The sequence below is a fragment of the Callorhinus ursinus genome, unplaced genomic scaffold (assembly GCF_003265705.2).
Source record: "Callorhinus ursinus isolate GAN/ISIS: 27379988/994484 unplaced genomic scaffold, GSC_fseal_2.0 scaffold18, whole genome shotgun sequence".
Lineage (NCBI taxonomy): Eukaryota > Metazoa > Chordata > Mammalia > Carnivora > Otariidae > Callorhinus > Callorhinus ursinus.
The window spans coordinates 22,745,234-22,807,864 of record NW_027397080.1 but is presented as its reverse complement, the minus strand read 5'-3'; the positions used below and the strand labels follow the sequence as shown (position 1 = coordinate 22,807,864).

Sequence of the window (62,631 nt, the reverse complement as noted above, 5' to 3'; positions counted from 1 at the left end):
GCTCAGGTCATGATCCCAGGGTCCTGGGATCGAGTCCCACATCAGGCTCCCTGCTCCTTGGGAGCCTGCTTCTCCCTCTGCTTCTCTCTCTTTCTCTCCTCCTCTGTCTCTCATGAATAAATAAATAAAATCTTTAAAAAAAATTTAAAAATAATAATAAAATAAAAATAAAAAATAAAAGTATTATTCTGAGAAAGGCTTCAGCTGCTTCCCTAGATGGCCAAAGGGGTCCATGGCACAAAAGAGTTAAGACCCTGATCTAAGTTAAAGACTCCTTGACAAGATGGGAGCAAAAATCAATAAGCCACTAACATTTCTTGAGCCTTGGTGGGAACCATGCCAGGAACTTTAAAGACATTACCTCATATAATTCTTCCAGTTGCAAGGTGGATATTCTTATTATTCCCCCTTTACAGTTGAGGAAATTGGGGCTCAGAGACATTAACATCACCCAGCCACTCAGTGAAACATTGGGCATTCAAACTCAGGGCTATTTCTAAAGCCTGTGTTTATGTTACTAAAACAAACTGGATCATATGTGGAGCCCTACATGGCCCTCTGAATCAGCACAGGGTCCCAGCCCAATGGCGGGGTGGGATTAGTTAAGAATTGAAGACTGGAGGGGTGCCTGGGGGGTGCAGTCAGTTGTGTCTGACTCTTGATTTTGGCTCAGGTCATGACCTTGGGGTCATGAGATGGAGCCCTTCATCGGGCTCCACGCTCAGCACAGAGCCTGCTTGAGATTCTCCCTTTTCCTCTTCTCTGTCTCTCTCTCTCAAATTAAAAAAAAAGAAAGAATTCGGGACACCTGGGTGCCTCAGTTGGTTAAGCGTCTGCCTTCGGCTCAGGTCATGATCCCAGGCTCCTGGGGTTGAGTCCTGCACTGGGCTCCCTGCTCAGCAGGGAGCCTGCTTCTACCTCTGCCTGCCACTCCCCCTGTTTGTGTACTCTCTCTCTCTCTTTTTCTCACTCTCTCTCTGGCAAATTAATAAATAAAATCTAAAAATTTTTTTTTGAATTCTGGGGCTAGTCTGCCTGGGCTCAAATCCAGCCTGTGCCAATTGCTTATCTGTGACTTTGGCTAAATTACTCAACCTCTCTGTGCTTTCATTCCCATGTCTATAACATAGGCATGAGGGTGATAAGAACACTACCAGCAGAAATGTGTTGTGTGGGAGTAAGTGGGTGACACCTAGAACAATGCCCAGCATGTAGAAGGTGCTTGCTTTATAAGGATTTATTTTTAAGAGCTTTGGTTCTAGAGAGGAACAGATTGGGTTTGAAAGTCAGCACAATTTCTTACTAGCTGTGTGACCTTGGGCAACTCACTTAACCTCTCTGAGCTTCGCTCTCATCTGTAAGTGGGGACCTTATGCCTTGTCTCTGAGGTTGCATTCATCTGCTCCAGCAAAGATCTCACATCTGGTACGGCAGGGCTGGGTTGGTGCTGCTAGTTAGTGGAGTTTACCCTAGTCCACTGTCATCTTCCAAGACCACAATGGCGAGTTCACCCTCCATTGGTGATAAGCACCTTTGGTCTTTTATCATCTTTCTCCAGGGCATGGGTAGCCTCCAGGAATACCATCTGATTCCAGTCTTTGAAACTGTCAAACACCTGATATACTGCACCCATCAGTTCATTCTCTTTCTCTCCTATCCCGTTCCAGTTCACCACCAGTGAGAATTTGAACAATGGTGCCATCATTGCATGCGGGAGGCTGCTGGAACTCCACAAACCACCGATGACAGCAACGGGCCAGTGATCCAGCTCTAAAATCCCAATTTAGTTTGCTTCCTAAAACCACTTTCTATAGCAACGGATATAGGTCGGGTTCTCCATGAAACAGATGCGGAGTCTGAAATCTGTAAGAAGTTTTAGCGGGGGTGGGATGGGAATGCTCTCAGGAACGATGCCAGTGGACGAGTGAGGGAAGCAGAATCAGGCAGAGGGAGAAGCTAAACAGCAATGACGTTGCTCCGAAGCCTCAGATAGAACCCTGAGGAGCTCTGGAGTTGAGATGGATTTTCAGAGTTGTCCTGCCTGCAGCAAGGGGGCTAGGCATTGACTCTCCCTCCTGGACCAGTCATTAGATACCAGGTGCCTTTAGGGAGGGGGCCTGATCTTGGGCAAGGCACCACTCTGTGGCTGAGCTGGGGGAGCGAGCGGCTTAGTTCTGAAATATGGGATCCGAGAGAACACCACAGCATCCTCTATGGTGACTCTGCCTTTTTCATATCTGAGTACAAGGATTCCATGCACATTTTAAATATTAGCTAGTCTGAATATCTTTTTTCAGTCTGTCGTCTGTCTGTTAAGTGCTAGCGTCATTTGTTGAGCAGAATTCCTTAATTATGATGTAACCAAATTAATAGATTTCTCTCCTTAATGATTTGTCCTCATTCCCGAGATCACAAAGAGATCCTCCTACATTATGTTTTTTTTTTTTCATTAAGTGTATTTTTACCTGGGTGACTGCCTTCAGCTCAGGTCATGATCCTGGAGTCCCGGGATCGAGTCCCGCATCGGGCTCCCTGCTCGGCAGGGAGTCTGCTTCTCCCTCTGACCCTCCCCCCTCTCATGCTCTCTCTCTCTATCTCATTCTCTCTCTCAAATAAATAAATAAAATCTTTTTTTAAAAAAGTATATTTTTACCTTTCAAACTTAGGTCTTCAGTCCTCATGGAGCCCACTTTGAATGTGGGTATTATGGGGGATATCCCTTCCTTTTTCCTCTGTGTCATGAACCAGCTTTCCCTATGTGTCTTTTTTTTTTAAGATTTTTTATTTATTTATTTGACAGAGAGAGAGAGAGAGAGAGAGAGAGAGAGAGACAGCGAGAGAGGGAACACAAGCAGGGGGAGTGGAAGAGGGAGAAGCAGGCTTCCCGCCGAGCAGGGAGCCCGATGCGGGGCTCGATCCCAGGACCCTGGGATCACGACCTGAGCCGAAGGCAGACGCTCAACGACTGAGCCACCCAGGCGCCCCCCCCCCCGTGTGTCTTTGTCCCTCTGCTCTCATCACTCTCTTAAGATGCCACGTCTGCAGAGAATCATGAACCTCTTAATACTCTTACTTCAGGGCTTTTAAAAAAAAATCTCCATTCATCTTGCCCTCTATAGAGCACTGGGTGCTTTGGACCATTTCCACTTCTTGCAGCTCTGCGTGCACGACCTTTCCAGACTTACTATTCTTGTTTGCCTTTTCCTCCTTCATCTTTTCCTCCTCTTTCACCCCTAGGGCTTTGTGGGTTGACTTTCTCTTGCAGCTCCTAACAATTCGTGTAATTTAAGGCTCAATGCTTGTCTTTATTTTTATCCTATGTAATTCTATCTTCTTTGAGAAATCCCTTCATTTTCAAGGTTTCAATACTTCCAGGTGTGTGACTTCCCAACGGGCAGGTCCAGCCCTGACCTCTCTCGTGAATGCCACATTTCAAACGGAAAACTGGGCATTTTTAGTATGTGTAGATTTAAATCAATCTTCACCACGCAAGTAGTGTTATATGATTCACCTATATTTTATACATTTCCAGATCCTCCAACAATCTGGCATGGTATCTTCTAAAAAGTAGGTGTTCAACATTTATTTATTCAAAGGATGAGAGGATCTCTTATGTTTAGCCATAATAAAAGTCAAGAGTCAAATATTTTTATTCATGGTTCAAAAGATCAGAGTCACATAAATTTCAGAGGGAAGTTCAGCCATGAGTCAGCTTAGCTTCTTCTTTTTTTTTTAAGATTTATTTATTTATTTCCCAGAGAGAGAGAGAGAGAGAGAGAGAGAGCGAGCATGAGCAGGGGGAGTGGCAGGCAGAGACAGAAAGAGAAGCAGGTTCCCCGCTGAGCAGGGAACCCGATGCGGGACTCGATCCCAGGACCCTGGGATCATGACCTGAGCTGAAGGCAGACGCTTAACCAACAGAACCACCCAGGCGCCCCAGCTTATTTTCCTCTTTTGGGAAGAGAGTGGTCCTCTCCTGGTTGGTCACCTCCTCCAGTCTTGCAGGGTCGCTCTCTCTGAGATAGAGTAGGGCGTGAGGAGAAGAGTTGGCGGTGGCCAGAGCCATAGTCACTGTGCGGTAGTGGAAAGATCATAGTTCTAGAGTCAGAGAGACCGGTTTTGAAATTCCACACCCTCCACTTACAAGGGCCTGCTTTCCTTATCTATCAAAGTGGGCAAGAAGGGTCAGGCCGGATGGCTATTACTGGCTAAAACAACACATGGAGAATGTTTTGCACCCAAAGGATGCTAAAGAGAATTCTGAGGTCCCTTCCCTTCTCTCTGCTTGCATCCCTCTCCTGCATTCAGCTTCCAGATGAAGACAGAAGTGTCTGAGCTCTCAGGATAAATGGTCTCTATGTGAGCCTCCTGCAGAGCCAAAGGGGAAAGTCAGACTGCAAGTCTCCGTAATCTACACAACCTTCCCCAGGGTAAAGCAGGTTGAGGGAACTTCAACTGTCCATTTACAGATTAAGAATTCGAAGGATCAGGTACCATCCCAAGAGCATCCAAGGAGCACTTTACAGTTTATGACAGCTCAGAACTCAGACTCTCAGGAAGTGAGCTCGCTCTTTACAATGGAGGAGATCATGTCAAAGCGTCCATCCACCCTGATCCTTTCCAGTGACGTGGGCAGCAGGTTCAAGCCGGTGCAGGGATGAGATGTAGAGTCACCACAAGGATCCCCAGTTTGTCTCTGGAATCCTTCCAGACCACCTCCTTGTTTTTCCACCCTGCAACTCCTCGTTCGTAAGTTTCTTAGTCCTCAACTCTCTTTGTTTTGGCTTCATACTATGAGGTTCCTATCCTCCACCCACGTCTGTGCTGGATGGTCCTCTGGGCTTGACTCACGCTCCTGGCTCTCGACAACCACACTGATCCAAGACATTGCTTGGTCTTTGTGCTTCGATCTCCCACACTGCTCCCAAGGGTACGAAGCAGCCCATCAGTCAGATCTGCTGGAGGCGCCCCACCCCTCAGCAGGACCACAGGGATCATCGTCAGTTTCAAGATGGCAGAATCAGGGCATTTCTGCCCCCATCATTAAAAAGCACCCCAAAACAAAGTGCAGGATATGAAAACAAAAGTACTGTTCATTAAACCAGGAGAAAACAGCAGACCCCCATCACACAGGGATCAGGAATGTGGAAAGACGAAGGGCCGAGCACCCCATGTAGACATCAGAGCCTCCTCAGAGAAACACCAGATTAGACTCTGTAAACAGAGGGTGTGTCTTGTGCATTTCTTTATCCTCAAGGCTTAGCATAGGACTAATCAAGCATTCAACTAATCCTCATTCAACACTTGTTGAACGAATTACATCATTTTATATATATATCTTATATAATAGTTATCTGCAGATGAAGGCATATTTTACTGCAAGGGCAACCGTTAAGAAATGTTTCCTATGCTGCTAAGTGAAGCTGCCATTATTTCTCTTAGAGAGAGGGCCCTTCCAAACCCATATGCTGAGGAAGAGAACTCTAAGCAATACCCTTGCCTTGATATTTAGCATTTCGTTGCTTCAAATATTTTTAAAAACTCACCAAATCAACTCTTTCATTAGCTCGGTCTTCGTCTTTCATTATTTCAACGTGAACTTGGTTCCTATGGCGGTCAGGAGTTGATAATTACACGCAGCCCTTTGCAATTATTAGTAAGGAACCAGGTAACGGCACTGACATTTAATATTTAATTGTTTTTGATCAGCATTAATTAGTCACAGATGCACACCAGATTCCCATTGAATTAAATTCTCTCGGGAACATATTGCGGGCCCAGGGATTCTAACCACATCAAAAAGTAAATGTTCAACTTTAAAAGTTGGGCCCTAGAGACCCAGGCATCCATGGAGAGGAAATTCCAGATGTCTCGCATTCTCCCTCTTTCGTCAGAAGTCAACCTCCTACTTGCAGCCCCATGGAATCTAAAACCTCAGGGTTCTGCAGGGGACCTTGCAGGCTGCAGTCTCTGCCTTACTCCACCAGTTTAACCCTCTTCCCGGAATCATTCCCATCTGCCTACACACACGAGTAATATCTCCAACCCTAAAAACCTGCTATGGACTCCACTGCTTCTCAAGCTACTGCCCCTTCTCTTTGTTCCTCTTTAGAGAAACACTCCTTGAATGCACCTTCTGGTCTTTCTCAGACCTGCTGTCTTCAGTCTTTGGCTCTAACCCCTCCAAGGAAAATGTCCTTGTCAATGTAACCGAAAGAACCACCTTGGTGAGAAATCCAACGTCTGGATCTTCAGCTCCCTTCGACCAAGTCGGTCATATTCGCTTTCTTGAAACAGTTTTTCATCATTTGGCTTCCAGGAAACCAGTTGTGTTGGGTTTCCTCCCACTCACGGTAATTCCTGCTGATTCTCGTGTGCTGATTCACCCCCCGCTCCCCAGCCGAGAGTGCAGCAGGCTCAGCATTTGCTCTTCCTTTTTCCTCTGTCCATACTCATTCCTTAGGTGACCTTGGAGAAGCACATCTATGCGTTGAACTCCCCATTTTTATCTCCAGCTCTGACCTCTCCTCTGCTTACTCTGCATGTCCACTTGAATGTTGACTTAGCCTGGGTGCCTTAGACATCAGAGCCTGAGGCCAAGCTCACACTTGGGCATGCTCTATTGGAGGGGTGCAATCCCGGGGGTGGGGCGGGGGGGGGACAAGGCAGGGAAGGAGGGAAAGCAAACACCAGGGGGTGCATTATCTAGTTAGCCCTATGCTAGTGGCTCAGTCACACGGGAACATCTCCAGAGAGAGGCTGTGTGTGTGTGTGTGTGTGTGTGTGTGTGTGTGTGTGTGTGTCAGGAGGGACCACAGCACCTCAGTGCTGCCTCTCAGGAAGGAGGTTTATTTCTGGCCTGCAGAAGGAAAGAGAATTCGTCTGTTGGCTCCTTCTTACCTCTTATCTCTCAATGATCAAAGTTGAGCCCTGCCCTTCAGGGTTGTGGTCCCTAGCCTTTTTGGACTCCTTAGGATGCCAGTGCTCCCAGCTCTGGTTTAGAACTTAATCTGGGCTCAGATGAGTTTGAGGAGCCAGAGCCACGGCGTCTGGACACGTGGATCTTGTGCAGGGAGCTGATGGGTGTCCTGGTGCAGTAGGCCGGACGGAGCTCCCACTGGGAGAGACTGAGGCAGCCAATCTTAGCAGGAGGCCATTCGCTGGGGTGGCGGGGCCCTTCTTGGAGTTCACGGTCAAGAGCGGGTGGGGAGGATGGGGGCTGGGGAAATGTGGGGCAGCATATTTCCCAGGCAGCCCCAAACGTAAGCTAGCCAGAACTGAATTCTTGCCTCTGTTCCCCCACACAAACTCCTTTCTCCTACTTTCTTCTTCTTCTTCTTTTTTTAATGATTTTATTTGTCGGGGAGAGAGAGAGAGAGTGCGAAAGTACGAGCAGAGAGGAGGGGTAGAGAGAGAGAGGGAGAAGCAGGCTCCCCGCTGAGCAAGGAGTCCGACGTGGCACTCGATCCCAGGACCCGGGGATCATGACCTGAGCAGAAGGCAGACGCTTAACTGAGTCTCCCAGGCGCCCCTCTCCTATTTTCTTCTGTCTCAGCTTCAACTCCTACCTTTCCGTTTGCTCACACCCCAAATCTTAGAACTGTCCTTAAGTTCTCTTTCTTTTTTCCTCAAACCCATATCCCATCCATCAGCAAATCCTATCAGCTCCAAAATATAGCCAGCAGCCAACCTCTCCTCACTGCCTCCTTTTCCCATAATTCTCAGATGATTGTAAGGGTCTTTCTGTCAGCTCTTGGCTTCTGCCCTTGCCCCCACATTCTGTTCTCAGCACAAGGGTCAGAGCGATGCTTTTCCAACACAAGTGAGATGGTCACGCCTCCCCTCCTTCCTGTCTCGCGCAGAGTAAAATCAGGCTTTGCTATAGCCTGCAAGGTTCTATACCATCTGTTTCTCCCACCCCTCTGATTTGATCTCCTGTTTGCACACTCTGTTCCAGCCACATGGTGCCTATGTAGGGTCAAGCAGACTCCTACCCCAGGGCCTTTGTACTTGCTCTTCTCTGTGCCTACAAGACTGTCTCCCCAATATCTGTGTGCTTTGCTTCCTTGTTCCTTCAGAGCCCTTAACCCTGTGTTCCACTGCTTCTCAGCTGGAGACGGCTCCATGGAGGATGGGGCTGAAGGATGGGAAAGACAGGAAAATAGGAGGGAAGAAATGATCCCTTCAGGAGCTTGTTGGAAAGCCCAAAGCAATTGCAGAGATAGTTTGGCCAACAAGGAGACCTTCTGTGTGGGAAAAGTCCCATGAAAAGAAAAAGTTGAAGGGGGAGTGGAACCTTTTCAAAAGGCTTTGAATGCTAAGTAAAGGAGAGAGTTGTTTATTCTATGGACAAAGGCCTCCAACTGGGAACCAAAGTCAGTTCACTTAAGTTTCCATTGAAAAATGTCTTCCAGGGGCGCCTGGGTGGCTCAGTTGGTTAAGCGACTGCTTTCGGCTCAGGTCATGATCCTGGAGTCCCGGGATCGAGTCCCGCATCGGGCTCCCTGCTGAGCAGAGAGTCCGCTTCTCCCTCTGACCCTCCCCCCTCTCATGCTCTCTCTCAAATAAATAAATAAATAAAATATTTAAAAAAAAAAAGAAAAAGAAAAATGTCTTCCAACCAGGAACTCTTGAGTCAGAGTTTGCTCTGGTGGTCTAAACATATCCATGAAGGAAGCAAGAGAAACCAACATTGAGAAGGGAGCAAGAAAGCTGAGAAAAATATATGTTCCTGGGAAGAATTTTCCAGGCCCTTTCAGGAAGTTGATAGGAGAAGGTAGTCTTCCCCAGGGCCACTGTTCGAGAGCTTACACATCCCATGATGTGGCAACTGGGGCTTGGAAGTGGGATTTCAAAACCAACCCAACAGGAAGAACAGGGAAAGCTTGGTGTCTCTTCTGGCCTACCTGGCTCCACCACTAGGATCTCTTGACCCCAGTGTTGTAAGGTCAAGGAGGTCAGCGACTGTGGGTACCACTGCCCTCTGCTGGAGGGACTGCAGTCCTCCCCAAGGCCTGTATTTGGATCCAGGTCAATGGTTAACCTTCTTTGGATCTTGGGTCCCTTTGAGAAGAATACGAAGCAAGCTATGGACTCAAAGAAAAAAGGTATGCACTCATACATAAAGATTCGCATAGAGTTTCAAAGATTTGTGGAAAGATCCTCTGAAACCCATCCATCAACCTTCCAGATGAAAGGTATAACTACTTTTCCTTATTTATGTATTTATTTATTTAGATTTCTTTTAAACTGAAGTATAGTCGAGTCCCACTGTTACATTAGTTTCAGGTGTACAACACAGTGATTTGACAAGTCCATACGTCATGCCATCGCCTATGCTCCCGGTAAGGGTAGCCACCCTCTGCCGCCACACAATGCTATTGCAACAAACACAGCAAACCGATGCTTGCTTTTTTTTTATCCCGGTGATTTACTCATTGCAGAACTGGAAGTCTACATCTCCTTACTCTCCTTTATCCATTTTGCCCATCCCTCCACCGGTTTGTTTTCTGCGTTTATGGGTCTGTTTCTGCTTTTTCGTTTGTTTGTTCATTCGTTTTGGTTTTTCTCAATTCCACCCATAAATGAAATCATATGGTATTTGTCTTTCTCTGACTTATTTCACTTAGTGTAACATCCTCTAGTTCCATCTACGTTGTTGCAAATGACGAGATCTCATTCTTTTTTATGGCTCAGGAATATTCCATTGTACACAGACACCACATCCTCTTTATCCATTCATCTATGGATGGACACTTGGGCTGCTTCCATGTCTTGGCTCTTGTAACTAATGCTGCAATAAACCTGGCGGTGTGTATATATTTTCCAATTAGTGTTTTCATTATCTTTGGGTAAATACCCAGTAGTGAAATTACTGGATCATATGGTAATTCTCTCTTTAATTTTTTGTTTTCCATACTGTTTTCCCTAGTGGCTACACTAACTTACTCCCATAAAGGTGTAACTTGCGAAGCAGACAGACCTAAGTGCCAGTTCAGGGCTGAGACACCCACCTATTTGGCTGTGAGACAGAAGAGAAATAAAAACAAGGTTACCCAACCTATTTTCTGCCAAGAATGCCTTTTCCCTTCTTTGGATCCCATGTTCAGAAATAGTTTCCCTACCAAACAAATTGCATTGACTAAGAAATCCCAAATTTTTTGTTAACCAAACAGAACCGGCAAGTGATAGCCGGTAACCTCATTATGGCTGAGTTCATACAACCCAGGCAAAAATCAAACATTAAGTTGGCCAAGGGAGCTGACCTGTGGACAGAGGCTTTGGTTGGCCTTTGAAATATCAACGCTCAAGCTATAATGATTGCATGTGCACCAACTCTTACTCTCAAGCTCATATATTTATATCTGAACTAATTCAGTGATGGTATTTGTCTGAAACTCACACTCTCTCACAAATCCGTTTCCATGCCCCTTCGATGTAGCTTCCAATGCAGGTAAATGCACCTTCCAGTGCATCTTTCCCAGCATTCCCTTAGACTCAAACTCTCTCTGAGGTCAATTCAAACACATACTGACCACCGAGCTACACTCAAGTCCATTCTGGTTGTTACTCCTGAGCTGTGTCCCACCCTGGCCTCCGGCCTCCAAGGCAGGGCCAGGTGAGAACATAGAGTATCAACTGAGCAGCAACTTAGTACCTGGCACTGCCAGTGCTAGAGATGTAAAAATGAAGAAAAAAACCCCCCATCATTCCTGCTCCTCATTCATTCTTTCAAGACATATTAGTTAAATGCCTTCAATATTCTCAGACACTGTGTGAAGCACTAGGGATATGATGACAGTGAGACACGTGAAGTCCCTGCTTTTGTGGAACTTGAGGTCTGGTGGGAGAAACAGGGCAGGGGAGGGGTGGGGAGGAGAGGAGGGGAGTAAATAAACTGAGAACGTGATTGCGATTTTTGATACGCACTAGGAAGGAAACAAAGAGAGTGGTGGGCCGTAGAGAACAGGGGCAGAGCGAGGATCTGTCGTGGGTTTAGCAGTCAGGGTCCTGGCGGGAAACATGGGGTACCCTCAAAGGGGGACATGGAGAGTTGAACACTTTGTACTTAGTAACAGTGGGAGCCAGTGCCAGCATCATGTGCACAGTAGAAGGGGAAGAAGCAAACAGGAGAATCTGAAGAGAGAGCTGATGGGGGGCCCAATTTGATGGGATCTGCTACATGCATGTACACAACCACCAATCCGTGGCAGTGTAAACTGAGATCCAGCTCACGATTTCCACTCTGGCGTGTTCCCTGTTAGTGGGCTTTCCCAGGGTTGCTGTAACAAAGTACTGCAGCCTGGGTGGCTTAAAGCAACAGAGCGTTATTCTCAGTGCTGGAGGCTGCTAGAAGTCCAAAATCAAGGCGTCTGCAGGGTTGGTTTCTTCTTGGAGGCTCAGAGGAAGAATGTGTACCATGCTTCTCTCCTAGTGATCGCCAGGAGTCCTTGCATCCCTTGGCTTGTCACCACGTATCTCTGGCCTCTGCCTTCATTATCCCCCGGCCACCTTCCCCTGCATCTGTCTGCCTCCGTATTTCTTCTCCTTTTATAAGGACACCAGTCATTTTGGATTTAGGGTTCCCCTTATTCCAGTATGATCTAATCTTGACTAATACCATCTGCCATGACCCTCTTTCCAAATAAGGTCACATGCTGAGTTTCCATTTGAATCCCCTTACTCCTGCTGTATAATGGATTCAGAACATATGATTGAGTAGTATAAACACTTGAAGAAGCAAGGATTATCTTAATGAGATGCCATGACACATCAATTAGATTGGCAACAATTTTAGAGTGTAATTAAAAATCAACTGCTGGTGGGGCGCCTGGGTGGCTCAGTCGTTCAGCGTCTGCCTTCAGCTCAGGTCATGATCCCAGGGTCCTGGGATCGAGCCCCGCATCCAGCTCCCTGCTCAGCGGGAAGCCAGCTTCTCCCTCTCCCACTCCCCCTGCTTGTGTTCCCTCTCTCGCTATCTCTCTCTCTGTCAAATAAATAAATACAATCTTTAAAAAAAATCAACTGCTGGGGAGGATGTGGAGTAACAGGAATGGTCATACACTGCTTGTGAGGATGTAAACTGGTACAATCACTTTGGGATAAAGTTGTCAGTATCTAGTAAAGCTGAAGATGAGCATGTCCTATTGCCCTCCTTGGTTACATATGCTATAAAAATGTATGCCACGTGCATTAGGATACGTGGACAAGAATGAGAAGCCTTGTTGGTAATAATCCCCAAATGGAAACAACTCAAATATCCATGGACAGTAGAATAAGTAAACACATTATGGGTAGAATATAATGGAGTACTGTATAACAATGAAACCCGGATGAATTATGCGTACAACACGGATGACTCTTAAAGCATAATAATGGACAAAAGAAGCCAAATACCGTAAATAGAAACAATTCCATTTATATAAAGTTCAAAAGTAGGCAAAATTAAACCATATTATTTAAGGATGTGTGATCAGGTAACAATGCTTAAAGAAAAGCAAGGAAGGGGGCTGAGGGGATGGGTTAGCCTGGTGATGGGTATTAAAGAGGGCACGTTCTGCGTGGAGCACTGGGTATTATGCACAAACAATGAATCATGGAACACTACATCACAAACTAATGATGTGATGTATGGTGATTAATATAACAATAAAAAAATTTTAAAGGGAAAAAAAAGCAAGGAAACGAATAACATGAAACTCAGGATAGTGGTTATACTTGCAGGAAGGGAAAGGATGTGATTGGGCAAAGGACTCACCCAGGCGTGGGCTTCTGAGATGCTAGTAATGCTCATTTCATAACAATTTATTTGTTATGCTGTATTTAGACTTTTAGCACTTTTCTGTAGCCTTGTTACATTTCACATATACACATGTAAAATATGGGGGGAGGAGCACCTGGGCTTTAGAACCAGACAAAGAAGCTACTTAGTAGCTACTAAGTAGTCAAACTACTAGTTTGACTCTGGACACAGTGCTAAAGGGGTGAAACCAGCTAAGACCCTGTAGGGCAAAGGAGATATGAAACAAAAAAAATGTGTATCTCCTTTTAAGAAAGGAATTCACTTTTAATTGAAGGGAAATTGAAAAAAAAAAAAACCCTCCTGGAATCTAAAAGACCTTTATTTATGCAGGTGCTGTGCTATAAAATATTCTAATCTGCGTTGTTAATGAAGCTGGATTTACAACCTAGTAAACTAAACAAAGAGCTTATGTTTAGCTGAGTAACCGGTTGAGGGTGACATCTAGACTACTTAAGTGACAGTTTTCACTCTTTCATTTTTCTTCTATTCAGTGTAAAAAGATGCTAGCTCTCTTGCTGTGAAATTGCTTTATTACAAGACTCTGTCTTTACCCATTTGAAGTGCAAACTTCATCTTTGTGAAACTTGTTCCATACAGTTGGAAGAAGTCCCAGCCGTAGTAACAGTGACTTACACAAAGAGTTCCAATTAGGAACCAAGCACTACTTTAGGCAGTTTGGAGTTACACATTTTGACATGACATTGTTAACCTTTGAAGGCTTCCTTACTTTGTGTTTGTGACACAAGAACACATTCGTCTTGTATTTTCACTGCTCCAGCCCTGGAGTCTCGGTCATGTTTCTAAGGAGTCCCGATATTTAGAAGCCAAGAGCCAGGCTTGCTTATTGCTACTGATGTGTAGTTGCTTGCTTTTATTTATGTATTTATTTACAGGTTCCATGCCCAGTGTGGAGCCCAACATGGGGCTTGAACTCAGAACCCTGAGATCAAGACCTGGACTGAGATCAAGAGTTGGACACTTAACCAACTGAGCCCCCCAGGTCCCTGGTGTCATTGTTTTAGACCCTCTCCTTAGATAGGATCAGGAAATACACACACATATATTTATATTTGTCTCTATTAAATACGATGAGTTCATACCAATACTTTCTAGCAGTGGGGATATAGCAGTGAACAAAACCTTGTGTTGGGAAAGGAACCATGGAAAGAGAGAAAAATAGATACAAGGCTAGGAAATGGCAAAGCTGGGATCTAAACCCAGACAGCCTGGCTCCAGAATTCATGCTATACCATCTGCCTCTGATTGCTTTTGTAAGTTGCTCTCTGCCTTCTGCAAAAGGTTACAATTCTCTTGAATCCAATAAAAATGCCTCTGTCAGTTTCTAAATCTACACAATGCAGAGCCTTGTGCATCTTCCATACAACTTCTCTGAGACTTGGTTTCCAAATTTGTGAAAGTGAAGATACTAATCTCAACCTGCTGTGAGGATAAATGGAATTATATGAGATGCCTGGTGCTATTTGTGACACATCATAGGTATTTAGTGAAGTTAGTCTTTTTTTTTTTTTTCCAACACAAATGCTCTACCTCTAGAATGGTGGTTTTAGTTTTTTTTTGGGTTGGCTCCACACCCAGCACGGGGCTTGAACTCATGACCCTGAGATCAAGAGTCCCAGGCTTTACTGATTGAGCCAGCCAGGTGCTCTGAATTTTTTTCTCTAATTCATTCAATCAATCATTCATTTATACATTCATTCATTCTTACATCCATTCAAAAAGCATTTATTGAGAATCCAATATATACCAGGCTCTCTGCTAGTCATTGGGGATACAAAAATGGTACAGTCCTCATTCTCAAAGAGCTCCCAGTCACATCCAAGAGATACACAAAGAATTACAATACAATCTGATATATAGCTCAAATGAGAGCTAGAAGAAGGGTGGTCATGGAAGGAAGCCTTCCTGAAGGAAGGGGCTCTGTCATGGCAAGGACCGGTATAGCAATTCCACTGTTAAAGTTGCCAGGAATAAATGAATAAATTAATGGGTGAATGAATTCAATTCAGTTCAACAAGCACTTCATAGAAGATCTTACCGTCCAAGCTATTGCACTCTGAACAGGGAGTGTGCAGATGAAGAAGGGGCAGCTCAGGCCCAAAATGAGCTTCTAGTTTTACTGGCAGATACAAACATCTATAAAGAGATGTTCTAATAGAATGTAGAGAATTCTATGGGGTACCCAAGCTACTTGGACAATAAGAAGATAGAGGGGGCTCTGCCCTCTATTAGTGGATGAAGGGGGGCTCTATTAGTGTAGGCTTCCTAGAATGAACTCCTTGAGTCTTGGATATATATTCCACAAGTGGATGGAAGTCATTGAAAGCTTCTAATCAGGATTAATATGGTCAAATTTGTATCTGTTGGTAGAATGGGGGATGCAAACGGGGAAGGAAGGCTAAAATCAACGCCACCAGCAAGGAGGCTGAATTATGAACAGGAGGCTTGAGGTAGACGTTTGCTCTGGAGATAGAATTTGAGAGTGGTTGCAATTACTCAGGGAGAGTATGTAGAGGGAAAAGGGGATTGGTGGACTCCTTGGAATCCACAATCTTTAAGTAGCTGGCAGAGAAAAAGCAACCCTGGAAGGACACCTAAAGATTAGAGTCGGGAGCAGAACTCGGAAAGGCTGTGCCCCGGGAGTCGGATGAATAAAGAGAAGGAGGAGACAAGGCGGACCCGGAAGGAGGGCGCAGTTGTGTCCAGCGCTGTGTAGAGGTTCCAAAGCATCCCTTTGATCTGGCCTAGGTGACCTTTGCCAGAGTAGTTTCCGTGGTAGTGGTGCAGGCGGGAGTGAATGAGGGAGTAGAAACAGTGAAGTGAGTACATGAATGAATAAATCAAGAGCTGTGCCCTCACTTGCCCTGGGAATTTCCAGGGCCAACGTCGGGAGCTGGTGCGGAGGCAAGGCCTTCCAGACAGAGCTCTGGATGCCGCCCGGGAAGCCTGTCAGCCTCGCAGCACTCAGGTAGGCGCGGCTCCAAGGTCAGGGTCACCTCGGGCCTCCAGGCAACCCGTCACCCTGACGACCAACTAGAAAAAAAAAAAAAAAAGGAAAAGGCGGAAGCATTCAGATCATCTCGCGATATCTGGCAGGCCGGGCCGGCCTTCCGGGACTGGAACCCGCGGCCGGCTCTCGCGATACTTGCCTGGAGTGGGAGCGGGGGCCCGACCTTAAGGAAAGCGGGAGCTGCGGGTGGGGAACATGTCGGATTCAGAGCTCGGCAGGAAGTGGGACCGGTGCATGGCGGATGCGGTCGTGAAGATAGGTAAGGGGCCTTTCGCCCCTGGCCGGCCCCGCCGGGACCCGAGCGGCCGGCTCCAGACCCCGCCGACCAGGCGGGCGCAAGGGAAGCTCCGGGGGAGGTCAGGCCGACCGCCCTGATCCAGCCCCTCGGGCCAGGGCAAGCTGCCCGAACCCGGCGGGAGGTCACTTGGGCGGCCGGGGGTGGGGACGGGGCCGGAGGAGCCTGGGCCCCCGCGCGAGGTGGGAGGGGAGGAGTCGCAGCTCCGGGGGCCGCGGGGGGTGCGGTTGGGTTGGCAGGTGGCAGGAGAGGTGCAGAGCTCCTCGAGTAGAATGCGGTCTGCAGGGCACAACCTCGTGCCAGGGGCTGGTCATTCTCCTCCCCGGTGCCACATTTCCCGCACGGGGCGTGGAGCCCGGCCAGGGGTCACAGTGCTCGCCAGCTGAAACGAATGCCTTCTAAAGAAGGTCATGGGGAGCGTTTTATAGACACTGCCAGGCCCTAACGAGCGTCGCTGTCATTCCCGAGTCGTAATCCGGTTTATTGGCATCAGAGTAGTCTGCGGCCGGAAATTGGAGACATAGTGATCTGGAATGAGAATTGCCCTGGGAAGTAAGAGACTGGAGACTTTTTGGTCTTGGTATAACTCCGCGGAGCCTTTTAACACGTGCTCAGTGACGACACAGATTATGAAGTCACTGCACGGAGGGGAGGGGAAAGATGGAAGCTCATTTATTGAGCGTATACTAAGTGCCAGACACTGTGCTAGGTGTGCAACTCAATGCATTATCTCATACAGGTCGTGAAATTGAGAGTCAGGTGAACGGATTTTGTCCAGGGCCGAATAAGTGACAGTTGCTCATAAATGGCAGAGTTGGAAATATAACTCAGGTTTTCTGGCTTTGAGTCCCATGCTTTTTCTTTGATACTAATTTTTACCAAATTTGATATTTTTGTATGGAAAACTTGAGTATTTAAGAGGATTTAGGATTGTGCCCATTGAATGATGGTGTTGGAAAAGAATGAAGATTCTAAGCACCATGAGAGCGGAGAGACGTTCTGGTGTCACTGCTGTATCCCCAGGCCCTTTCTCGATTTTCTTGTGTTTAATAAAAATTGTTGAGAAGGAGTTAATAAGAGGAGTACTTACTTGATCACAGCTGTCCCTTCACCCTTGAATTCATTTACCGCCTGTGTGATTTGGGGCAAGTTGTTGAACCCCTCCCTCTGTTTCCTCATTTGTAAATTGACAGTAGTAATTATTATCTGATAAAGTTGTTAGGATTATGAGTTTAAGTAAAGGCTTGGGTATGAATCACTTATTAAGAATGGGTTATTCTGTAAGTGAGCCAAGAAATAGTTTTTCTTATTGTAAGCAGCTCACATTTAGGAGAGAAGATTTAACATGTCGATATTAGTAAGTACTAAGGAACACGATGGCAGTAGTTAAGAGTGGGAGGCAGACGGCTGAGTTTGAAGTCATCACTCTTCACCCCCGTCCTCACTAGCTTTGTAGCTTTGGGTGGGCTCTCTTCTGTCACTGTAAAAAGGGGGTAAAGAGACAGATTTACCTAAAAGGGTTAGGAAGATTGAAGGATAGTAAAATACGGAGGAGACTGAGCACAGTGCTTGGCACTTACATAGTCAGCAAATGGTGGTCATAATAATTGTTGATATTAATATTGTGCCACCGAGGATCACCTGAGGGAGTGAGTAGCGGGGCTGTCATTTGTGAGTGGGAGAAGGTGGGGGAGGGGTATACACAGGGGAAATAATTAAATGAGGCACAACGATACATGATTACAGATAAAAGTTGAAATGAGTGATTCAGGCTCCTTCTATTGTAGAGCTGTTAAAAATCCAGTCAGTGTGGTGATGGGCTGAGGTCATCCAGTGAGAGTTTGCAAGGAAAATGGGCCTTCATCTGACCTTTGGAGAATGACTTGGACTTGGATAGTCAGGGAGGGTGGGAAAACTGGAACAGAGGCCCAGCTGAACTTTTGTAGGGCAGGAGATTGAAGCAGGGAGAGGTTAAGAAGCTAGAAATGGAAGAGCAGGGGTTAGAACCCAGGCATTCTAAATCCAGTGCCCTTACTCCCTGAAGAAGGCTGGTTTGGGTGGGTCAGAATTGTAAAATGTCTTAGAGAAATTCCACTTTATCTTAATGGCTCTTGAGTTGCTTTTGGCTTTTTCAAATTCATGGTGCGTATTCAACATGGCTGGTCTTTAGGATAGGTCCTAAAGACCTATTACTTTCTGCTTCCTGGGCTCATTAGGTCTAAGCTGGTGGGGAATCATGGGATGGTTTTAAGCAACAGATATTTATTGAATTGTGGGCCAGTCCGTGGGCAAATAGAGAAGCAGAAGGCATTTCACTTCCCTCAACAGGGAATTGATGTGATATAAATGGAATTTTGGTAGGATTGTTCTGGCAGTGTTTTATACAGAACAGGTCAGGAGTCGAGGAGGCCAGTGGTGCTGTGAATGTGAAGTGAGGAAAGCCTGCTCTGTTAGACCAGAGAGGAATGGGTGTATTTGAGAAACATCCAAATAAATAAAAAAAATCTTTAAAAAAAAAGGGGGGGGGCGCCTGGGTGGCTCAGTTGGTTAAGAGAAACATCCAACTTTGTTCCCCATTTATAAAATGGAGATAGTAATTCCCACCTCCTAGGCTAGAACAGTGCCAGGTTCATAGTAGGAACTCAGAAAATGCTATTTTCCCGTTTCTTACAAAGATGACTCCAATGTGGTTAAGGGGTGATTCACTGAAGGGAACTTGGACATAAAACTGGAGGGGGGTACGTGCACCTCATTTACACAAAGTGAGGAAAGACTAGAAACTGATCATGGGGGATGGCAGGAGGAAGACCAACGAGAACAGTGATCATGATTTTGGTTGCCTTTCTGCTTGCATGACTGAATTGTTTGAGAGTGCAAACGAAGTTGAGTAGGGAGTTTTAATTTTGTGGGACAAGCTGAGTTCAGATTTGGAGGGCGTTGTCCCTTTAGTAGTGGACTTAGAGAAGGGCATAAGAGTGTTGAAGCACGGAAGTGTTACTCGGGGAGCCTGTAGTCTTAGAGGTCTTTGAGACTGTGAAGATGAGCAGTGAGCGTGTTGGCAGTGAGGTCATGGGACTCTTCAGACCTCTTGGGCTGCTTGCTGCCTGGTTTTTGAGAATGGAGGTGGAGACTCAGAGGGGCCGCCCGCCAGAAGATAGAGGTTTTGTAGGAGATGTAGGCGGGGAAGAGGGGCCAACGCAGGCTTTCAGCTACATATTGGTAATTTCATGCTCTGGCTTGACAGAGACTGAAGGGAAGCCAAGGTGGATGGACAGCTCCCTTTGTGAGCGCTTCTCTGTGGTTGGCTGCCTTGAACCTGAAGGGTATTTGTTCTTTTCACAATGGTTTGCTGAAAACTGACTATTTTCATTGCTCATGTTTAACCTAGATGTAGTACAGCCGAGTTAAAGAGCATATAAGCTTGTACTCAGAGTTGTTCTTTAAAAAAACTGCTATTCACGGATCTCTTGCTTGCTTGCTCTGAAGCTTGAGCAATGTCTCAACAGAAAATTCTGTGATTTCATCCTGTAGAAAGAACTACATTTATTCATAAGTACCTTTTCCCTGCCCTTCGCTGTCATAAGAAAAGCATTTGTATTTCCCTCATTAATTTTGGTTTTAAAATATCTATTTTGTGTGTAATAGGAGCATGGTAGGATAGGTGGTTTCTAATAGGGTTTGACCTAATATATGGAGCCCATGAATCAAACAAAACAAAACAAAACAAAACACATGCCTCCCTGTAACAGACACAATAGGCCATTGTTCTTACACATCTGTTTCTCTCTTTCAGCTCCTGTGCCTTTCCTTTCCTCCCCCCTCCCACACTTTTACCCTTCTCTTTGGCCTGTGTTCTTATTCCTGCTACTCATATGCATTGCCTAGTTCCTCCATAAAGTTTGAGATTAATGTATCTTTTTTTAAAATAAACTTGTTAGCATTGAATAAGTTCTTAGGTGTTCTGTTTATTCTCCATCACATCACTAATTTTTCTTAATAGCATCCTCTGAAATTTGTGATTTCTTTTTTTTTTTTTAAGATTATTTATTCACGAGAGTCTGAGGGGGGGGGGCAGAGGCAGAGGGAGAAACAGGCTCCCTGCTGAGCAGGGAGCTGGATGTGGGACTCGATCCCAGGATCCCGGGATCATGGCCTTAGCCAAAGGCAGATATCTGAGCCACCCAGGCGCCCTGCAGTTTCTTTACTTGATTGTCCGTCCTGGCTAGAATGTGAACTCATGAGACCCAGAGACTTTTTTTATTCACTGTTGATCCCCTAACCCCTGGCATAGAGGAGGCATACCGTAATTACTGTTAAATGAATGACAGGTATTGCTGAGAATTTTGCAGACTACATTCTCTGCCGGTATTTTGCTCTTCAGTGTGTGTTTATTAACTGAATGAATTAGCATTTAAATTAAAAGTCAAGTCAGGTAGCTTTCATGTGAATTTCTGCCAGTTCACATGTTTGATCATGTGTCCCTGTAATCCTGGAGCTTTTACCAACTTTTTATTTCATCTGGGGATGTAAATTATTGTCAGTAGATCTTCATAATAAAGTATTAGAAATGTTTGGGAGTAGTCAGCTAAGAAACATGAACCAGAGAGCACTTTTGTATTTAAACAAGTAGAGGGTGATGTTGGTTTAAGTGGTAGTGCCAAAGCCTTATTGCAGGAAATTAAAAAGGAGTGAAGAATATTACATTTTATGAATGGCATGTTCCTTTAGTTTTTATGTGAATGCGTCATTAATGGTTTTTTGCTAATTTTATGGATTTATTTTTAAGTTTTATCAGATTTATTGAATGCTCTGGTTTTCTTTCTGCACTCAGTTCACAGACTGTGCCGTTCATTTTCCTTGTACATATGGAGTAATTTGTCTTGTGTGTACCCACGTGAATAAATTACACCTTTTTGTTAATGAGAATAGAAGGCAAGGTGTCTTGCCAAAATAGAGGGCTTAAAAGCTCTGGGACAGAGCTGTTGCCCTCAGCTTGTGCTTGTCACTCTGGACTGGATGGGCTGTTATATCTATTTTCTGTTTCCCTGGAAAATAAGATTCCAGGAGATGAGAAAAACCCACTATGAGACTTCGGGAGGTGCTTCCCTGTGATTTGAGAATTTCTAAGCTCTGCAAGTGCGGGTCATGGAAGCACTGCCATTGTCCTCAGAGCTTTGTTATAACTCCCTCTTGAACGCTGGATGTCTGTGCTGGCTGGCTGTGACCTCATGACCAAGTCGATGTCTGTATGACATTGGCCAGGGCCTCAGGTTGCACATTTGCCCGAGGAGGCTTGGAGGAAAATCTGATCCCAGTACTTCATGGATTCATACAGAGGTCCTGGGATCCCTAATGTGACTTGCAAAGTTGTACAATGGACTGTGTCCCTTTCCCCTGCATTTCGCTCCCACTGGGAGGCCAGAGTCCAGAATATCTGGTCTTACTAACTTGTGAATTGGCCAGGAGATCCAAAAGAGGGGAAGGAGATGTCGTGGTTGGGGCAGGATTTGCCCAAGGCTGTGGTGCTTTCCTGAAAAAGGCTGTCTCTGCAAGCCACCTATATTCAGCACAGCAGGATTTTTCATTTTCTTGGTAACAAGGAAAAGTGCAAGCTGTGAGCATTGGGAAGCAGCCCTACTGTGTGATGCATTCAGTGGACTCTGGGACATTCCCGGTCCTTTCCTTTCCTTTTCCCTGGCTCAGTTGGTAGAGTGTGCGACTCTTCATCTCGGGGTCCTGAGTTTGAGCCTCACATTGGGCATAGAGTTTACGTGAATGAATGAATGAGTGAATGAAAGAAAAAGGAAGAAAGAAAGAAGCGCCTCTCTGTGCCTCAGTTTCCTCATTTATAGTATATGGTAGTATATTCCTCAGGGGGTGTTACAAGTTAGGACAAAATGAGATATTCTCTATAGAGCAATTAGGATATTACCTGAACTTGATAAATATTAGCTGCAGGCATATGAATGAAAGATAGCAGTCCTGAGTTAAAATAATTACCACATTTGCTTTTATCTTGCTACTGTGGGTAGTATGGAAGCCTGATGATCAATATTCCAGTTTATATATGTAATAGTAATCGTTAATGTATACTCTCCCCCCCCCCCAAATTTAATGCCAGGCATTGTGGAAAGCCTGGGGGGTGCAGTGCACAGATAATTGGCACCAGCCTTACCCTGGAGGGGCTTACCTTCTGGAGGAATGTGCAAAGAAGGTGGTGACATTGGAGTTCCACCTTGGAGAATATGTAGGCATTTAGTAGGTGGACCCAGGTAGAGGACTGCATTCTAGGCCTTAGAAACTGTCCAGGCGGTGTCCCAGAGGACAGAGAGGCTTTGGCTTCTGCAGGGAATGCTGATAGTGGCTGCCATTTATCGAGCACTTAGTGTGTGCTATCAGATACTGGCATTTTCCATTTTATATACATTATCACATTTAAGCCTTATAACCTTATGGGGTATTTCCCCCTTTTTTCCCCAGATTTTTTTGTGATAAAATACACATAACAATTTACCATCTGAACCATTTAAAAATGTACAGGTAAATGATACTGAGTACATCTGTAATGTGCAGTTACTGCCACCATCCATCTCTGTAACTCTTCATGTTGTAAAACTGAAACTCTGTACCCATTTAACACTAACTTCCCATTCCTGCCCCGCCCCCTCACCCCTGGCAACCTCTGATCTACTTTCTGTCTCTGTGATTTTTGACTTCTCTAAGTACCTCCTGGAAGTAGAATCCTACAGTCCTTGTCTTTTTGAAACTGATTTATTTCACTTTGGGTAATGCCCTCGAGGTTCATAAGTGTTGTAGCATACATCAGAATTTCCTCCTTACTAAATCTGAATAAGATTCCATTGTGTGTGTATGTGTGTTTGTAACATATTTTGCTTATTCATTCACCTGTGCATGGTTGGACACTATTGTAAATAATGCTGCTATGAACATGGGTAGACACTAGTCTTTTGGAGACCTTGCCTCCAGTTCTTTTGGATACATACCCAGAAGTGGCATTGTTGGATCATATTGTAAACCTACTTTTAACGTTTTGAGCTGGACCATTTTACATTCCCACCTGGAGTGCACCAGAGACTCTCCGGATTATTTCACATCCTCACCAACAATTGTTACTTCCTTCCTGCCTTTTTTTGATAGTAGCCATCCCTCATGGGCATAAGCTAGTATCTCGTTGTAGTTTCGATTTGCATTTCCCTAATGATTAGTGATGTTGGACATCTTTTCATGTGCTCACTGGCCATTTGTCTATCTTCTTTGGAGAAATGTCTGTTCAAGTCCTTTGTCCATTTTTGACTTGGTTTATTTTAGGTTGTATTTTAGGAGTTCTCTCTATATTCTGGATATTAACCCCTTGTCAGATATATGTGTCATTTATTTATTTGAGAGAGAGAGAGAGAGAGAGCAAGGGGAGAGGCAGAGGGAGAGGGAGAGGGAGAGAATTCCAAGTAGACCTAGGTAGCTCAATGCTGGACTTGATCCTACGATGCTGAGATCATGACCTGAGCTGAAACCAAGAGTCGGACACTTAAACCAACTGAGCCACCCAGGCGCCCCTATCGTGGGATTTTAATAAAGATTGCACTGAATTTGTATGGGCGCCTGGGTGGCTCAGTTGGTTAAGCGACTGCCTTCGGCTCAGGTCATGATCCTGGAGTCCCGGGATCGAGTCCCGCATCGGGCTCCCTGCTCAGCGGGGAGTCTGCTTCTCCCTCTGACCCGCTCCCCTCTCGTGCTCTCTATCTCTCATTCTCTCTCTCTCAAATAAATAAATAAAATCTTTAAAAAAAAAAAAAAAGATTGCACTGAATTTGTAGATTGTTTTGGGTAGTATTGACATGTATTAACAAATAGAATACTATTTATTAGTTCTTAATGCTATTTATATTAATGATTTTATTAATACTGTTAGTATTAATACCATTTATTCCTTTACCATAGACTACTATGATATGGATACGCCACATTTTGTGTATCCATCTACTAGTTGATGGACATTTAGGTTGTTTGTAGTTTTTTTTTTTTTAAGATTTTATTTATTTTTGTGAGAGAGCATGAGCGGGGGGCGAGGGGAGGGCAGAGCCCAGGACCCTAGGATCATGCCCTGAGCCGAAGGTAGACGTGTAACCAACTGAGTCACCCAGGCACCCAGGTGTTTGTACTTTTTGGCTATTATGAATAATGCTGCTGTGATCAAATATACAAGTTTTTATGTGGAGGCCTGTTTTCATTTCTCTTGGGTATGTATGTATCTAGGGGTGGAATTGCTGGGTTGTGTGGCAACTCTTTGGGTAGCATTGAGAAAAACCATGGGATGTGAAGGTGAAGAGTGACATGGTTGGATTTCTGACTTCAAAAAGATCACTGAATTAGCACGAGGAGAATGAATTAGAAAGGACCAAGATGAAGGCAGGGAGATTGATAGTATGTTATTGCAAATTCATGCTGAAGATGAGGTGATCTGATTAGAGGAAACCAAAACTAAGATGGGGACAGAGGAGGGGAATGGAGAGGTATGTCATGGCGCTGTGCAGCAGTCCTACCGACGGAGCTTGAAATGCTCCCGAGAGGGAGGAGTCGGGATGATGCCACGTCTGTATGAATGGAGAATGGTGTTGCCCTTGACAAATAGGAGAGGCAGGAGGGGAGCCCAAGGAACGCTTTGCAGTTTATTAATTTCTGGTACGTCTTGGGATAGGTCGCTGCATATATGCAGCTCATTCAACCGAGATGAAATTGCTTTGCCATGCGTTCATTTTCATGAAAAGAAAGGGTTTGGCCTTGTTTCTTCCTTGTTAAGAAAGTAGGATGGTAAATGACTTAGCAGGTGACCTGCCTTAGAATTCACCAGCAGATTTTGTGTATTCATCCAATAATCAATTAAGGGTAGTTAAATTAATTTTGAAGGCCATTTTTGTGTCAAAAAAATACTATACGGAAAGAGGCCATTGAATAAGGTCATGGAAAAAGAAAGCAAATTATTGTTTGTCTTTAAATTTCAGTTCATCTGATAAATGTGGGTTACCACAAAGTATTGGTGGCTCACCAAAAATTGCCTTTTGGTAGCCTGAGTTTGCAAACTGATCTGTCTCCATTTCATAGAGTGATATCACTTAGGCTAAACTAAAATACTTCAAAGGTTTTTGGCCGTTTATAGGTTTTGGGTTTCAAATTAGTATGTTAATTGTTGAATTAGAAGCCATATATTGTTTGTTATATGTATTTTTAAACAGTTTTTGAAACCAAAAATACTTTTTCCATTTGCAGCAGCAATATGAATAATGGAACATTGTGATCTTGCTAGAGGAGAATTTTATGTTAGTATTATAGAATAATGTAATTAGGCACGATATGGAACTTGCAAACATATTTAAATTTTTGTTCTAGCTGTGGTTTCATGCTTTCCTAAAATGTGGCCTGAAACAGTTTATTAGCAAATATGCTGAATTGCTTTCTCTGGCAAGTGCATTTCAGTATTGAATCCAAGTGAAAATACAAATATTTACTTATAAAAGTCTTTTTGGTGTGGTAATATTTTTACTGTGCCCATTGACCCACTAGTAAAATGTGAGGGCATTGCTAGATTGGATCTTGTTTACTTAAAGACCAAGAGAGGGAAAGAGAGAGGAAGCTAACTTTAAGTGAAGGCCTGGTATCTGCCACCGTACTTGGTATACTAACATATTATCCCCTTTTACCCTCCTAGCAACTTAGTGAGGAAGTTTATATTCTTTCTCTTTTTCTAGCAAGAAAAATAATGCTCAGAGCTATTTATAGAAATTGAGAAGCTGCTTTTTATTTTTATTTTTATTTTTTAAAGATTTTATTTATCTGACAGAGACAGCGAGAGAGGGAACACAAGCAGGGGGAGAAAGGGAGAAGCAGGCTTCCCGCCGAGCAGGGAGCCCGACGCGGGGCTCAGTCCCAGGACCCTGAGATCATGACCTGAGCCGAAGGCAGTCACTTAACCAACTGAGCCACCCAGGCGCCCCGAGAAGCTGCTTTTTAAATCTGTATTCGAGTGTAAACAATCCAAAGTCACCAGAGCAGTTTTTAAAATGAAAAATAAAGTTGGAAAAGTAACATTACCTGACATCAAGACTTACTGTAAAGCTACGGTAAATGAGACAGTGATATTGGAGAAGGGAGACACGTCTAGATCAGTGTCCAGAAATAGTCGATAGTCAGTTAAAGATGCCAAGGCAGTTTAACGGGGAATGGAAAGTCTTTCCAACAAATTGTGCTAGAATAGCTGGGTATCCATATAGAGGAAAAAAATGAACTTCATTATCGTGCATGAAAATTAACTCAAAAGAGGGCGCCTGGGTGGCTCAGTGGGTTAAGCATTTGCCTTCAGCTCAGGTCATGATCCCATGATCCTGGGATCGAGCCGGAGTCTGGCTCGCAGCTCAGCGGGGAGTCTGCTTCTCCCTCTCCCTCTACCCCTTATCCCTGCTCGTGTTCTCTCTCTCTCTCAGATAAATAAAATTAAAAAAAAAAAAGAAAAAATGGGTAAAATGTTTGATAAGATTCTTCACAAAAGAAATTATACTAATGGCAAAGAAGCACATGAAGGGATGTTCAGTATCATTGGTCATTAGGGAAATGCAAATTTCAGTCATAATGCAAATACCCCTCCACGCCCATTAAACAGTTAAAAGACCACACTAAAGTCTGACTAGGATGTGGAGCAGCTGGAGTCCTGGGGAGCTGTTGGTGGGGTTGTAGAATAGTACAACCACTTACAAAACTGTTCGGTAGTTTTTTTTATAAATATACCATCTAGTCATTCTACTTGTAGGTATACCCAAGAGAAACGAAAACATTTGTTCACATCAAGTCTTATGTATGAATATTCATAGCAGTTTTGCTCATAATGCCCCCAAACTGGGAAGAACCCAGAAGTCCATCCACAGGTGAATGGATAAACAAAATATAGACTGTCCATAAAGTGGACTATTATTCATTAATAAAAGGAGCAAATACTAATACATACAACAATATCTATACATTTCACAATCATTACGTTGAGTAACAAGCTAGACACCTAAGAGCGTATACTGTATTTCATTAAAAAAATGTGTTTTGTTTTGTTTTTAAGTAGACTTCACGCCCAATGTGGGGCTTGAACTCACAACCCTGAAATTAAGAATCGCGTGCTCTACCGATGGAGCCAGCCATGCGCCACTACTGTATTCCATTTATATGATGCCATTTGTATATAAAATTCTAGAAAATGCAAACCAATCTGTAATGACAAAGTAGAGAAGTGGTTGCCTGGGGCAAAGGGTGGAGGGAAGCATGGACTGCAAAGGGACATAAGGAAACTTCTAGGGCTGACAGCCGTGTTCTGGCTCACAAATGGAGTGGTGGCGTCACAGGTATATACACTTGTCAAACACTGCAAGTGGCTGCAGTTTATTCTACAGAAATTATACCTTGAAGAGTTATTTAAAACCAGAAAGATGAAAAATACCCCATGTTGGTGAGGATAAAGGCAACCAGAAGCCTCAGACTGCCTGTGGGAGTATTAATCGGTGAACCACTTTGGAAAACTGGCAGTATCTACTAAAGCTAACCATATGTATATTCCCTGTGACACAACGATTTCATGCCTAGGTGTCTACCCAGCAGACATGCATTCATGTGTTCACCAGATGACTCTCACTGGAATGTTCATAGAACACTGTTCATAATAGCCCCGACTGGAAACTCCCCAAATGCCCATCAGCAGAGAATGGATAAGTAAATTGCACTGATATGATGGAGTACTCTTTGGCAGTGATAATGAATGACCTACAACTGTTCACAGTGTTAGACTAACATACTCACTGTGCGATTCCATTTATAGAAGTTTAGAAACAGGCAAAACTACTCTGTACTTAGAGAAGTCAGAACATGATTGCCCTCGGGTGGAGAGCTTTGAATAAGGGAGCCCAAGGCAGGCTTCTGAGGATGCTGGCAGTCTTCTGTGCCTTACTCTGGCTGCTGGTACCTTGGGTGTTTTTAGTCTGAAAATACATCCTGTGGTACACCTAATTGTGCGGCTTTCTATCTATATGTTGTATTTCAGTAAAAAGCTTTTAAAAGACGTGCTGTCGGGGCGCCTGGGTGGCTCAGTCAGTTAAGTGTCCGCCTCTTGATTTCGGCTTAGGTCATGGGATCAAGCTCTCATAGGGCTCCGCACGCAGTGGGGAATCTGCTTGGGATTCTCCCTCTCTCTTTCTCTTTCCCTCTGCTCCTTCCCCTGCTCATGATCTCTCTCACGTGCACACACTCTCTCTCTCTCTCTCTCAAATAATAAATAAGTAAATCTTAGAAAAAAAGATGTACTGTTAGAGAATGGTGTCCTTGATAATTATAAAGTGAGAAAAGCGAGTTGTAAAACATCATGCATGATGTGTGATCCCATTTATATAAATGGAATGATAAACAATCCAAATTATCTCTTGGGAGTGATGATGATGCTAGGTGGAGAGGATCATTAATTTTGCTGGTTTTATAATGTAAGCAAATAAACACATAAGAACAGTTTCTGTTTAAAAAAAAAGTTATTTAGGGGTGCCTGGCTGCTCAATTGGTGGAGCATGAGACTCTTGATCTCCGGGTTGTAAGTTTGAGCCCCATGTTTGGGTGTAGAGGTTACTTAAAAAGAAAATCTTAAAAAAAATTTTTTTAAGTTATTTATGGAGTCCATTTGGTTCTTGTAGTTGAGGATTATGAATAATCTTCAAATGAGTATATTAGGTCTAGTTTTGTTATTTAACAGGTTAGTACTTTAAAGTGAAAATCTTTTTAAGCTTTTTGCCAACTTTGAAGTTATATTTGTGTCTGTTCATGGAATTTCTCATTGGGTGGCCTGTTAATGGGTTTGCTTTTGGTGGATGTGATGGCCCATCGTTGCCTTGGAAGACCCCAGTCGAATAACCCCCATGAATTCGTAAACTTAAGGGTGAGGAAGCTGAGGGCCTTTAGCTGGAGAAGCAGTGTGGGCTAGTGAAAAGCTGAATGGGCTTGGGACAGTTACTGGCTCTCTCTGAGCCTCAATTTCCTAGTCTGTAGGAAATTGGTTGTCTTTTTTTTTTTTTTAAAGTAAGCTCCACGCCCAATGTGGGGCTCAAACTCAGGACTCTGAGGTCAAGAGTCATATGCTTTACCTATTGACCCAGCCAGACGCCCCACTTCATCTGTACGCGTGGGGTGCTAGTCCCTACATGGTTTTGATGAGGCTCAGGATAAGATAATCTAAGTGGATGTGAAAGCACTTTATAAATTGTAAACCCCTAGTAGACCGGTGGTTCTCCACTGGGAGTGATTTACTACCACCTCCTGCCCCTGGGGACATTTGGCAATGTATGGCGACTTGTGTGGTTGCCGTATAGGGTATAGGGGAGTGGGAGTGCTACTGACATCGGGTAGGTGGGGGACAGGGATGCTGTTAAACATCCTACAATGCACAGAACAGCACCAAAGAATTGTACACCCTAAATGTCAGGAATCGAGGTTGAGAAAACTTGCCCCAGGCTTATGTAACTTCCCTAAACTTCTTACTCTCTGTGGCTCCCCTGCCACAGCCTTTCAGACTAATAACTCACCCAACACGGCTCATATATCCATATATCTGTATGCACATACTTTTTCAGCAACTGAAATCGAGGTGAGAAATGAATTAAAAAAAGGAACAAACAGAATAATTAGAATGATTTTAAGGAAAGCATAGCCCATTATTTATAGGGCCTTAAAAAAAAAACACCACATGCCTGCATATGAGAAGGATATGGGATGAGGATATGAGTCAATATTAACGAGTGATGATGGGGAGCCAAGGAGCAAAATGGGGTGAGGCGCGGCTGGGAGAGCGGGCAGATTGTGGCGCTTTTTAAAAAAAAACTATACAGACTTTCCAAAGTCGTTTCAGTCGGATATCTTCAGGTAGAATTTAGAACTATTTGATTAATAGTTAATAGTGTATATGGCGAGGAATTGAAATCCAGTGTGTTTATGTCAAGTTTCTTGATCCAACCTAAAGCTGCATTAGAATGCTTAGGATAATTTATAATTATTGTAACACTCTGACATAATTGTTGACAGATTTGTAGACTTACTTTGACAAATGTTTACGAGTCAGAACAAATGTTTCTGATTGTCAGAACCTGCATATGTAAACCACTCGAAATTTCTGTCTGATAGATTTTAAATGATTAACTAAAGCGAATGATTTAAGCAACATAATTCGCCTTTTACTAGGAAGCAGTCCTAAGAAGGCTGCTACTTTCTTGGCATCATCTCAGATGATTAAATTGAAATCCATTAGTTGGAGATTTTTTTTTTTTAAGATTTATTTATTTGAGAGAGTGAGAATGAGAGAGAGAGTACATGAGAGGGGGGAGGGTTAGGGGGAGAAGCAGGCTCCTCGCTGAGCAGGGAGCCCGATGCGGGACTCGATCCCGGGACTCCAGGATCATGACCTGAGCCGAAGGCAGTCGCTTAACCAACTGAGCCACCCAGGTGCCCCTCATAACTTCTGTTTTAGAAGACTTTTTTTCTTTACTCAGTTTATGAAAATTGAATTCTTGGTTTTTTGTTTTGTTTTGTTTTAAATTTGATGAGAGAGAGAGAGAGGGAACACAAGCAGGGGAAGTGGGAGAGGGAGAAGCAGGCCTCCTACAGAGCAGAGAGTCCGGTACGGGGCTCAATCCCAGGACCCTGGGATCATGACCTGAGCCTAAGGCAGACGCCTAACGACTGAGCCACCCAGGCGCCCCGTCCATGACTGTGTCTTAAGGATCCCTTATTTATTAAGAGTCATGACTGAGTGTGGTCACTCTCACTGCTCAGAAGTTCCTCAGCCCTGACCAGAGTCCCGCTGTAAGCTGTGCTGCTCACCTCCAGTACTGTCCCTTTCAGTTCTGCCTAGCAGGGGGGATGGGAGGCAAAGGCCACAGTATGTAGGATACCATTTTTCAGTCAGATGGGCAGAGGAGAGTCTGTGGTCGGGCCTGTGTCCCACTTGGGCTGCTGTGATGGCTTTCTCCTCGCGGTACCCCCATCTCTGATGGGGGCCTCTTCACATCTGTCCCCATTGCTGCAGAGCAGGCCCGTTGTCAGGTGCTCTTTGGATATGTTGTTTCCCCTGCTTAATCCTCTTTATTGCTTCCCTCCTGCTTACAGTAGAGGCCAAGGGGCCTTAGTGTGGCATGAAAGACTTGCTCTGTCGACCTCACACTGGATGATTTGGCAACAAGGAGCTCCCTTACCCCTTCTCTGCCCCCCAGAATGGTTTGGGAGGATTCCTCAGTGCTTTTTGTGCGTTGTACCTGCTTCTGTCATTGTACCTTGCACCTCGAGTTTCTAATTACAGCTGGCTCCAGCACTGGACCGTGAGCTTACCGATGGCAGGGCCTGGTGTGGCAGCCAGCAACAGTAGGTGCTCAGTGAGTATGATTAAGGCAATGCTCACACATAGTGTTGGCCAGGACAAATTTGGAAAGCTATTTCATTTACTTTAGGGAGTCAAAATTATGATAATAGCTTTGTGTATCTGTGAGGGCCTGTCAAGGACCAGGCCTCTGGAGTCAGGCTGCCTGGGTTCAGATCCCAGATGTGTGACCTGGGACAAGTTACTTACCCTTTCTGTGTCTCCCTTTCTTGGCCTGTAAGATGGGGCTAATAAAAGAAGTTTATTGTGAGGATTTATTTATTTATTTATTTATTTATTTATTTTAAGATTTTATTTATTTATTTGTGAGAGAGAGAATGAGAGATAGACAGCACGAGAGGGAAGAGGGTCAGAGGGAGAAGCAGACTCCCTGCTGAGCAGGGAACCCGATGTGGGACTCGATCCTGGGACTCCAGGATCATGACCTGAGCCGAAGGCAGTCGCTTAACCAACTGAGCCACCCAGGCGCCCTATTTTTTTATTTTTATTTTTATTTTTTTTTAAAGATTTTATTTATTTATTCATGAGAGACAGAGAGAGAGAGAGAAGCAGAGGGAGAAGCAGGCTCCCAAGGAGCAGGGAGCCTGATGTGGGACTCGATCCCAGGACCCTGGGATCATGACCTGAGCTGAAGGCAGACGCTTAACCATCTGAGCCACCCAGGCGCCCTATTGTGAGGATTTTTTTAAAAAGATTTTATTTATTTATTAGAGAGAGCAGGAGAGAGAGTGAACATGGGGAGGGGCAGAGGGAGAGGGAGAAGCAGGCTCCCCGCTGAGCAGGGAGCCCGACGTGGGGCTTGATCCTAGGACCCTAGAATCACGACCCAAGCCAAAGGCAGATGCTTAACCAACTGAGCCACCCAGGTGCCCCTGTCATGAGGATTAAATGAGATAATGCGCTCCTGAAGCTTAAGTGCTTAGTGAATACTTTTAATGTTGTGTAGTGTTCCCGAAAAGATTGTAGATGTTCCCCCTTTTTTTTAAGGATTTTATTTGATTTAGACAGCATGGGGGGGTGGAGCAGAGGGAGAGGGAGAAGCAGAGTCCATGCTGAGCGCAGAGCCCAACCTTGGGCTCAGTCCCACAACCCCGAGATCATGACCTGAGTCGAAATCAAAGAGTTTGACGCTCAACTGGTGGAGCCACCCAGGCGCCCCTAGATGTTGCAGTTTTATAAACCCAGTTATATTTTAGATAAAGGGCATTTGGTATTTAAAAGGTTATTTGATGAATGTTATAAATGGTACCCCTGTTTTTCTAGTTAATCCAGATAGCAGTTCTCAGCATTTTCTTTGACAGCCTGCCCCACCGCAGCCCCCAAACCCCAGACCCACATATACACACTTAATCAGTTGTTAAGCCTGTAAATTCTGCCAGCAAAATGTCTCTGCCTTTCCAAGTGGTCCTACACACCTTAGATGAGTCTTACTAAAGCACAGCTTCAGTCGTGTTACATATTTTTAAAAACTCTTTAGGCAGCCTCTTGCCCGCTAGATTAAGTGCCGTGATGTTTTGGGGCCCTCAGAATGGCCCTGACCCTTTTCTAGCCTTATCTCCTGCTCTCCAGGACAGGCCTCAGGCTTCAGGCAGGCTGCCCCCACCCGCCTCTGCCGCCCAAGTTTCCTTGCACAGCCTTGGGTGGAGCGTGTGCCCCTCTGTACAGACTCGGCTGTTAAATGTCCTACTCTTTAAGACAACTCAAATGACACCTCTTTCTTGAGTATTTTAAAAAATCTCCCCAGCTAAGTGTGTTCCTCCCACCCTCTGCCTCTGGACCAGCAGAACATGTTCCCTCCCAGTTTTCTGGATACCTGACTTACTCTCCTTCCCTGATCACAAGCTCCCCAGGGAAGAGACTCTGTCTTACTTATTTCTGACCCGTGTCCTTCAGCACTCAGTAAATATTTGAACTTTTGATTTGTTCTTGAACAATCTTACCACCTTCTCCCCGCTCCCTTCTCTAACCCGCCAGGATGGTTTGGCTGGTTGGGAAGGAAGGGAATGACAGTTACTGTGTGTGGCGAGCTGTTCTTCCAGGCTTTTTACACATATTCTGCGGTGTCATCCTCACTATTCCCCGGTCGGGGACAGGTACTGTTAGTGTGCCTGATTTCTACACGAGGAAACAGATGGTGGGAGAAGTTCTGTCATTTGCCCAAGGACTGAGACACACAACTAATAAGTAACCTAACCGGTATTCTCCTTTGTGTTTTAACCTGTCTTAGCCCCAAGTCCACACAACCTTATCACTGAAATAGACCTCCATGTAACAATTCCCACCTTCGAAAAAGAAACACCTGTGCCTTCTACTTAATAAATGCTCATAAATGTAGCTCAAGTAGATGTGTAAGGAAAAGAAATTATTGGTTTTTGTTTCTCCATTGAATTTTTCATTTGAATCAGGAGTAGATGACAACATAATCTCTCTAATGGTACATGTCGGGTATCCTGAATCCCCGATTCTTACATTTCCTTTCCCAAAGGTAAGAATCCAGTTACTGTATTGATGGGGACGGGCTAGAGGGATGGGGGTTTTGGGAGGGAAGGGACTCACTGGAAGATACCCTTTTGAGCAGTTTGGTTGGAATTTGGATTCATTTTATCAGCTCTCATCCGGTTTGGATTCATCTGATCTCCAGCCAGTGCACAGAGGGCAGTACTTCCCAGCTTGAGTTGTGGACTCTTTCTCATTGATTCTGAGTAATTTCAGATTTTTGTTACCACTCTTGAAAAGTCAAACATCTGTGGTTTCTGTTGTTTTCTTGAGGGACTGAAGAGTAACATAGTCAGAAACTACCTGCCACAATGCAGAAAACACTTGGCTGTTACATGTAGCATTAGACCAGCTGCCCTGCTGTTCTGCTCAACCTTCCATGAAGTTTACCCCTGTGTATAGGAAAGAGCCATGACTTTGTGGAGTCGGACAGCCTGGCTTTGAATGCTACTTTTTTAGTTGTGTGTACTTGGGTAAGTCAGTTCCAGTAAACTGTTTCCTCTCCTGGGAGACAGGATCATAGTACATCTTACAAGGTGGTTCTGTGGATCAAACGAAATAATACATAGAAACAATGTAAGTGCCTGACACTTTGTAAATGTTAGTACCTCCAAAGCACCCTCCCCCCAAATAAGTGTAATGCATTGTCTTTTACTGTGTTTATTAAAACTTAGTAATTGTGCATTTTTTCAGTCTCCCTTAAATTAGCGTTCAGAGCATTTTCTCATTTTCCTGCATGCTATGCCCACATGTGAATTTATTAGCTAATTATATGTTAGTAAAATGTGTACCAAACCTGTTTCTTCCTTTGTGCATTCTTGGAAAGTTGTATGGCTGTCAGAATTCCGAAGTTGGATCATGTGCCACACGCACTCATTTAAAAGGACCCTTTTAGTGAGTTTGGCTTTACTTGAAGCAGAGCACCCCAGTAATGACTTCCACATTTACCTTCCCTATCTTTACTGCTTTCTGCTGACCGGCTTGCTTGTTCTGATCAGGATCCTGGGAATTGATGTCCACCCGAGAAATTCCTGCCGATGTTCCAGCCTCCGTCTAGTCTGGATAGCTAACGGAAGGTGGAGGTCTTGTACAAAAGCCACCTTCTTAGTCTGCTTCCTATCTACCCTGCAGCGATGTTGACTTTTTTTTTTTTTTAAAGATTTTATTTATTTGACAGAGATAGCAGGAGCAGGAACACAAGCAGGGGGAGTGGGAGAGGGAGAAGCAGGCTTCCCGTGGAGCAGGGAGCCTGATGTAGGACTCGATCCCAGGACCCTGGGATCATGACCTGAGCCGAAGGCAGACGCTTAACGACTGAGCCACCCAGGCGCCCGGGTGCCCGCGATGTTGACTTTTGAGAGGCTAGTTAACACAGACTGAATTTACCATCTCTGGGTCTTTGGTCTGGCCCACTTTCTTGGTTAATTCACACGACTTGGCATTTACACGTGGACACCTGGGACAGTCTGTCTTTGCCTCAGAGCATTAAGTAACACAGTTTGGAGCTGACTTAAAACTTTTTTTTTTTTTCCTCATAAATTGGGCCCTGAGCATCTTTCATAAATCAGGAATGTTTCTTGGAAATGTAATTCTCACTAAACTCAGTCCCAAGGGTACTTCTCTATAAAAGCACATTCTTGTTTGTTCTGTCATAACAAATGCATTTGATGATTGTAATAACATTGATCGAAACATGATTGAACAGGAAAGCGTGCCCATCATAAATAGATCAGTTTGATACTAATCCATGTTCAAAGCATAACTGGAGCTTTATGAAACACCAGATAGCTCTAGGAACATTTTTATCATATTTTAAGCAAAATGTTCTAGTTAGCCCTGAGTCTGAAGGAATCCCCTATTTAAAAAAAAAAAATGTCTGTCAAAACCTGAGGTGTTCCTATAAAAAATTGCTGACACCCGCGCAGAGTCGGGGTGGGGGAAGATTGTGACCCTCAGCCGTGGCTTACCCACAGTGTGACCCTAGGCCAGCCAGTGGGGTGTATTTTGATAGAGGGTTACCTATTACATGACACTTTTGATCTATTTTGAGTTTTATTAGAGAAGTAACAACTTACTACCACTTGTTGAGTTCTGTCCCAGACACTGCCAGATACCTTACATTTTCCGGAAACAGCAACCCTGTGAGGTTGTTTTTACTTTATAGCCCAGTGGGTTGGGGCCAGGTGACGTTAGTGTAGGACGTGAGGTTAGGGAGCTAGGTGCCAAACAGTGGTTGACGTAGGCGCATCTCGTGATGGCACCAGTCCTCTTGCTGTGCCACTCAGCGGGAGACCAAAGCCCTCCTTGCTTTGGAACCTTTGTGTTTTCTTTCAGACATTTACAAATAAAGTTGCTTGGCACGTGGCTTCTAGGGATCCAAAAAACTTGCTTGGAATTACTGAAGCTTCTCATATTCACTAAACTGCCAGTTGCAATGATACTTAAATTTTTGCTCCTACATTTTGATGTAAGTTATAGAAATTAAAATGGAGTTGCTTTGCAGGTTTACTTAATTTTTAGATAGAGGTCAGATTTTAGCATTGATAACTATACATTAGGCTTATGAATTTAGGAGCTTCGTTTAACGTGTGAAATGGAAGTCTGCTTCTCATGATGAGCACTGACTGTAGAAAACTGTCGAATCAGGGCGCCTGGGTGGCTCAGTTGGTTAAGCGACTGCCTTCGGCTCAGGTCATGATCCTGGAGTCCCTGGATCGAGTCCCGCATCGGGCTCCCTGCTCAGCAGGGAGTCTGCTTCTCCCTCTGACCCTCCCCCCATCTCATGTGCTTTCTCTCTCATTCTCTCTGTCTCTCAAATAAATAAATAAAATCTTTAAAAAAAAAAAAAAGAAAACTGTCGAATCACTATATTGTGCACCTGAAACTAATATAGCATTGTCAACTATACTGGAATTAAAATTAAAAACAATAAAAATGATAAATCAAAAATAAATAAAAATAAAATGTTAAATGTAAACTGGAAGGAGAGCTTAATTATTGTATAATAAGTTATTGATAGGGCGCCTGGGTGGCTCATTTGGTTGAGCGACTGCCTTCGGCTCAGGTCATGATCCTGGAGTTCCGGGATCAAGTCCCGCATCGGGCTCCCTGCTGAGCAGGGAGTCTGCTTCTCCCTCTGACCCTCCCTCCTCTCATGTGCTCTCTCTCTCTCTCATTCTCTCTCTCAAATGAATAAATAAAATCTTAAAAAAAATAAAAGGGGCCCATGGTCTTCCCCCGCACCCCGGGATCTTTCCTAGACATGTTTTCTAAGTGACTTAATGAGGATTTTTTTTTTCTGTGCCCCTCCAAACAATGAGTCCCTCCTCCTGGCCTAAAGTCTGTTGGCAAGTGCAAGTTTTTACCAAGTCGGTTCTGCGGGAGCATGGATTGCTCCAACTTGTTCTGTAGGGGCTCACATCCAAAGTACACTTCTACCCCAAGACTGCAATCGTTTGTGTGGCCTGCTTGTTAATTCTTGCTGATGATGCTTGCTTCTTAGTGATTTGCAGTGAAGTGAAGCTTTATGCTAGGTGGCATGGTGAGAGCAAAGATTTTTCTAAATAAAGTTGGAACCAGAAGTTGTCCACATGTCACAGTAATGGCTGTCAACATATATTTCTGTCCTCCCCTTCTTACACAGAACGTGGCTTCAGGCATACACGGACGTACTGCTTCGGGTTGTTATTCTTTTAAATCTGTTACAAAATCCGCTTGGGCATAAGATACAGCAGTATTTTATATGTATTTTACGTGTTGTTAGCAGGAGTGAGTTCTTTCTTGTTTTGTTATTAAAATAGTATCAGATGATACTGCTAAGGAATTGGTCCTTCCTAAAAATTTGTGTTTCTCTACTAGCAAGCTTTATGATGTCCATTTGGGCACTAAACATGCACTGAAGTGCAGGGTTTGATTGATTTGGAGTAATTTCTTTTTGAAAGAATTTGTGCCAATTCTTTTTCCTCTCCAAAAGAAATGGTTTTGGAGCATGGGCTCCTTGCCTAATGTCAATTCCATAAGGCTCCTGTGTGTGTGTGTGTGTGTGTGTGTGTGTGTGTGTGTGTGTTTGCCTTGCCCCCCCCCTTCTCCTCATAACTGGACTTTGCCACGAAGAAGATGTGTACCTATAATCAGGCATTTCTTTCCTTTGGAGGGTGATTTGTCATTCCAGACAGCACGGAGCAAAAGAACAGGCTTGAGTGGGGGGAAGGCGAAGTTATATAAACTTTATTCATAGTTAAATATTTGCTTCCAGGGAAGGTGAAAAATGCTTTGTACTTTTTCCTTTGGCTTTTTTCCTCTAAGAGAGCTTGTCATGCAACAACAGAAAAAAGTGGCCAAAGGCAGAAAAAACTCTTCTCTTTTCCATGTTGGTTTGTTTTTATTGTAAGACAAACCTTTCATGTTTTATTGTTATGAAGTTTAAACGTGGCCTAGAGGTGCCAATCTTTAGTGGAAACAGCTGCAGAGTGGGTGTCCCCGGATCAGGTGGGACTTCTTTGAAGCACTATGTTGCCTTTTAAAAGAAATCCAGCATGCGAGAACTTGAGCCTGTAAAGCTCATCAGCGGCTCCACCGTTGCTAATCTCTCAAATAACTGAGATAGCTAAGTTTAAATCAAACATTGGCATTGAAAAAATCAGTTTCTGTATTATTTTTTTCTGAAGAGACCAGTCTTGTTATTTTGTGTCTTAAAAATACAGAGACGGTTGGGGCGGGGGGATCACTCTTAAGAATCAAAGAGGTAGCAGCCCAGCTGGAGACCATCTTTTGCTTAGTCCGAACTGGGATTTTGGTCTCAGACTTGCAGATAGGTGCCTTTGCTGGGAGCAGAACTAGGTGCTGGGTATATACCTGAGATTAAGTGTCTAGGGTAAAGATATTTTGTGCTGTATTGATTGATGTTGAGACATTTCTCATCTCTGTGGTGAGCGATGCTGGTAGCAGTGGGTTACCATCATTCTTGGTCTACTCTTTGGAAAAGTTGAGCATCTGAGAGCTTTCTTTCCTTGGGGAAAAATAGGAGAGACAGGCATGGAGTCAGAGGGACAAGAAAAATGCTGAAATATTTTCCTTTTGGGCTTTTGATTTGTTTGCCAAAAAATTGCCTTCCAGATGGAGAAGACCAAAAGCTCTGATTGTAAGCCATTATGTTTTTACTGGCCTACCTCCCCATCCCATTGCCTGGTTTGAAATCTGTAAGCCAGTCCAAATCCTTTACCTCATTTTCTAGTACCAATTTACTGTCTTACTCATCTTCCAGCTGCAAGGGGGTGAGGCAAGTTGCTTTGAAATTGAACCCGGTGCCATTTTATAAACCGGGCAACAGCAGATTCTCGCCAAGGAGTATCAATTGAGATAGCTCGCATTTCTCTGAAGCTCTTGAATCTCACCTACCAGGTGGACTTGGGTCTGTGACATGTGCGGTAGGATCAGTCTGGGAATGAATCTGAACAAGCCCTTTTGGCCTTGTGCAGACTTGTTACTGGCCTGGTTGCCGAGCGTTCTGGGCTGTTGCGTGGGAAGCACAATTTGGTTTTTGGCTGTATCTTACTTCACTGGCAGTAGAAATCTTGACACTCCAACTTCCCCTTGGGAGGTAGTGATTGTGTCGGCGTTGAAATTGTAGGGGACTCCAGTGTCAAGACATAGTGGGTAGAGTGGCTTTGGAGTCTTGCAGACCTGGGGCCCCGTTCACTGCTCTACCACTAACTAAACAGAGTACCCTTGAGCAAATTATTTTCTGCATCTGAAAAATGGGGGATAATACCGGATCAGGTTGTCATTTGGTTTGAAAGAGAATTTGGGGGCAGGGAGGGGGAGAAAATGGTGGGTACTCATGGGAAATACCAAAATGTTAGTTCCTTTTCCTTCAGATGATGTTAGCTTTGAACACGTTTAACTAGTGTGGTCTGTAAGCTGCCTAGCTTTCCACCATATTATAAATGATATGGACATTAGGGTGACATGGGTGATTTTCAGATACTGCATTTTAGGGGCGCCTGGGTGGCTTAGTTGTTACGCGTCTGCCTTCGGCTCAGGTCATGATCCCAGGGTCCTGGGATCGAGTCCCGCATCCGGCTCCCTGCTCTGCAGGAGGCCTGCTTCTCCCTCTCCCACTCCCTCTGCTTGTGTTCCCTCTCTCGCTATGTCTCTCTCTGTCAAATAAATAAATAAAATATAAAAAAAAAAGATACTGCATTTTAAAGTTGAGCACTAAACCTAATGCAGGGTCTGTTGGACAGGGGGCAAAGTCATGATTTGTAATGAAAATTCATATTTGTATAGGATGCAGTCATAGGAGAGGAACCTACACCGTGGCCACATGTTTGTGGCACGAGAGAATGATAAGAAATCATTCTGAGTAAGTGGCATAAATATTTTCTTCACGCCACCATCAACTGGCTGGTTACATGGGTGGATGAAAACTGATGTGAATTAGCTTGCTTAGTTGTACCAAAGTTCCGTGTTTAGAGCAGAGAGGTCCCGTTGGTGACCAGGGAAGTACTTTTGAGTGTTTATACTGCAGTAGCCTAAAATCATGATTAGACAGAGAAGAATCTCTTAGAATTCCAACAGCCAAAATTGGAAAACTATTAAGGCAAAGTGAGAATTGGGACTTTTTTGTGGTGCTTAATTGTGAAGAGGTTGGTTGGGGGCTCAGTTGGACCCTGGCGTAGACGCTTTGTAAAGAACCACAGAATACTCTGAAAAGTCTGAAAACGGTTGTCAAGTCTGAAAAACAAATATAAAATCAGACCTTGGCTCTCTTCCTTGGTATGTATAACTTTTTTGATAATGGAAAAATGAGTTTACTTCAATATTTGGGACATGTATTATTATAGTATGGGGGGTGATTCCCCCCAAAATGGTACCACAGACAAAAAAAATTTTTTTTAATGGTTCTGCATTCATTTTAACACTTTTTTTTTAAAGGTTTGATTTATTTATTCATGAGAAGAGACAGAGAGAGAGGCAGAGGGAGAAGCAGGCTCCCCGAGTAGCAGGGGGCCCAGTGCGGGACTCCATCCCAGGACCCTGGGATCGTGACCTGAGCCGAAGACAGACGCTTAACCGACTTAGCCACCCAGGTGCCCCTCATTTTAACACATCTTATGAGAAAGCTATATCTAGCACTCAAAGCTATGATTACACCAATATTATTTAAGTTCAGGCCAAATTCATTTAATTAAATACATGCATTGATTTTCTTAGCTTTTTTTTTTTTTTAAACAAGTAATTGTGAAGGTAATATAGATTTAGCAAAAATTGTGATGGCAGCACTAGAATGACCAAGGTTTGAGAAATACTGGTAAAGATGAGGATCTGGTCTTTTTTCCCCCACAAGCTTAGGTTTCTGTGAGGTTTGATTGAAAATTAGGTATTTACTTTTTTTTTACTTCTAGACCATTAAAATAGGCTTGCATTTGTTCTTTTATTTTGAAAGATAGTGATTGAAAATGCGCCATGAGTGAAAACGAGAGAAGGGGCCTAATCTCCACATTCGGGGCTTTTGAGGAGACACTTTCCTTCTGTCTGAGGTCTCTGACTTGTGTCTGACATGTGACAGCCTTTGGGAATGTTCTGGATCACTCCTTTCCCTATTCCTCAAAAAGTAGCCATCACTCAAAATGCTAAACTGACAAGGGGAGCTTCCAGTTGACATTGTTTACAGTCTGATGCTCTGGCTCAGGCACCCCTACGGCAGAGGACTAGGAGCGCCCAAGGTGCCAGACGTTGTTTGCAAGCGGGGCCCCGGAGCGTCTGCTCAAGAACTGTCTCTTGGCTCCTTCCCCTACCCCGCCAGACTTGTCTAGACAGAATTGGGAATAAAGTTTCTCTCCCCTGTTGTAGGCAGAAGGACCGAAGGCATCTGTAAAGCCTCTGACGATAAGGTTAGAAATGAGAAAATCAACTCGGTACCAAATTATTTAAGAAAAAATTTGTTTTATAGATGTTTACATTTATGAAATGTTCATTTTACTTTTGTTAAGTTACTGTTAAAAGATTTAACATGTTTTTCCTCCCTCTTTGTAGGTACTGGTTTTGGATTAGGACTTGTTTTCTCACTTACCTTCTTTAAAAGTAAGTGTGACTTTTACCACTACCTTTTCAGCATAATGTCCTTGTGCGTGTTTTCTCTCTCTCGCACACACACACACAGCAGGCACACTTCTCGTGCGCACACACAGCAGGCACACTTCTCGTGCGCACACACAGCAGGCACACTTCTCGTGCACACACACAGCAGGCACACTTCTGGAGGGCACAGCTGCGTGGTTGCCACCCTGTCCGTTTATGGGTGTAGGTAGGCCACAGTCAAAGGTGCTGGACAGAGAATGTGGACTCAGGAGAGGTCAGAGTGGGTTGGGCACCTCCAGAGTTCCCCCTGGGCGTTGAGTCAGGGTGCCTGATATCTTCAATATGATATCATCTGAAAAGCCTGTACTTTATGCCAGTGAGTCATTTGGCCAAATCTGCATGCTCAAATATTTCTAATTAATTATAATTTTTTCTAAAGGAACTTGAAAATGAGTCTTGCTGGTCACAAAAACAAGTGGACCAAAAGTACACATGCCTTTTGGCCAGAAATTCTCCTAAGCAAAGGGCAGACAATATCCCTTTCATTCTGTGGAAGAAATTCTGAAATTTGGTTATTGAATGGAAGCCAAAGGGGTCACTTTGACCCCTTTCCGTGAAGAATCGGTGGGGGAATACATTACCAGAGAATCATGATACACAGTGCTGATGCAAAATCATCACTTAACGGTATTGGCATAAATAAGCTTTATGACTTACTGCAATCAAAATTCACTGATTCCACTTAAAATTCAAAGGTAGTATTTCTGTTAAGGTTAAGAAATTAGTTAAAATGAGCAAATGATTAGAACGTATATATAAAATTAAAAGGTTCGACTGTGTCCACTGTTTTCATATTGCACCACTTGTTAAGACCTCGAACCTAGCGGCATAGGTACTTAATAAATATTTACTGAATTGATAAATTCAGTAATAGACTCCCTTTCCTGGTTTTTAACTGTTGATTAAACACTGATAGAAATGTGCGGCATGTTGCAGTCATCAATAAGATGCATGCGAATATTTATTGAACCCTAAGCAAATAAATGTATTGAAGCCAGAGAAAAAGCTTTATCTTCTCTTAATGGTTCCTTATTGGGATTTTCCTTTTTCTGCTCACTAGGAAGAATGTGGCCATTAGCCTTTGGTTCTGGCATGGGATTGGGAATGGCCTACTCCAACTGTCAGCATGATTTCCAGGCTCCATATCTTCTACACGGAAAATACGTCAAAGTATGTATAGAACTGATATTTCTCTTTCTTTTAAAAACAATTTCTGCAGAGTCCCTGAGGAGTTCTTTGGAGCACATATAATTAATAAACAGTGTGTGTCATTGTGGCACCACTGAGCTCTTAATTTGCTCTTCGGCCTTTAGTGATGTTGACACCGCTTTGGTGCCTAAAGTCTGTCCTTTCCACTGTGGCTTGAGATACACCTGTGCATTCACGTATACAAGCTTATGTGAGCGAGTAGAATGGATGAGCCTGCCTGGAAAAGTTTATCATCACGGTACAGTAGATTTATCTTCAGTTATCTCCAAGTAGCACTTATGTTCAAGATCTCAGAGTGCCCTGTCAACATCTCACACATGCTCCAGCTAAACCTAAAGACAGCTGGGACTCAGCATTCTTTTACTTTTTGTTGAAGAGGGGAGGTTCTCCACTCTAAGTCCCGTGTGATTCTGCTGAAGTCCTTGTCTACAGGTGGATTTTTAATAATGGGAACAGGATGAAAACCTGTGGCCCGCACCTCGGGAGGGAGAAGGTGGCACGTCTCCTGAGGTTCTTCCCATTGCCTTACTTTAGATGATTGGTTACTGTGGGGTTTGGGGGGAAAGGATCATGGGAGGCTGGGTGCTCAAGGACAGGGGTGGTATTTAGTTTTGTATCCCCAGGGCCTGGAACAAAGTAGACACTCAGATAAATAGGAAATGACTGAGTGAAGTAAACTGTATCTCCTATTAGATGTGTTTGTGGCCTCGGGCTTACTAAGGCACAGTCTTTGTAGCAACACCAGCTTCAGTGCAGAGTGTCCTGTTGCCTGGATGTGTAGATTCCTCTCCCTTCTGGGTCGTCCGTGACCTAGAGTCACTGTGATCTGGGCAGCAGCAGGGGACGAGGGGGAAATGCCCAGAAGCCAGGAGCCCGGGGTGTGGGTCCTGGACCACCCAACGCTTGCTTCCTCTGTGATCTTGAGTTTTCACTTCTGTCTATAAAATGAGGGTAATAATTTCTACCTACATGGTTGCTGTGAGAATTCAGTGTGAAAATGATTTTAAGCTGTGAGGTGCTGTATCAATAGGAATGTTGGCGGTAATAGTCGAGGCCAGCCCCGAAAGGGTGATTGACTTACCCATTGTTCCTCCGAAACAACAAGTAGAGCGGAAGAGGTGGTACCATCGAGTGGTCAAAAGCTGGAGCCACAAGGGTCACCAAAGCTCAAAGGACAGTCCCCACCACAGCTCAGTAGCCTCTGTCTTAGAACCCACTCAGACCACCCAGTGCCTGCTGGGCCCCCAGCCCTCGCGTGCTTAGCCAGAGAACCGGGAGCAGTGGGAGCTGTCTGGCTGGGGAGCCTGGCCGCCCTCTGCTGCCCTCCAGGTTAGTGTCCCATCCCTGCACCAGCGCCCGGGTGAGGTCCTCACAGGGACGAGAAGAAGCGCAGCTGCATGGTACCAAAGCTGGCAACAGGCAGTTTCCACCGCTCCCTGACCCTTTGCTTTCTTGGCACCACAGCTGGATTTGGGGGAGAACAGAAAGGAACCGGAGAGGAGCTTCAGGTCTTTTAATTGTTCAGAATGTTTTCATTGTTCCAGACCCAGTTGTCATGGATAGTGGCTCAGGGGTGATTATATGCGTATTATACATTTCATGGCTGGGAGCTACTGTGGAAAATATTGTTCCCTTTTAACAGCCTTGTGTGTACTGCTCCAAAGTGGCCTTGTAACTGTATCTGGACTTGAGTCTGTGCCTCTGGGTGGTCACCCTCCGTTCTCTGCAGAGGCAGGCACAGCACAGGGCTCTTTCAAGGTAGTCACCTCACGGTTGGGGCCTGTTGAGGGCCCCTCCTGGATGCCTCACCTTCCTGTTCTTTCTCGAGACCTCCCTCCCAGTAGGTTAGTGGGAGAGGTTTTCCTTGCCTTCCTCCAGCGGATGAGGAACTGCAGTCTTACTCTGGTTAAGAAGGTTGCCCGAGGGCCCATCGGTGGTTGGCTGTTGGATTCCAGAGCCGCGCTGCGTCCTCCCATCTCTGATGAGTGTGAGGAAGAGCTGTGCGGGTGCTGACTCTGGTGCCCCGTCCTCCCGCCAAGATTGGGGAGCCACTCTGGAGGCCCTGGGAGGGGTGTTCACAGTTCTCTTGGGAGACCGTTTTGTAAAGCAAACAGGGTGTCAAGGTTTGGGGCCCATGGTCCCTTGGGTCGGAGATGGCTGTCCAAATGCTGTCTGCACACTTCTAATCAGAGTGTCCTTACTTTCTAGGAGCAGGAGCAGTGACTTGCACCTGAGAACATCCCAGTGGGAGGAGAAGAGAAATCATGTTTATTCCTCAGGAATACTGAAGTGCCCTGGAGTAAGCTGACATTCTTCTGTAACAATGTTATCAGTAACGCTTTAAACTCCAGCACACTGTTTATGTATTTGAAACGAAGTCTGTTTCTTGTTTTGTATTTTCTCTCTGGAAATTGCAAGGAGGTGGTCTTAAAAGAAATAAATTAAAAATAGGCAGCCCAGTGCATCGCCTGCCTTTCTTTGCCTGTGGTCTTTGAGCTTCAGGACGAGTGTATTTGCGCTGCCAGCCTCTGTAACCTCGTCCCCGCCTCGCAGAGCCTTCCCAAAAGGACAGCCGTTGTGCGTCCGGCCTCCCGCGTCCCCCGACGGGTAGTGTTCGGAACTGCGCCCAACTCACTCGGTGCTTGGAGCGTCTGCTGACGGTAACAGACGTCTTGAGGAGCCTCGCCTTTGCGGTAGCAGCTCCTTAGGATCCGTGTGTCCTTCTCACCAGTAGACCTGGCGGGGCACGTTTCAGCCGCACCTGCTGCACGAGGGCAGTGGCTTCTGTGGGGAAGGGTGTGCACGCGGGTGGTGTCCACGGCTCCCTCCATCCGTGGCATGATGTCCCGCAGCTTCAGGGGGCGGGGGGTGGGGGGCTTCGCCCTGGGGGGTGGGGTGAGCTAATACCCACCCGGCTGGAAGGCCACGTTTGGAGGTGATTTTATCTTCACACAGCAGCTGAAGGTTGAGGACAGAGGGGCTGCTTCTCATGCCCCTCCGTGAGTTTATTCCTTTGGTCTCACTTGAACCAGGGAGGCTGGACACAGAAGTAATATTGCGGCAATTTCTTCTGAAAATGTGTAGAAACCCGGAGGGAGCTCCGTCTTTCCTATTGTGTTTCTCTCTCCACAATAAAATGAAGACACACAGCGCTTGATCCCACTGGTCCCTTTATCCTGTACATTTTTTTTTTTTTTTAAGATTCTTTAATTTATTTATTTGACAGAGACACAGCAAGAGAGGGAACACAAGCAGGGGGAGCGGGAGAAGCAGGCCTCCCGCGGAGCAGGGAGCCCGATGCGGGGCTCGATCCCAGGACCCTGGGATCCTGACCCGAGTCGAAGGCAGACGCTTAATGACTGAGCCACGCAGGCGCCCCTATCCTGTACATGTTGATTGAGCATCTTGTGTGAGCCAGGCACTGTTCCAGGCCGCAGAGATAGATGGAAAGGGAAGCCATTAAGATGCTTCGAGTGTGGTGGAAGGCTGGGCCTGCAGACTTTGACCCCGAAGCGGAAGGGTGTAGGAGAAGTGCAGTGAGAACCAAGGAGAAGGAACAGCCAAGTGTCCTTCAGACAGCCCGGCAGAGGAGAGATACCGTGGACCGAGACTTGAAGTGGACGTGGACATTCGAGCCAGACGAGGAAGACAGGAGGGCGGCCTATGTGAAGGCGCGGAGTCACGCAGTGCATATGGTCGTTGGGGAATGACGCGGAGGTCCGCAGGGGCCAGGAGAGGTGTGGAGGGTGAGGCCAGGCACCGGGGTAGAACTAGTGTCTGACCCCAGTTCTGGAACATTGATTAGACGGTTCTTGCAAGTATCGCAATGAGCAGATCCAGGGTAGAAATACCCTCTCTTTTTTCCCTCCGTCATCCTTCACCCCACCCCCCTTTCCAGAAAAAGGTGCTAAGCTCTGGACCAGAACAGGCAGCAGTGGCTCTCTGCCCTGCAAACTGTCGACTCCTCTGCTCTCTGGGCCTTTTTGTTGATTTGAATCACTTAAAGCCCAAAGGGGGCCTGAGCCCAGGACTAGAAGTCATGGTCCTGGCTCACCATAGCCATTCTGCTGTTTTTCACTCTGATCCTTTCATTCCATGATCAAGATAACCCATGTCACTAAAAGAAAAAATGCCTTTGCAACCTGTTTCATTTCTTACTCTTGTCTTCATATTTGCTTTAAAAGTTACTATTTCTCTCTAATTTTTCTGTCTTTATTCAGGCCGAAGAGTAACAGGTCCCTTTTCAAAAAAGAAGAAAACACAAATCACAGCATGCCCACTGGTTCTCTGGATAATGTCAGAAGCATATGGAGGGGAAATGGACACTGGAAGCAGGCTTCCCTATCTCACTTAAGTTATTGGCTTGGGCATGATATTTGGAGAGTCCCTTTGCCCAGCATCTTTGAAATGCCACTTCTGTGTTTGAGAAACTGGTCAGCTCTGTGAGGGAATGATTCCGGGCGAAGGTCGGCCAAAGGAAGCATTGGCTGTTTGCTTTAATTCCAGAGCACTTTGTATTCCTGCCTTGGAGCTCTTAGCAGAGACTGGCCCGAAGCACAGTGCTCAATTTTGTCCCCACTCCCTGCCCCCACCTCAAATCAACTTTCAGAAAGTTCCAGCTCGTTGGCAAAGGCACACATTCTGTTCTACTTTAAGTTTCATTAGAAATTCAAGTCCTCCGGGGCTCTTTTCCCTTGTGGGGCTATGAAACTTTGACTTTGCTTCTCGTCTGCCCTTCTGGAACCAAATACAGGGAAATTCATGGATTTGGGGGGAGAGTGATGGGAACCCAACTGGGCACAGGATACTAGGATAAGGCTGTGGCGCCCCGACAGTGGCCTGCTCTGCCAACATATATAAATTCATACAGTCTGAGCTTGACGCTGTATAATTTGGCCCAGAACAATATGTATTTTGAACTCATTTAGGTGAATGACTTTGGCATTCCAAGTACCCACTGGGGGAGCCTTTATCAGGCTGCCTCTGCCTTCTGCAGCAGTAGGCCTTTGTTCCGAGACATGGCCTCAGAACACACTCTTGTTGAGCTGTCTCTTTAAGCGAGTGTCATCCTCTCCTCCATTTCAGAAGATCCCAGGACAGAGTCTTGAAATCATGCTTGTAGGCAATGCCAAGACTGGGAACGAAGGAGAGATCTATGTAGATTTGCTTTTAGTTTTCCCAAGCCTCGCTGTTTACATTTTTTTCTTTCCTTTTTTTTTAATGTAACCAAGCCATAATTACATTTTACTTGTCGTGGTTCAATCTGATTGTATTGTTGAAGGACTATTTTTGAACCTGTCCAAATAAACTCTGCAAAGTATTTCCACAAGGATGTACTCCATGGGGCTGGAGCAGCCTTCCTCCTGAGTGGTCTGGAGACACAAACAAGTTTCCTGTTGCATGCTTTCTAATTACATAAACGCGAAGGGGTGGAAGAGAGAAAGTGGAAATTCTAAGTACCAAAAGGAATGTTAAGTTTAGAATAACAAGCTCATCTGGAAGCTATCACCACTTTTTTCTCTTAAGTGTGCTGCAAGCACCCCTTCGCCTCGGACACCAAAGGATGAGGTCGGTCGGGGTGAACACCGACCTGGGCAGGAGCAGGGCGGAGGTTCCCATGTTCAGTGAGCAGCGTCTGTGTGGAGCCAGGCTGAGAGTCAGTCATCGCCCTTAAAGCCGGAAAGATTTGGAGTCTGAGGAGCTGGGTCCAAGCTCCCATTCCATCGCTTACTCGCCGAGTGACTCCCTTCGCTGTAAAGGGAGCAAAAAAGAATTCCTACCTTATAGGCCTGGAGAGAGAAATACATGTGCTAACACAAGCATTAAAAAGAGGTTGTTGCTCTTTGAATCAGAATGGAGTACGTGGTATTACTAAGGGTGGGTAGGGGACTGTTCCCGAACAGAAAGGGCATAATCCTTGGGCCCAAGGAGTCCGGTTCTTAGAGTCTTAAACGAGCAAGATCAAGAGAGAGAATGGATGTCTCAAATGAGTTTCTCGTAATAGAGTAGTTAGAAAACACTGCATCTTTGTGAATAAGTGTTAAATGTCATTTGTTTTCACTCTGCTCCATTGAGATACACATGAGTACGGCCACTGTGGCATCTCCCCTTCTGACATGACCCGAGCTAAAATTCGGAGTTATTGGCTCAGCACCTGGTACGCTAGTGGGGGCAGGGGGCAGGGGACACTAAGGAAGTGGGATGGGAACCTGAGACCTCCTCATGGAGCTTTGGGCCTGGTAGGAAACAGCACCTCGAGCGAACATTTGTATTCAGGATAATTGGCTTCCATTGTGTGATCCTCACTTTGGAGCTCGGAGCCAGGAGATGTAAGTGGGGGAAGGCGGTGTCAAGAATTCTTGGAGGAATTCAGGAGTGGGCAGAAGAGGAGTCTTTAATAGGGAAGAAACTGGGACTAGAAAAAGGAGCTCATTATCAACTGTCAGCCAAGTCATCTTTCCCTCTTCCTGGTCCAGCCGGTCTGAGCCAGGCAGAACTGAATTTGATCACTTCGAGTGAATAGTATTTATGGGGCACGTGCTTGGTGCCAGTTACTGTTCTCAGGCTTTACATACATCACGATGCTTCATTTTTTTTTTTTAATCGATTTTATTTATTTGTTTGACAGAGAGAGAGCAGGAACACAAGCAGGGGGACGGAGAGGGAGAAGCAGGCTTCCCGCTGAGCAGGGAGCCCAGTGCGGGGCTCCATCCCAGGACCTTGGGATCATGACCTGAGCCGAAGGCAAACGCTCAACGGCTGAGCCACCCAGGCACCCCACGATGCTTCATTTTTATAACTCTATGAGAGAAGTACTCTTACCTCATTCTATAAATGAAGAAGCAGATTTGGAAAGGATAAATTAACGTGCCCAAGAACTAACAGCCAAGAAGTGATACAGGCAGGGTTTTTACCTGATACCAGAACCTAAGCTCTTAACTACGCAGTTGAAAACAGTTGAAACTGGGAAGGGTCATTCAAAGAGGCTTGATCCAGTTTCAGTCCGATTTGAGACACTCGAACTAGTTGAAATCGATCAGTTTCACCGAGTTTGAACTGATAAGAACAAGTTGATTCAGTTTCAAATCAGCTGTATTTATTTAAAAAACTCCCTATGCTTATTAATCAGAAACATAATGGTCAGAGCTTCAGGTCAGTGTTACTGATGAGTTTTGCTAAATCCTTGCAAATGTGATAAAGCATCATGACATTTTATTGACCTATGCATCTTAAAAACTACATTTTTCAATTAGGTTTTTTTTTTTTTAAAGACATAATTTACAAATAGTAAAATGCACCCATTACCTGGTTCAAAAATGAAAACCTTTTTATAATGTATACCTTTATATTTTACTTTTAAGAGGTTAATATTGTTGTAACTTGATTTGATATAATTTTACATTTACAGAAAAGTTGTGCAAATAAGGGGCGCCTTCGTACCCTTTACCCATGCTCACCAATTATTCACACTTTTCCTCGTCTGCTTTACCCCTCTGTATCTGTGTGTGTATATAGTATTTTTTGAGCCGTGTGAGAGTTAAGATGGAGACATCATGTCCATTGACACACAAATACTTCAGTGTATGTTTTCTAAGAATAAGGAAATTCTTAGATAACCACAGTACAATTATGTAAATCAGCGAATTGGTGGGTGCCTGGCTGGCTCAGTCAGTAGAGCATGGGACTTGATCTCGGAGGCGTGAGTTTGGGCCCCATATTGGTTGTAGAGATGATTTAAAAATAAAATCTTTAAAAACAGTAAGGGGCACCAGTGTGGCTCAGTCGGTTAAGCATCCGACTCTTGATTTCAGCTCAGGTCATGATCCCAGAGTTGTGACATAAGAGCTCTGTTGGGGGCTCCATGCTGAGCATGGAGTCTGCTTAAGATTTTCTCCCTCTCCAAAAAAAAAAAAAAAAATGCTTTCCCTCTCTTCCTCTGCTCCTCCACTTGAGCACATGCGCTCTCACTCTCTCAAATAAATGAATACAGTCTTTAATAAAAACAATAAAAAATCAGGGAATTAACATTGATAGAATAGTATCATCTAATCCACAGTATGTGTTGAAATGTTATAAATTGTTGGAACAATACACTGTCCTGCTCTTTGCCCAGTCCAAGATCATGCAGGGTATTTGGTCGTCAAGTCACTTTCTTTAATCCAGAACCATGCATCAGCCTTTCTTCTTGCTCTTGACATCTTTGAAGAGTACAAGCCAGTTATTTTGTAGAGTGTTTCTCAGTTTGGGTTTGTCTGGTGTGTTTACTCATGATTAGATTCAGGTTTTGCAGTTTGGGCAGAGATGTATCTTTTTCAGTGACCGGGATGTCCATGTGTCTTAATAGTGGTGTGAACTTTGGTTACTTGGTGTTAGTGCTGCCTGCTTGGTTTCTCCAGTGCACGTTGATTATTTTTCTTTCTAATTAATAAATTGTGGGGAGATACTTTTGAGACCGTAAATCATCCTGTTCCATATCAAGCCATTGTGAGTTTTAGCATCCAGTGGCAATTTTCAGAATTTATTATTCCTTACGACCTGGAGTCACTATGAGGAAGAACTTTCTCTTCCTCCCAATTTATTTGTTCGTTTATTTCTATCATTATGGACTCATGGATTCTCATTTTATTAAATTGATTATAATCTGTGATTGTCAATATTTATTACTCAGATTGTCCAGATATGCCTGTTAGGAGCTTTTCTGAGCTGGCGCCTGGTTACCTTTAGGCTCACCAACTCCATTCTTTATTAAGGACAAGGTAGTCCAGACCGTTCCAGTATTTTCTTTACCCCAGGCTTGGAATCCCTAGTTCCTTTTAGAGAAGAACGGTAGTCTGAAATCAAGATCCGCAGGTGCACGCATTGCTGTCTGTGTGTCATTGCTCAGCAGATCTAGGAAATCGGGGTGTGTGTGTGTGCGCGCGCACGCACGCATCTGTAACCTTGAGTTCGTACTGATAACCAAAGTCCAAAACCTAGGGTTTTGTCTGGCCTTAGCCCATCCCAGTTTGTAACTCTTTTATCTAACAGTGAGAAACCTGGCTTTGGGGATTTAATTTCTAGAAGGCAGTATTATCAGTGAGAGCTGAGTGGAAATGTGCTGGGAGTCTTTGAGAGGGAGTCAGGGTGTGGGTGCCCCCTGGTCCCTCGGCGTGTCTTCCACTTCCTCCCTTACCTTCTATTCTACCTCTTCTGCTGTCTATACCTCTGGATGCCATCGAGGCCCAGGGCACATTTTTCTTGTCGTGGTGTTTATGAAACAGTTTTGTCCTTACTAGCTTTCAGGTAGGCAGTTGAGTTTAATGTTTCGTATATTTTCAAAACCCCTAAATTAACTTGCTTTTTTAAGTGGGTGGCCCTAACTGATCATTTGTATGGGTCAGTGACTTTCAATGGGAAGAAAGGCTTCCCCAAATTCTGACTGTAGGGCATCCTCTGTTCTCTTTTGAGCTGCTTCCCTGGGTCACTGTGTCATCATGAGAAAGTCACTGGATCTCTCCGGGCCTCATTGTAAGGCGGTGGTAATGATCCCTTCCTGGCACACTGTACAAATGTGAGGTCATGCACCCTGTTATTTTGGAGAAAAGTGGAACAGCCAGCTGAATATTATGATAGAATCAACTATGCAACAAATTATGATCAAATGAATCACTTTCCCATTTAAAACCAGGGCCTATCAATTGTGACATCACACGACAGACTCTTTTATAAGCACAGAAAGAAAGGCCTACCCCTATTGCAGACTTCACTTCCTCTTCCCTCTGTGGGGTCTTCTTGCATAAAACCCAAAGTTCCACTTGTTTTACCAGGAAAAGTCCTCCTGTCGAGGAATATAAGGTAATTACAGATCTTCCCTTGATCCCTTTAGATACCCTTCTTAAAGACCAGGAGGTAGGGCGCCTGGGTGGCTCAGTCGGTTAAGCGACTGCCTTCGGCTCAGGTCATGACCCTGGAGTCCCGGGATCGAGTCCCACATCGGGCTCCCTGCTCGGCGGGGAGTCTGCTTCGCCCTCTGACCCTCTTCCCTCTCGTGCTCTCTCTCTCTCATTCTTTCTCTCTCTCAAATAAATAAAATCTTAAAAAAAAAAGACCAGGAGGTAGAGCCATCGAAGGTGAATGTTAGAAAGTGGCAGTCGGTAGCCGCATCCCTCCAGGTTTCTTGACTCCTCAACCCTGGGCCCCAGAAACCAGCCATAAGGCTGCCTTTTTGGCCCAAACCTGTGGTCTGTAGAGCCTTGTTCAGTCAAGGCAGGGGAGTCTTGGGGATTTCTTTTACCTCACCAGAATCTCTGTAAGGCTTCCGGTGGCCTCTCAGCCTCCAGCCTCACCCTCCTCCCCCAGCTCTTTAGTTTTTTGTTTTTTTTAAGATTTTATTTTTAACTATAATCTCTACACTCAACATGGGGTTCAAACTTACAACCCCGAGGAGGTGCCTGGCTGGCTCAGTTGGAAGAGCACGCCACTCTTGACCTCAGGGCTGTGAGTTCAGGCCCCACGTTGGGTGTGGAGATTACTTAAAAATAGAACCTTAAAACAACAAACAAAAACTGACAACCCCGAGATCAAGAGTCGCACGCTCCGCGGATGAAGCCAGCCCGGCGGCCCCCGCTTCTCCACCAGTTTTAACACTGTTTTATGCCTGTTCAAAATTTTCAGTGGTTCCCCACTCATGCACAGAACCTCGGTCCAAATTTCTTAGCTTAGCATTCAAGGCCATCCACCAACCAGCTCCTCCCTCGGCCTCCTACTCTGCCCACTGCTCTCTCCACAGAGTAAGTTAAAGGCTAAGAGCGGGAGCTCTGGAGCCACACTTTCGGGGGGCGGGGGGTTGAATTCCAATACCGACACTTACTTGCTATGGGGCCCTCCTGGAAGTTACTTACGCTGTCCGTGCCTTGCTTTCCTCGTCTGTAAATGGGAACGATGATGATTCCTTCAAAAGGCTATTATGAGAATAAATTCATCCACATATGTCTTCATTACTATAAAAGCAGCCTTTTGCACGGTGCCTTGACCTATAGTAACGTTGGATTATATCATTATTCCCCCCTTTATTCTCCACACGGCAGCCAGTCTTACAACATAAATTGGATTATGTCAGTCATCTGCTCAAAACCTTTCAGTGGCCTTTCATCCCATTTGGAGAAAAAGCCAAAGTCAATCCAGTGGACTCCAAAGACCTTGCAAGTTCTGGCCCTCCCAGTACCTGTCTGCCCTTGACTCTTCCCACCCTCTCCCTGCTCCTCTGCTCCAGTCCTTCTGTCCTTGCTGTGCCTGAACACTGGCGCGCTCCCACCCTGGGGCCTTGAGACTCGCTGTCCTCGGCTCATGGTCTCTGCCCTCTCCTCGCGCAGGTACCCCCAAAGCTCACGCCCTTGTCTCCTTCCAGCCTCTACTTGATGTCTCGTGCTCAGTGAGATCTTCCCTGACCACTCTGGTCTTTCTAACCCTACACACGTCCTAACCCCCCTGCTCTGCTGGACTTTTCTCTCCGGCCTTTCCCCGGAGTCTGTAGACTCCGGGGGATACACAGTCTGTATCTTTACCTACATAGTCGGTTGGTTGGTTGTCTGTCTCCTCTCACTAGAATGTGAGCTCCCTGAAGGCAGGGACTGCAATTTGTTTGTTTCACTGCTGTATCCTTAGCACCGGAACAGAGCTGGCATGTGGTGGGTACTCAATAAATATTTGCTAAGTGAACAGTAGTCCATTAACTCTGTTTCAATCAAACTAGTTATTTATTCCTGAGACACATTTGCCTATGGGTGGTACATTCATTCAACCAAGTTTCATCTCACAAGCCAAATGCATCCATTTGGTGGTGACTTGTAGAGGAGCTGTGTTAAGAAGGATTCTGGGGCTGTGCCTGGGCCCATCCAGGCGTGTTATGTTACTGTTGTCTGCTGGAGCGCTGTGGAGGCCCGCGGCCACGTGCTGGTCAAATACAAACCTCTTTCCCTGGCTCGCTCACTTGCTTGCTTTTTCTTTCTCTTTCTTTCTTCCTTTCTTTCTTTCTTCCTTCTTTTCTTTCTCTCTCTCTTTCTTTCTTTCTTTCTTTTTCTTTCTTCTTTCTTTCTTTCTTTCTTTTTCTCTCTCTTATTTCACAGAGAGAGACACAGCGAGAGAGGGAGCACAAGCAGGGGGAGTGGCAGAGGGAGATGCGGGGCTAGATCCCAGGACCCTGGGATCATGACCTGAGCCGAAGGCAGACGTTAAACAACTGAGCCACCCAGGCGCTCCCCTGGCTTTTTCTTTCTTTGTATGAACTACTTTCCTGACTTGCTCAAGCCCCTGTTCAAATCCTGTCTCCTCCAGCGAGCCTTTCCTCCAGCCTTTCCTCGTGAGCCCCCTGGGACTTTGCTACTTCTCATTGACTGTGCGTCTGCCCTTTTCCCGTACCGGGCAGGCTTTCCGCCTTATTTTGTCCCTAGTACCTGCCACTCTGCCAGACACTTAGGAAGTGGTCACAGAAAGACATTATTTCTGGGACGCCTGAGTGGCTCAGTCGTTGGGCGTCTGCCTTCGGCTCAGGTCACGATCCCAGGGTCCTGGGATCGAGTCCCATGTCGGGCTCCCTGCTCGGTGGGGAGCCTGCTTCTCTCTCTCCCTCTGCTGCTCCCCCTGCTTGTGCTCTCTCTCTGACAAATTAATAAATAAAAATCTTAAAAAAAAAAGACATTATTTCTATCAGACTTTTGTGGAAGGTAAATGATAAACTTCTGCAAATTAGCTTAAGATTGTCAGACACTTGAGAAATGCAGAGATTCCAAGGACAGGCGAATGTCAAGGATGTAGGAGAACCAAGCCCTCATCGGCTTCTCCAGGAGCCCAGAGTTCTCTAGAATCCCACTCTGATCGGGATTCAGCTGCCCAGCACGGCCCCTGGGCCTTACAGGTCAGATTCCTCGGAGAGCCTGGGTCGGCTGTCCACCCTGGTCCCACTGCTCTGGCCAGGAGGGCAGGTTCAAGGAGAACCACTCACCGCGAGTGGTCAGTGGTCAGTAGTTGGAGGCCGTCGCCCTAGTAGAGGACAGACACCCAGATGATACTCTTTTGTGCCTTCTCCCCCCCGCCATCCCCACGTTCCTAAAAGGGGGATTTTTTTTTTTTTTTTTAATTATTTATTTGAGAGAGAGAGCACAAGATGGGGAGAGGGAAAAGTAGGCTTCCCGCCGAGCGGGGAGCCTGATGTGGGGCTCGATCCCAGGACCCTGGGATCATGACCTGAGCCGAAGGCAGACGCTTAACTGACTGAGCCACCCAGTCGCCCCTTTTAAGGAGATTTTTCAACAAATTTATCTGGAGCACCAAAACCTTAAGAAAAAAAGCTGTTCTGTAGGATATTAAATATGCATCAACTCATGAGGAGGGAGAAAAGGTCTGTTCTCCGTAGATTTGTGTGGCCACTGGGAGCTGAAACACTGTAAGAGAACAATGGACAAGTGACATTGTCAAGGAGTTGACGTGCCTGGTGTGGCCCCCGCCATGGCAACCTCGTCCAGTGTTTACCACGAGCAGCAGGGTGAGACACGCATGCCCCTTTCTGGACAGCCCAGCTCTGGTGCGGCCACATGGAGGTGGCGGTTTGGGGAGGGGGGTGAAGGGAAGGAGAAAGCAAACAAATGAGGGGTAAAGGGGTGGTTGGGGACAGCCCCTGGCACCCCGTCCCTGGCAACATCAGGGTGTTCAGCTGTTAGAGCCATGACCACCATGCTAGGCTGCCCCTCTGGAGTGGAAAGGGACAACCACTGACAGAGAGAGAGAGACAGCAAGAGAGGGAACACAAGCAGGGGGAGTGGGAGAGGGAGACGTGGGCTCCCTGCTCACTGGCTGGGCAAACTGAGGCAAATCCTTTCCTCCATGGGAGAGGATACAAGCGGCTCCCACTTCTTGGGAGGGGAGCATGTTTCAGGCTCTGCGCTTCGTGTGCACGGCTCTCGGCGAGCCTGTAGTTGGGCACTGTTAGAATTCCTATTTCACAGATGAAGAAACTGAGGCTCAGGAAGTGTATTAGTTGTGTTCAATGTCGGTGTCCCTAGGTGTGGCCCAGGGACACCGACCCCCGCCTTCCCTCTGCTGTGTACAAACCTTCCTAAGATAGCTTTCAGTTTCTGGAGCACGCGCTGGTTTCCAGAAACTGTGCCGAGCACTTTGCATCCATTTATCTCGAGTCCTGGCTCCTCATCACAACCTTCCCTTAAACGTCACCTCTGAGGGGCGCCTGGGGGGCTCAGTCGTTAAGCGTCTGCCTTCTGCTCAGGTCATGGTCTCAGGGTCCTGGGATCAAGCCCTGCATCGGGCTCCCTGCTCCGCGGAAAGCCTGCTTCTCCCTCTCCCACTCCCCCTGCCTGTGTTCCCTCTCTCGCTGTGTCTCTCTCTGTCAAATAAATAAATAAAACCTTTAAAAAAAAAATCACCTCTGAGCGGTCTTCTGCGGCTTCTCTCATCCCCTCACCCCATCTGGCTCACTTCGTCCCCTCAGAGCACTTAATGATGAGAAACCCATTCATCTGTTCCCGCGGACTCTGCTCCCTGCCCCAGAACACACGCACCTCAAGGGCCGGGACCTTGCTGGTCTGGTCCGCTGTTGTGTCCTCCACACTCTGTGCCCGTCTGGCACATAGTAGGCACGATAAACATCTGTTAACTAAATGAATGAGTCCTGACCAACAACCCGGTGGAGTACCATGACCAGCAGAGAAGGAAACCGAGACCCAGGCAGGAAACAGCTTGCATGGAGTCCCAGGAGTCCCAGAGTCAGCGGGTGATGGAGCAAAGATTCCGACCCAAGCAGGAAGACTCCGGAACCTTCTGTGAGGAGTCCTAGCGGCCCCTCCCAACTGCAAACGTGGACGTGTGGAAATGCTTGTTCCTTATCTCATAAGAAGAGGGAGGGACTGTGCCTCTCCCGGGGGTGGGGGGGGGCAGTACCAACCCTCTGATTGAGTGGGCCGGACTGGGAAGGAAGGCTTTTTGCTTGTTTTCACTCTCCAGGAGAGCGCAGAGGTTTGCACCCCTGTCGAGGCCAGGCTGACTGGATTAGAGTTAACAGCTGGCCCAAGCCCGTGCCCGGCGGGAGGGAGCTCACATTCCCGGGACTCAGGGAGGGAGCAGCTCCCCACAGCCCGGCCACATTCCAGGTCGGTCATTTTCTTGAGCCCAGATGTTTGCTAATGAGCTGGGGAGAGAGGCTTTCAGCCCTCTACCCCAGCTCTGGGCCCCACATTACTCGGCCCCAAGAGGCTGGCCCGGGGCCAGCAGGCTCTGGCTTCAGGCCCGTGCCCTGTGCCAGCCAGGCCTGTCGGGGCAACTGGCTCGCTGCTGCCAACCAGGTGCATCTCCGTGAGCTCGGGGACTCTGGCGTGACAGGTTCTGCCTTTCCTGCAGGGGCCCCGTCACCTTGGCTCCCGGTGGGGTAGCATCCTCACTGCAGCCTGATGGGGAGAGGCTCTGAGGCAGCCAAGAGGGTGTGGCGGGCGAAGGAGCACAGGTTTTGGCCTTGTCAGGTCTGGGTTCAAGTTCGACTCTGTCAGTCACTAGTGGTGTGATCTTGGATGGGTCACTTAACTTTTTGAGGCCTCGATTTTTCTCTCTAAAACAGGGATAATGTTGAGACTGTGGTAAGGATTCGATATGATAAAGCGGGCGTGATACTGGGCACACACTGGTGGCTGCTGGGATTATTGACCAGTCACCTTCCAGGCTCCCTGCACACGTTGTAGTCCTTCTGTGATGACCAGTCTTCCCCAGGCAGGGGTGACTCAACACCAAGTCCCGTGTCCTTGATTAGGTGGTTGGGATTGTTCTAGAACCTCCCTGCGTTTGAGAGAGTCCTGGCTGAACTGTCAAGGACTACTAGTCCCTGCTCTCTGTGCGATCTGACAAGCTCATGAGGCTACACAATTAGCTTCCTGCAGTGTTGGAGTAGCTTCTTTCAAAATGCAGACATCCACTGCCCACCCTGCCCAGAGTCTGCATTGAGAACGGTGGCAGTAAGCACAATGGTAAATATTTCCTGAGTGCCTACTGAGCACCAGGCAGTGACGCTAGGCTTTGCAGGACTTGGTCATCTAACAGACGGTAGCTGGCCTCATCTCCTGCTGTGTGACTTTAGGCCAGTTACTTAACCTCTCTCTAGGTTTTGCTTCTTTCACTTATAAAATGGGGATAACAATGCTGTTAATCTTATAGAATTATTGTGCCGGTGGCAAGTGCCTAGAATGGGAGCAGGCACCCACTGAGGTGCTCCGTATGTGTGAGCTCTTGTGATTGTTATTGTACATACAAATACCATAAGTAATATACACATTATGTATTGTGGGATTGTTATTCTTGTCACTGTCCTGGGAACACTTATCTATGGTGGTTAATAATTACTTCCATTCAGCCAAATATATCGGACACGTCCTTAGGCCCTGGGGACACTGAAATAGGCCATCACTGCCCTCAAGGAGCCGACGGTCTAGAGGAGGAAAGAGACATGCACAACCAGCGTAGAGGGAAATTGGCACTGCCAGAGGTACTGTTCCATGCCCAGCGACACACCTGAGGAGGGAGAGGTTTATGCTACTCGAGGGTCTTGGGAAGTCTTTCCAATCTCGCGCTTAAAGAATGCCTTTGCCGGGAGAGGAAAGGAGAAGGGAACCCCAGGCCGAGGGAACAGCATAAGCAGGAGCTAGGAGGCATGGGGATGCGTCTGGGTTTGGAGCAATTGGAGCACACCTTGGAGTTACCAGCAGGCCACTAGGAGCCACCCCAGATGCTCAGCCACCTGTGACACCGATAGGCCAGGGGTAAAATACACAGACACGCCCAACTCTGATAGAAAGCAAAATCTGCAAGTCCCCCGATTGTGTCCTGGGCTACTATCCAGGAGCAAAGCTGTTTCCCCATTCCCCTGAGAGCACGCAGGACAGAGAGGGCACAGCCGCCACCGGCCCAAGTGCGGGCTGATTAGTCGGACGGCCGAGGCGACGCTGGGCGCCGGGCCTGCGTTCTGCCCTTCCCGGGAGCCAGAGAAGCGAGTCCGTTGGTCGGCGCTCCTGTTCTGTAGAGTCCTTCCGGGGCTCTCACACCCTTCTCCGGATGCCGAGACCGGTGCCTGCGCTGAGAGGAGGCTGGGCGGACGGCGAGGGGCAGCGGGGTCCCAAGAGCCGGACCTGACCCGGGTCGTGCCCGAGAGCGGATAGGTTGGGCGCACCGCGGGCCTGCGGAGCCGGGACGGTCGCCTGGCGTCGGGACTCGGTGGACTGGAGCGCCACAGCCTCGCAGCAAGACCGCAACGCCCCGGTCCCCACAAAAGGGAAGACCTCCATCTTTGTCACCCCGAGGCCCGGCCAGTGTCAGGAAAAGTGAGGCGGAGGGAAGTTCGGAGCGCAGAGAAAGCCGGCGGAGGGCGCTTTAGGACGGGCCGGGGCGCCGGGCTCTCTGCCCGATGCCCGGGGCGCCGGCCGGGGCGGCCCTGCAGCTCCGCCGCGCCGTCGGATCGCCGCGAAGGCCGGCCCGAGGCTCGCAGGCGGGGAGAAGGGCCGGGCCGGGCGGCCGGGGCGCCCCCTCCCGCGAGCCCGGAGGGAGCGGCAGTGCGCGCCCGCCCGCTCTTTCTTTTTCGCGTCCCTCCCTCCGCTGCCCCCGCCCTCGCTCCCTATTTGGAGCGGAGACACCCCTGACGTCGGAGCCGCTCGGCTCGCCGCTCCCCCGCACCGCGCGCCCGCTCGGGGCCGCAGACGGCGCGCAGCGCAACCCAGCCGAGCCTCGCGGGGCCGCCGCCAGCCCTGCCGGCCGCCTCTCGAGCCTCCCCGGGGGCGCCGGGCCTGCCGCCCCCGCGGCCCGCAGACAGCTCCGCAGGAACCGGCGGGCGCGCCGCGCTCCCCGCCGCCGCGCGCGCGGTAAGTCCCGCCCGGGCCGGCACGCGGGCGCCCGGCTTCCAGAGGCTTCGGCCGCAGCGGCAGCGCCGCGCCCCCGGCCCGTCCGGCGGCCCGGGGCACGGGGCGGAGGCGCCTCCGGACGCCGGGGCTGGGGACGTGGGCGCGGCACGGGGTGGCTGGGGGGCACCGCTGCGCCCCGAGCCGGTGCCCGGACTCGCCGGGGGTGTCCATTGCTCGGTGAGAGTTTCGGCGGCCGGGAGAGAAAGGGAGGGAGGTGCGTGGCGAGCGCACGCCGGGCGGGTCGAGGGCGGGTCGGGCCGTGCGGGCGCCGGGGCAGCGGCCGGAGCTCGGCCGTGGGGCTCGCGCGTCTCCCCGGCTCTGCCCGGGCCTCGCCGCGCCGCGAGCCGCTCCGCTCCGGTACGTTTCTGCCTCCTTTTTGTCTCGCTCCCTGTCTTTCGGTCTCCCCATCCGACTGCCCGTGTCTCTCGTCTCTCTCTTTTTCGTCCCCCTCTCTGTTCGGTCCCTTTCTTTCTGTTTCTTCTCCCCTTCTGCCTTCGTGTTCAGTCTCCCTGGGTTTGTGCCTCTGCCTTTATGTTCTCTCTGTCTCTCCGTCCTTGCCCCTCTGGGGGAGTCCCTCAGGGTCTGTGCATCTCCCTGACCCCCCCCACCCTCAGATTCAGACAGCCGCCCAGTGGGGTTCATGAATAGTTTCCTAGACCCGGTAAAAGAAGCGAAACCGTCCCCCTCCCTTCCGCCTGCCCCCGGGGCCTGGCCTGGGTCATCCCCCTGGAACTGAGTCTGGGGCAGGGGGAGCCAGCCTTTCCGGGGGCTCAGTTTTCTTAAGAATTCCACCCCCGCGAGGCGGCCGGGACAACGGGGCCCCGCTGCCGGCCACCTGCCCGCCCTGCTCCCTGGGCGGGGCGGTTCTGATCTTTTACAAGCTGCTGTAAAGGGGGCAGCTGCCTGCCTTGGCGTGGCCAGGGGCTTGGCAGGCATCAGGGGAGAAGGGCACATTTTCAGGCTTTCTGAGGCCCTCGCCCAGCTGGAGGACACCAGCCTGTAACTACGGGAACCCCAGGAAAACAGAGGTCAGGGCTGGAGGCCAAAGGCTGGGCGCTGGCTGGGAAGGGCGGTGGGGAAGCAATTTGTCAACAAGGGGCCCCTCACCCTTTGTTACTGTGGAAACCACCAGCCTCCAGAAACTCCCCCAGATGCTGCGACTGCTTGGGTGTGGTTTGCCTTTAGTTGGGGCCAAAGAAAAGGCAAGACTGGAGCATTTCCTTGGTGACCCTTGCCCCCCCCCCCCCCCCCGGCAAGTTGGACCTCTTTTCCCCTGGGCCT

General features: G+C 46.5%; 2 protein-coding genes across 2 annotated transcripts in view; both read left to right on the top strand.

The window, feature by feature from the left end:
• Nucleotides 1-15,939: 15,939 nt before the first annotated feature.
• On the top strand, nt 15,940-45,888 carry MICOS10 (mitochondrial contact site and cristae organizing system subunit 10). The gene is made up of 4 exons (XM_025856975.2): nt 15,940-16,089; nt 42,116-42,163; nt 43,281-43,390; nt 45,638-45,888. The coding sequence occupies exons 1-4, from the start codon at nt 16,026-16,028 to the stop codon at nt 45,650-45,652; spliced, it is 237 nt and encodes a 78-aa protein (XP_025712760.1). The 5' UTR covers nt 15,940-16,025; the 3' UTR covers nt 45,653-45,888.
• A 15,222-nt stretch (nt 45,889-61,110) lies between these two features.
• NBL1 (NBL1, DAN family BMP antagonist) overlaps nt 61,111-62,631 on the top strand; it is a 12,095-nt gene continuing 10,574 nt past the window's right edge. The window contains exon 1 of the mRNA XM_025857066.2: nt 61,111-61,311. The gene's annotated coding sequence lies outside the window, so the exon portion shown is untranslated. The remainder of the gene's footprint in view (nt 61,312-62,631) is intronic.

Bases quoted from the DNA above. Each gene is read 5' to 3' on its own strand.
- MICOS10 (XM_025856975.2), top strand. From the start codon at position 16,026: ATGTCGGATTCAGAGCTCGGCAGGAAGTGGGACCGGTGCATGGCGGAT. The intron at 16,090-42,115 runs GTAAGGGGCCTT...CCCTCTTTGTAG, and splicing joins GGATGCGGTCGTGAAGATAG to GTACTGGTTTTGGATTAGGA. The intron at 42,164-43,280 runs GTAAGTGTGACT...TCTGCTCACTAG, and splicing joins CTCACTTACCTTCTTTAAAA to GAAGAATGTGGCCATTAGCC.